The following is a 69723-nucleotide window of genomic DNA, read 5'->3' as shown; positions in this document are numbered from 1 at the left end:
AGCTCGTGCACGATTTAATATAATAGCAATCCTAGCACCGCTAGATATCGATCACCACTGCCCAATATATCAGGATAATTGGGTTACGAAAAACCCGCACCATTTGATAAGTCAAAGCAATGCATAATCAATACCGTATGCTCAATGCTAACCTACATTGATTAAGAAATAAATATTTATCAAGACCTCGCCTTTCAGTAGATAGCCCAAGGCAAGTCTTGCTGTTAGATCCGTTCAGTGCTATACCACACCAATGTCATCTTATTTCAGTAAGGCTTAGAAATATACGGACTGACATTGCAACCTTTCTCGATGGGTAGTCTAATTCCATCTAGGTTGTGAAATTCATATTTTTCTTTGTTTAGAACTGACCGTATTACCTTAAAGTGGACGACGCCCACAACCGGTCTACTAAAACAAAGACTTAGACTTTGTTAAGTTAACTTATACATTTAAACATGCATTAACATCCATTAAATGTAAAACATAACAACATTATGACAAAAATAATCTGTTTTATTCATTGGAAAATAAAATAAGAGTTTTACAGTATTCAATCACTCGAAACGTGATTTCTAGTATACAAACTCTAACAAGTACCACATTTAATTCTTGTCTAGGTAGAGTCTCAACCCAAAGCGTGGTACCTAACCAAACCCTTCCAGATTATCACCACGATTATCCTAACGTGTCCATCTCTGTGGGATTCGACCCTTACCTCCACTATACTAGCCAGTAAAAGTGGGTTGAGGAATTTTATTGATACCAGGTTCATGTTGTCGTGCCAATGACTCAGCTAAATTGGAATTTTCATCCTGATCAGTTGGATACACTCTTGCATTAACACAACACCGAAAACCCTGCTCTTTCATTAAGTTAAAATCAAAGATTAAAACTATGCATATTTTTTATACTGTAACCAATTCAAACAAAAATTATTCAAATAAAATATAGTAAATCACAATTAAAAGTATCTGAATTAATATAAATATTAAAATAAGTAATATTACCTATTTTTGGAGAGTGAGGGTGTAAAAATGGCCTTTAGACTTTTATGGGTGTTTTTATCCGAAAATTTGATCAAAAAGTAAAAAGCATCTGAAACGAACAATTGGTGTATAATATAGTGACTGCAAATAATATTTTGCAAGTATAGGAACCGTAAATATTCCTCATACTGAAAATATAGACCTAAAAATGTTATTCACTCTAAAAAAAATTAAATAAAGGATTTGTAAATAAATTGCCATTGATAAAAATTACGAAATTGCCATTGATATGATGTAGTATTACGTTTGTCAACAGCTTCCCCTCCATATATACACCAACCGCACTGCATATACCCTCTCCTCTCTCTCATCTCTCAAACTCGTCTCTTTCTCTCTTGGTTCAGAAAAGACGAAGAAAACACTCTGAAATATTTCTAATCAAATTACATATTTACATATACGTCTGCATACGTGCAAATTGTGCATACATTGTTTCGCGCGAAGCTGGGATTAACTGTCTTCTGCTTCTTCATACGCCCAATGTAAAATAATTCTCCAACTTTTGCAATGCTGATTTTCTGAATTGTTGCCTTTCGTATGATTCAAGTAACGTGTCTGAAGCTTTGTGAAATTTTTGGGTTACTTTGCAGGATTTTTTTGATGATAGGATAATTTGGCGGTGATCACCGTAGAGGTATGGATTGAGGCTGGTCAATTTATGTTAATTACCGAATGGCGGTGCTTACTGGATCTAATTATCGACGCTTCTTCATGTAATTAAGTTTAGTAGTTTCATAATTACTTATCCGCAGGGTTTGTTGGATCGCAAAATTCTTTCCAATTTGAGTAAATAAAGCGTGATTGTTGAAGATTTTTTACAATTAGAGAGCAGCGATAGTTAGCGGATTGGGATGAAGAGGTCTAGAGATGATGTGTTCTTGACTTCTCAAATCAAGCAACCCGCCTTTTCTCCTGGCGTCGAGCAGTACGATTTTTTTTGGAAATTTTGTTTTGTTTGTTTGTTAGAATTTGATGCTTTATCTTTATTTTGCGCCAGCAGTGGTTTCTTGACTTGGTAATTATTGCTGCAAAGAACTTATCTTTATGCTATTTAGAATTGCTCATCATTGAGTTGCATGTGTTCTGCTGCCATTCTCTCCCAAATTTCACTACTTTTGGTTGCTTTCATGTTTCGTTTTAGGTCATCTATAGCTGGAGAGATAAGAACCTGGTTATTGTGTTTCTTCATTCTTTCGTGGTTGATGGTCTGTTGATATGATAATTCATAAAGAAAATTGAAAATACAATTGATTTTTCTGATCAACCTCAACTTTGTGGCACCTGTTGTGATTTCATTTGTTGATCACAGATTATAGTTACAAGTTTATAGTAAAAGCTATCAACATATAGACGGATCGAGGATTCTATGAAATTTGATTTTGTTGGCCTAATTGGCTAATTAGATCCTTATGTTTTGAAGTCTACTTAAAGATGAATATTTTACTTATTTATGTGCCTTTTGTGATGAGAAATTTGTATTACGGGTCAATGGAAGTTGCCTTTAAGTCTTTTTCAGCATTAGGGATTAAAGATAGTCATGTCCTATTACTTATCTGAAATTTGCATTCTGTTCGGTTGATGAAGATCTGGGCAAGTCCAATTGTCAACTGCAAGCAGCGCCCAGGGGCTGACAACAACGGATGCCTTTTCATATCTCAAATACATAAAGGAGGTTTTTCAAGACAACAAGGATAAATATGGAGAATTTCTTGATGTCATGAGAGACTTTAAATCTCAAAGGTGGTAGCCCGTTTTTCGCTCTTTTTATTTATCGCAATAACAAACTTGCAGTTCCCTGTTAAAAAGTTTGCACACTCTCCGTGTGGATTTTGCAGAATTGATACATCCGATGTCATATTGAGAGTGAAAGAGTTATTTAAAGGTAACCGGGACCTCATTTTGGGTTTCAATACCTTTTTGCCTAAGGGACATGAGATCATCCTCCCACCAGAGGATGAACCATATCTTAAAAAGAAGCCTATAAACTTTGACGAAGCAATCAGTTTTGTTACCAAAATCAAGGTATGGCCACTAAAGAACAATGTCCCCTTTCCCCCTGATCTCAATTCTTTATCGCATGCCATGTCCACCAATGGACTGACTTTAAAATAATTGCAGACTAGATTCCGAGGTAAAGATCATGTGTACAAAGCTTTCCTTGGGACTTTGAATATGTGCAGAAAGGAAGATAAGTCTTTGACAGAGGTTTATCAAGAGGTAGGCTAATGTTATTTCACATTCTTGAGTATTTGTTTCAGTACTACGAACGAACTAATGTTTTTTTTGTAGGTTTCTGTTCTTTTTCAGGGCCACGATGACCTTCTTGTCGATTTTACTCATTTCCTACCTGATACTTCGAGTGCGCCCTCTGTTCACAATGCACAGTCTGGTAGGAACCACAACCTACTTGGAGATGATAGAGGCTCTCTGATGACCATAACAAGGCCTGCACGTGTTGAAAAGGTAGTTTGATTTGAGTGCATTTGATGTTATTGTTCTTAATGTTAATTTTGCTATGCTTCTGCTACTTGTTTCAGAAGCCTGCAGTTTGTGATGGGCTTGTCAATCATTATGACCTCGAACAGTTCGAAAAGGACAAGGAAAAGGGAGAAGACAGACTAAAAAATGAGTGGGAACATGATGAGAGCTTAGGTCACAGAAGAAAATCTTCTCGCCGAGATGATTGTGCCATTAACCAGTTTCCCCGAGGTAGGAAAGATGCTGCGAGCATTATCTGCAAGCTCAGAACCAACTTTTTGTTAATTTATGTCACGTAGATAGTTATGAGTCTAGTATTAAATGGTTATAACGAACTCATTCATACTTCCACATTCATTTATCATAACCACCATTAATCAATGTTTTCAAATTCCTATATTCTATTTTTTTCTTGCATTGATTGTAAAAATATCATATTTTGTCCAATTCCCTGTTGGAACCCTATTGGGAGTTTCATTTAATAAGTTTTATATCAAAAATGAACTTTCTATTCTGGAAATCTCCTGCAATATTAGATGCAGTATATACGGACGCTAGGTTAAATGATTAGCAACTTGGCTAAAATTCATTTTAAATATCTAGGAAAAGCTAATTTTAGCTTGGATTTTTTGCAGGGATGCTGGAAATGGAGGCAGAATTCCGTGATAAAGTGAAAGATCGATTACGTGATACTGATATTGCTGAGAAATTTTTAGACTGCATTCGCTCCTTTAAAAGCAAGATTGCCACTGCAGCTCAGTTCCGGATACTGGTAATCTTTCTTCTCTTAGCCACCTTCTTTAGCTCCCTCTGCATCTTGATATCCCTACTTTCTAATTTTCTGGTGCTGCTTGTGAACTACGACAATGTAACAGTATCTTATGATGATTAAATAATATCAGTCTTAGAACACTACACTGTTTTGTACTCTTGGTCGATGTCAGTCACATTGTTAACTCCACAACAACAATTGTCCATATCTCTAGTTGCTAAATATTGCTGAGCAAAGTGAATGGACTCACTTTTTTATGTTATACTCCATATCTATTGCCTCCTGCGCTGACTAATTTGGATGGGAAATTTTTTATGTCAGGTGAGTAGCTTGCTTGGAACAGATACATATGTTACAGAGGCATGTGACAATTTTGTAACTTACGTTGAGAGGAATGGTAATCATTTATTATGTTTGCTTGCCAATAGTAATTTCACTTTTCTCTTGCTATTGGTTGTGGTCAAGTAGTGGAGTTAACCGCACTACATCTTATTGTTTGTCATACTTGTAAGTTTGCTTTTTAAAAACTATATTAACTTATATTGGAAAAAAAATCAGAAAGGAATGTAAATGTGTTTGAGAATAATATGTAAAAAACCAACAACGTTGTCTGATTTCAGCTTCAGGAAGCTTGCAGAACTCTAAACAAGTTTTTAGATTTTTAAAGCACGAAAGAGATGGAGATGATCATGACTGGGAAGACCGAGAGAAAAGAAAAGATTATGAAATTAGAGAAAGGGATAGATGTGATAGAGGTCTTGCCTCAAACACTAAAGATGTCAAGCTACCTTCTTATGCAAGTAAAGAGAAGTTTATGTCAAAACCCATTCAAGATCTCGATCTCTCTAATTGTGAGAGCTGCACTCCTAGTTATAAACTTCTTCCAGAAAATGTAGGTAACTGAATTTACTTCATATTTGAGTATTCTACGTATTTCACTAATCCATTGAGACTTCAATAAGGCAGTTTCCAGTTCCAACAGCGAGCTGGAGAACAAAGATTGGTGATGAAGTACTGAATGACCGTTGGGTATCCGTCACTTCAGGAAGTGAAGATTACTCATTCAAACATATGCAGAAAAATCAGTATGAAGAAATCTTATCCCGATGTGAGGATGATAGGTAAAATGCCTCGAAACTCTGTCTGTGGTTCATTGCTTGCTGAATGTACATCCATCTGTCGTATGTCTGATGGTTCGACCTTCTCCGGTATTAGTTAGTCAGTTGAGCCTCAAATTTATTTACCCTAATTATATTGTCCACGTGGAATGGCTATAGGCAGTGAGAACAGTTTAATGCTATTTGAAGCTTCTCCATCCTTTCCCTTTTATTCAAGGAGGAGATTGAATGGGTGATTTATGATGTCTAGACACTTAGTGATCTTATTGTGTTTCCAGGTTTGAACTCGACATGTTGTTGGATTCGGTAAATGCAACAGCCAAGCGTGTTGAAGAACTCTTAGACAGTATGAATGCTCATACAAATAAAATGGAAAGTTCAGTTTGTATTGAATATCGCCTGTCAGGTATAGTATGTTTCTAGTGATTTCGTCATAGTATATATACTGGTTGAAATATTTAATGGTTTTACCCTCCGTTTTTCCTTCCAGCAATTCACCTGCGATGTATTGAACGTTTATACGGTGACCATGGGCTAGATGTAATGGATGTATTAAAGAAAAATGCACCTCTAGCCCTGCCAGTTATTTTAACCCGGTTGAAGCAGAAACAAGAAGAATGGGCAAGCTGTCATGCTGATTTTAACAAAGTTTGGGCTGAAATTTGTTCTAAGAACTACCATAAGTCACTTGATTACAGGAGCTTCTACTTCAAACAGCAGGATACAAAGAACTTGACCGCCAAAGGTACTAGGATAATGTTATTTAGGATAATGTTATTTGGCTTGGTACCTTCTTAAATCATGATAAGGCTATGTTTCTCTGCATTGTAGTATTTTTATTGAAGGATTAGTACTCATATAATCACAAGGCACAAATTTAGGTACGAGAGATCACACATATAAAGATTATTGTCTATGTGTAGCCTAGAAAAAGCATCTGTTTTTGTTTTCTCTTGCAATGTGTGTGCACAAGAAATTTTTTAGACTGGCTTGCTATGAACATTTGCTCCTTATAAATGTGGTTCGTGAAATGTGGGTGTGTGGGTGGCTCTAGTTTGTGAGGGGATGTAGATTGGCTCAATGGAGAAAAATATACACTTGAAAAATAAAAAATGTGCTCTCTGCAAACCTGGCTAAATGTGTGACTAGGGGTCCATGAAACTTTCTGAAAATTGTGTCAAGTTTACACATGCAACATCTGCTAGATGCAAGCTTTTCCACACAAAATTTAGGGATGGCCTGCTTTGGTGCTTCTTGTTTGGGCAATTTTGAAGTATGTCTGCTCTGGCATCCTTTGTGCATATTTGTTTGTGGCTTCTTCTGTTTGAGTCTTATATGTAAGTGCTAGAGTTTCTTCTTGGTCACTTGATACTTTGTCCAGTTGTACTTTCTAGCTGTCATATGTTCTTACTGGAGTTTAATGGTTCATTGTTGGCAGAAGATTTGGTTTATGTTAATGTTGCTTGGTCCTATATGACGATATATATTGCAAAATGCCAGTCCCAACTGCACAAATTTATCACTATTTCCCCTTTTTGACCTTTGATATTTATTATTTCACCGGTTTCCAGTGCATTTACGCACTATAAATTTTGTCGTCTTCAGAGTAGTTGTAATTTAAGTTCCCCCTTTGGTCTTCGTTTTCATCGCCTTTCTTTTCCGCTTCTCCACCGCCGCCCGTTATCTCTCTCGCTTCTCTTTTTTTCTCGCTTGAATTTTCCCGTGGGTTCACTTCTCATCCATTCCTCCGTATATATGGTCATGCGGAACGCACTTGCCATTGATTTCTCAGAGTCAGGTATCTATGGTATTTACTTATTCCCAATTTCATTCCATATTGGCTTTCTATGATTTTAATAATTGAATTCATAGAAACGTAATGTTTTACCATTTTCATAGATAAAGTTCCTTTTTTGAGTTATCAGAAGTATACACAGTTCATCTGTGCTCCTGAGTTGCAATATTTGTGAAAGAGAAATCAAACAAAGAAAACTGGTTGTGCTCCTCCATATTTGATGAAACCCCCTTATCTGTGTTATTTTGATATTTATGTTGTAATATGGCTGTAACTTGTTTGTGGCGTTACAAATTTCTAGCTATTGCTTCCATGTCATGTGCGGTTCAGGTAGATTTTGCGGAGTAATCATTATAATCAGAATTTTTCATGACTTGACATGTAACCACTGAAATTGAAATGAAAAGGGACAGCTGCATAAATGATGCCTATTAACCTTCTTTTCTGTCAGAAAGTTTACTATGAATTTAATTTTAGATTTATGGAGTTAACTAGATATGAAATCTAGTTCCGCTGTCATAAATATACTTGCTACAAAATTCAGATTCAAAGAGTATGTTTAAAAAAGTTGTAGTTATTTCTCTGTTTAAATGAAGAATTCTGACTTTTGGTTGCATATTGCTGCACCTGAGTAACATCATTTTCATTTTGTTGGTAAAAGGATCATATGATATGTGGACACTGAGAAACTCGTTTAAATCTCTCTGGCATAGCTAATCAGTCATTCTCGGCACACTGTATATTCTCTTTTTACTTGGGTGATTTTGGCCGCCTTGATACTTTTTTTTATGTACGGTATAATTGTTTGTTTGGTATGAAGTGACATTATTGGTTTCTTATATGCTTTCTTTTATAATTTAATAATCAAGTAAAATATCTATATATATGGAAGGTCAATGTTATCTCATGTTAGCTCTCGGCCAATTGCAGCGACACATGAGCTCTAGAGCTATCTTCTGAATCATCTTATTTCAAGCATGAATAATTAATTATCCACATATTGCTCTAAATAGTTATATTTATATATCCTCTCACTAAAATGGCAATTGATAATAGGTTTTTTTCTGACAATGTATTTTTTTTGTTATTTCTTCTATTCAGCATTGTTAGCTGATATCAAAGAGATGAGCGAAAAAAATCAGACTGAAGATGAAATGGTCCTCTCTATTATTGCTGCTGCGTATACACAGCCCACTAAACCTGATATGGAGTTCGATTATCCTGATCTGGATATCCAAGATGATATATATCAGCTTGTGAAATATTCTTGCAAAGAAGTTTGTACACCTGAACAACGTGACAAAGTCATGAAGATCTGGACAGCCTTCATTGAGCCTTTGCTTTGTGTTCCTTCCCGTCCTCCCAGTGCAGAGGACGAAAAATATGTTGTTAAGGCTAACAATCATACAAAGCAAAACTTGAACCAAATTGGTCCCGAGAATAGAAGTACTGCCGATGAGGTTGCTTACTACGAACCTGCAGAAATATCAAAAGGTGGTCAACCAGAGAATTCCTTTTGCAGCGGGGTGCAAGACACACACAATACTAATGGGGATATTAGTGATGATTCTCATGGTGCATATAAATTTGCCAGTAAGAGTGGTATATTATGCAAGGCATCTCCAGTTTCTCTGCAAGAAAATGACATGAATGTGGAAACATTGAAGGGTGAGTAGTGAGTTCTATCATTTATAATATTGACAATAGGGGTGTATTAGGGTCCTCACAGCTCTTTAGTACTCCCTCCGTCCCAAGTTAAGCGAGTCATATTCCTTTTTGGGATGTCCCACTATAACTGAGTCATTTCCTCTTTTAGCAAAAAATCCCCTCTTTGACTTTATTATCCACCTGCTTTATTCTCACTTTACTTCTCTACTTTTCTCTCTCTCATACTTGATTCTCTGTACTCTAACTCTTTAAATATAAATTCCTTAAATCCCGTGCCCAAAAGAAGTGCTTCGCTTATCTTGGGACGGAGCCACAAATCATAGCCCTTGGATCCTTGGATTTGATGGTTGTGATAAGCTACATTATTAGACTAACATGCTACATTATTAGTCAAGCTACATTATTAGACTGATAATCTACATTATTAGATTACACGTGGCATTAATCTAACCGTTAAGATCACAAGATCCAATAGACTACAAGTGTTTCGATTTTGAACAATATTTACCATATGGATATGAATACATCCCATTGACAATATCCCACATCTAGTCCCCCTTACAATTCTACAGTAGAATTATGGACATCTATTAATTGTTTGATGTGTTGCTCATTTATCAAAAGCCGGCCATGCAAATGCAGATCGTGGGGTAGCAGTGTCTCCTAGTCGAGAAATCCAGGTATATTGAACTTTTCGGGTGATATTTTCTTGTTGAAGTTTACTGTCTGACATCTTCTATCCAATTGAACATTTTCTTTACAGTTTAACATATATGCTTAAGGTAGGTTTCGGGTTTCCTGAGCTTTTGAAAGATGCCACAGATGTGCATTTGAGCGAGGTGGCTAGTTAATGTTAAAAGAATTAATGAGCTAGTACATGTGTACATGCTGATGCCTCGTACTATTTAATTGTTGGCTATTGAGGAGTTTGTGATATTTTCCTATCAGAATATATTGCTTCAACAACTCCATTCAGTGCTGTCCTATAGATGTCAAAAAAAACATTTGAGGCCTATACATGCTGTAGTTTAACTTTCTTGAATAAACGTCTTTACATGGATCATTATCTGATATAAATATTATTTTTCTCATATATCTTCTGATTCTTGCAGAATGATGCCATCACAAAACTCACTTCATGTTCAACTGCGATGGATGTGGAAGAGGTCAAGGTTCAGAAGCATCACGAAGAAAATGAAAGTAGCAGTAAAGGTGAGCGGGAAGAGGGCGAATTATCTCCCAATGGAATTTTAGAGGAGAACGTGTTTGCCAACACCAAAGTGGAGCAGACTCTCTGCAAAAGTGATCCTAATGCTATGGAAATGGGAGCAGCAGTAGAAATGTGTATCAAGGAAGCTGGAGAAGAAACTGATGCTAATGCTGATAATGAAGGCGAGGAAAGTACTCGGGTCTCATCAAAAAGTGAACATGGCAATGATTCAAGAAGTGAGTCTGCAAATGGAGAAGAGTCCTCTCCTGAAGAACCTGATAATGATGCAGACCATGATAAGAAAGCTGAGAGTGATGGCATGGAGGCAGACTGTATGGAAGATGTCAATGACACTGAAGGAGCAATACCCATACCTGATAATCTTTTATGGGCAAAGCCTATCAGAGTGTACATCCCTAGTGCATTAAAATGCAAAGAAAAGTATTCTCATGTCTTCTATGGAAATGATTCGCTCTATTTGTTTTTCAGGCTTCATCAGGTAAAGAGTATATGTGGTTGTAGTGCAGTCATCAAATTTCATCCTCTTAACTCGCTATCCATGCTTTTACAGATATTGTATGAAAGAATGCAGACTGCCAAGTTGCACTCTTCATCTCCTGACAATAAATGGAGGGTTTCAAATGATGGGAATTCGGAGGATTCGTATGCTAGGTAGTTTACCTTGATCTTCTACTTGCTCTCCTTTTCTCTGGATGAAGCTCATATGAACATTAATAGTAAACTCAACATATTTTGCAACAGATTTAAGGATGCGCTACACAGTTTGCTAAGTGGATCCTCTGATAACGCGAAGTTTGAGGATGACTGTCGAGCTCTAGTTGGTTCTCAATCCTACATCCTTTTTACGATGGACAAGCTGATACATAAACTTGTCAAACAGGTTATTGCCATTAGATTTTTTCCCCCTTCCACTACATTTTTTAATAGAGTTTGCAGCTTCTGACCAAGATATTGGTCCCTGTAATTTCTGCAGCTACAATTCATTGCAACTGAGGAGACAGAAAATAAACTCCTCCAACTCTATTTCTATGAAAAAACAAGAAGTCCCGAATCATTTTCTGATGCAGTGTACTATAACAATGCCCAATTTCTTTTTCCAGATGATAACTTGTACCGAATGGAGTTTGTAAGTACCTCCTCCTAATCGCTCTTTGTTTCAACATTGGAAAGTTTGTGAAAATCATCTTGTTCAAATATATATTGACTACGAGGCCCAATTTGAACTTCTACAGTTGCCTGGCTCAATGCGTTTGACCATACAGTTGATGAAAAATGAGCTCTATAAACTCGACCCAGCAGCCAACTCCATAGACCCCAAATTCATGTCTTACTTGAACGATGAATTCCTGGCCATTCCCGAAAGTAACAAAAATCCCGGGGTATTCTTGAAGAGGTATTGCTGATTTTCTAAGCCATTCCTTCCAAAAAATATTAATCCCAGCTAAACTTACAGGAACAAAAAGCTATACTCAAGCGGAGACGAATATTCTGATACGTGCAAAGCCATGGAAGGACTTTTATTTCAAAATGGTGTAGAGATGAGGGTGAACTGTAGCTCATTGAAGGTGATTTTCCATTCCTTGTGCTGCACATACATTACTATACCTATTCCTCTCTTTTACCGACTCCTTTATTTGGCTGGTTTGTAGGTCTCATACGTTTTGGGCACGGAAGATTTCTTGTATCGGCCAAAGAAGAGGAGGAAGGCTCTGTATGGACATGAGCAGTTGCCAATGCAAGGAGAAACGATGCAAGTTGATGCTTAGAAGTAGTCAGTCACCATTCACCAACAACAAGTGGGCTAAACTTCCCTGTAAGTGTAGCAGAATGCAGTGAGACTGAGCTCTTCAATTAATAAAGGTGAATTGATGAAAACTCGAGTTATTTAAAATAAAGAATATTTATCCTTTCGCATCTGTGTTTACTATACTTTTAATGAAGTCAATAAACTGTTTTTACTTCACTACATTTCCATATTTATGGTTGCTTATATTTAGCCTTCCAAAATCTATTGGATTTCTCTATTGTGCTTGAGAATTGGGTCATTTTTGGTTTTTGGGTCATTAAACTATGTTTGCTAAAACTAGAATTGGGTCATTTTTGGTTTTTTCGTTAACTTCAGATATTGACTGATATCATAAACTATGTTTGATTGTGCCAATTACTCAACCCGATCCGACGTTGGTTTTTTCCAGTGTAATTTTAACTTTTGTGGCCTCTTTAAAATCCTATGCGGAAATGCCGGAATATTAAACAAAACGATATCGTAACACATTGTTGTTATTGTTCACAAAATAACTGGAATCAAAATTCGGGGTTATTGTTCATCTTTACCAAGTCACTCATCCTCCCACACCCAATTCTATTATATAAAACAAAAAACACAAATATGTTAGGGGTCCAATTAGCAATCTACATTACATTTCAATATCTTTGACTTTATAATTACAAATAATTGTAGTTGAAATAAATAATAAACTGTTACTTCTAGACACTTGTAATATAGGCCATCGCTTTAATGTTGTTGTTGTGATGTTCGTAGACCAAAACTATTAGCCTTGCAATTTCAAATTCTACACTAGTATAAAAAAATACTCATGTTTGTAAACCAATTATTGGTATTAGTTTCATTGCAAAATCTCACTCAGAATTTGTGGTGTTATTGCTCAATAAGAAACAATTAAAGATTGTATCTTTCGTCCATTATGTAATGAGTAATGACACATCACACATGAACTGAATACTTGGGCAGTAAAATTTCATTATAAGCAAGAGTGTGGAGAAAATTAGGCAGCCAAACACTCCAATTAAAACCTAATCACACATTGATTTAAACCATTGCAATGAAAAGCAAAGCATAACCTAACTACCAAGTTTAGCCACTTCACTCTCTAACACACGATTCACAGTTTCAACCACTAGTTTGCAAGCTTCATCGCCATCAGATCCATCTGCTTCACTAAATTCATTGGTATTAACATCATCATCTTTATTACTCATCTTGATCCTTTCATCTCCACTTTCTTCTACACAAAATCCCTCTGTAGTTTCTACTGCTTCAGCTTCCAATCCACCATCAAATACACCTTCCTCATCATTTCTCCCACACAGATTCTCATCATTCTCACCTGTTGAATGTGTGTTCTCACCATTGAACTCTGTCTCATTTTCAGACACATTCTCAACAACCTCCTCACCAGCATCGTCTCCTCGCCCTCCCTGCCTTTCCAGCAACATCAGCCTCCTTCTCAGATCACCCATCTCCCCCTCCATCAAGAACAGCCTCTCCTTGAGATTCAAATTCTCCTCCTCCAGCTGTGCAATGTGACTATCTTGATCATCGACCCGATTTTCTAAAATATTGTGATGCTCCATCCCACCAACAGCATTGCCACTATTTGGATCATAGAGCATCTCAAACCTACTCAAATCATGGTCTAGCCTCCTCTCTACCTCAACATGCTCTTCCATGTCGCTCTCACTCGACCCGCCCCCATCTTCCTCCTCGTCTTCATTCCCGAGAGATCTCAGCCTTATCAACCCCTTCATCGAGCCATAGCCATCCACGCCCCACTCCTCCTTCGCCATGTTCCCCAAAACTTCAGTGGAAGGGGACAAGATTGGGGTCGGCAAAACAGACGGAGTAGCCGGGAATGGAGAAACCACCGGTGCTATCCCACCGCTTTTCTTCGCTCTAATCAGAAAGGAAGTGGTGTTCCTAGGTGCAAATGGGGCGGACCTGCCACCGTTACCAGCCATATTCTTGTTCGACTTCTTTTTTGTGAAAGTTTTTCGTGTCTTCAGCCAATTCTGATGTTGCAGCTCATTCAATGTGGGAGGGTTATAATTCCTAAAATTCGAACTCCCACCACCGCCGCCTCCAATTCCACCGGAGCTTGCTAACGACTGCTGCTCCATCCTCCATTTATCATTCGGTTTATGTACCCTTTTCCCCTTCCAATTGCGCCGATGAACTAACGGATTGCTGAAGGCCGGAGGGGGAGGTTTCATGGCGTCGGAGCTCAGATTGGGGTTTGGAAACTGCTGCGGCTGCCCCCACATCCCGTAGCTCCGATTCATCGGAACAATTGGCGGCTGAAAATTAAACGAATCAGTTTGTTTCGAAATGAGTGGAACGAATGTGTAGGGTTTATTAAAGTTGAATTCGGTTACCTGCGGCATATTCAACATATTCCGATTCATATTCATCAGCTGCTGCTGGTTCATCATTCCTGCTTGGTCGTTCATTTCAATCGATCGATTCAACTTTTCTTATCAAAAAATTGATTGTAGAAATCGGGGAACAGATCAGAAACTATAATTTCGATCGAGTTAATATATGATATATTTGTCACTAACACATGTAAAATTCCAGATTCTTTCGAAGGTCGAGGAACCCCAAGAAATGTAAAACTAGAAAAATAACAGAGGTTGGGAATCAGAAATTGCAGGATCCGGGAATACAGCTTCGAGATTTTTCTTAAAAAAAAAACTGTATTCGTGAAAATAGAAATTCAACACTAAATAGCTGAGACGGTTTGTCGATTAAACGAATTCCATACAAGAAATCGCTCGCGAGAATTCAATCTTCACGTTTCTAAAATTTGGGAATTTGGTAACTTTTATGAAAGAATATTAAGAGGTGCCTGCAGTTTTTATAGCGGTTCACCAAGGCAATCAACGGTTGAAGATCTGTTGGGTAGACAACGGCTGAGATTGAAGACGCGTGTCGAATTTGACTGGCTGTCAGAGGAGAATGAGTCGGTTCCGGTTTCCCTCCCAAAATTCCCAACTTAATTAATTTTTGTTAATGTGCAAATCATAGTTACTTAATATGAGAAATTTTATCATTTTGAGATTGTGGGGGTAACTTCTTTCTAATAAAGCTTATAGTCATAAACAAAAATTACTCTCAAGAAAGATTATATAAGCAAGATACAAATAGAAAATTAATTTTTTTCTAAACCAATGTAAAAATTGAATTTTTAGGGCTCAACTATGTACACATAATTGCTCCCTCAGGCCTATAAAAATAAGAACATGTGAAATAGTGCAAGAATTAATGTATAATTAGTAAAGTAAGAGAGAAGAAGAAATTTTAGTTAAAATATTATTAATGGATAGTAGACTAAAATGATTATTAGTTTTAAAGGTGCATTCTAGTAGTATAAATTATAAATAAATTGATATATATGAGTAATGAATTGAAGAAAACTTTTCATAAATGGAAATGAGCTCATTTTATTTTTCATGAATGGAAATGAACTAATATTCCAGATGGAATATTATTTTCGGATGATAATTCGTTGGAATAAAAATAATTGTATTGCGTTGATTTCATTATTTTGTCAAAATTATTCTACATTTATTATGCACTGGTGTGCCATTTATTTGTGTGAGCATGAAGGAAAAAGAATAAGGCTAGTTTTAGAGTAATTGCATTTCCCACCAAGAACCCAAATTTAGAAAAGAATAAGATAGCAATAGGATAATAGGATGATGATGAAGAAGATTACAAGTTTCAACAACTTGAGATATACGTATAAAGAATGATGATCTCTTTTTTTTTCCTTTTTATTCTTTGGGAAGCAAAGAATGATGATAAATTAATACTAGCAGAGAACTGGGCAACTATGCTATCATCCTACCAATTCACTAATGGGTGGACGGTCCATGACGCTCGAAGCTTTCACAGCGTTGCTTTTGAGCCGTGGATCAACATCAGGCAATTTAGGCACCTGCAACCAACCAACAGGTCAATTACAAGAGCTGTTGACACTCTAGTTAGCCAGAAACTCCAATGGAAAGAGAGCCTCACCTGTGCTAATAGATCAATGGTTCGTCGTAAAAGGCGTGCTAGATCTCCTTCGTCCATGGCACACTCCATCATAATCTCTCTCCATGTTAGACCAGAAGCCCAAGCTTCAACCATGCCCGCGAATTGGCTATCCAGGCAGCAAGGAATCTACAAACCCCCCATTTCACTTCAGCATTACTAAACCACCTATTACTACATACGTTATTCCCTTCACTCAAACAAGACTAGTTACCTGCACTCCATGCTTTTCCTGGAGATCCAAAAGTGAGCTCTTCAGTTCATCCAAAAAGGCGATCACATTCATAACAGTGGACGAGGCTTCATAAATATAGCTGCACAAACCCAAAATGAAGGTTGGCGGAGTTTTTCATTCATTTTATCAATGTTGCATACAGCTATAAGTAATGAATGGACTGCAACCCTCAGCATGAAGTACTTGGAGCAAATGTAACTTGAAACATACCTATTATTTTTCCATGGCCGAACTTTGATTCCTTCAGACACTAAACCTCCACAAACCGCAGCAAGCTGTGCAGGTTTCAAATCAACAAGGACTTTATTTCGAAGAACCATTGCTAACCAGAGTTCATTCTCCCCACGAATTGCAGCAGCAGTTTCACCCAGGGGAAATATAAAGTGTGAGTTGATATCCAATGCCCTGACTTCATGTATGACATTGCTGATCTGGGAGACACAAATGGTTTAGTAAAATATTTTCTACTCGTAGCACTTAGTTAAGCTTAAAAGAATGATATTGCATATTATTCAAGAAAAAAAGAACATCTTGAAGCTGGCATTTGCATTAGTGACTTTCATATTACCTGAAGAAATTCCTTCCAGCCAGATGGTTCTATCTGCTCTATTCGAGTGGACAAACGAAGTGATCTAGCCTTCAATCTCCGTATCTTTTCTTCGTTAAATTTGGCTGTATCTAGAATCTTCTTGTATTCTCTGAAGCCTTCTGTTCGTGCTATTTTTTTCTTCAGACGCGAAACTTTGTTTCTTTGGTCCTTGTAGCATTGGACAGCATTTTTGTATGCTTCAGAGAACTTCAGGACCTAAGGCCATAGCAGAAACAACCAGCTGTCAACTGTGAACTACTGAGGAACTGAAATTATAAGATAAATCAAAATAGAAGCCATCGCTTATGTCACATGCAAATTATAATTCAAATACAGAGTTGAGATTAGCACACTGTAAGAAACCATCTTGTTTTCTGCTCATACGATGGTCTTATGGGTCTTACCAACTATGCAAGTATATTGATAGGCATTATCAATAATCTGCTATTTACTTTTGTATATTATAATGGAAAATGATGGTTAGCATTAATTTCATTATTTTTTTTCAAACTTGATAAGCCTCCTAGCCCACTGTTTAATATAATATTCTGATGCACCATGGCCAAAATATACATTATGATGCTGCAAAATCAACCACGGTAGGTAGCTTTTTTAAGCAACCATGTTTTTGCAAAAAAGTTTAGAACACATTAAAGATCACAACTTCGAAAGAATTGCAGCATGTTAATAAACACCAATGTATGCATCTTACTAATTAATTGTTCAATTACCTCATCATCATCAGAGAGACTACTCAAGACTGGCACATTTAAACTCCACGACCACGTCTCAAGTGATCCTTCCATGCACCATAAACCACCAAATTCTGAGTCTGCAACCTTTTGCCACTGCATATCTCCCTTATCAAGCAGACTCGACATTATTTCATGAGGTAAAGCATCATCTTGAGTCAAGGCAACGTTGGGAAATCCAGTTTTATAGATGGTTCTGATCCATTTCTCAGTGAAAAGGTACCAAGAGTTATCCGAACCAAGTGCTACATAATACGATGGTTCAGCAGCATGTTCAGGCTCAGCATCACTTGAATTTCTTCCATTAGTCAGCGCAAAAGAATCAGATTCGTGAACCTGTAATCCGGGATAAACCGCATTAAAGAGATCTCAGCAAAGGGAAGGAATGAAAACTAAGACACTGAACCAGAATTTTCTACTTCTCCATCCTCTTCTTCTCTAACAAATGCAGTTCTATGCATTACTAAATCAAACAATAGAGTATGGCACCTTTAAGAAATAGGTGTTCTTCATTACAAATTTATATTAGCATACACTTCGATATGGAAGTGTATGATATCTTCATCAGTTATAGCAACCTTTGAAGGAAAAAACATCAACAAGGAAGAAACATATTTGAGGGATTGCTAAAATTTGACAGGATGCCACGAACCACCATGTACACGCAAGATTGACACAGAATGAGTCCATTGGTGAAACCAGTCAAATGACATCTCCAAAGCTTTATGATGATTTTAGTGATAAACTTGAGAAGATTTCCAAGTTAGAACAAAGGGAGAGAAACTTAAGCGGGTCAGGCTTACCATATCTTTCAATTTTAAAGTCTTTAAAGAATCAACCTTCCCCAAATAAACAGCAGGGATTTGATGCAGAACACCGTCTGCATCAGTATGCTGGAGACACATAAAAGGTAAGTGCTCATTCCCAAGCTCCTCGAGTAGGGGCTTTAAAGAATAAATTCTCTCCCATTCCACTATTTTCCGAAGTTCAGAGCGAATACGTTTCTCTACCTGATAAGAAAAGTCAGAATGATTGTTCTTACAATAAGCAGAAGGTCTTGTTACAATATGCATAACAACAGGATTCTTTGATCAAGGTAGAAAAGTTAGCAAAGTTAGATACCCTCAATTCTTCCTGAAGATCGGCAATCTCTTTGTAAGATGTATGTGACAGTAATTTTTTACTCTTCTTATCGATAGCTTCATCTGTAATTTCCGACGCCAGCAACTGTATCTCAGTCTGTATCCTAGCGAGCTCCTCCTTAGCAGCAAGCATGACATTGCTCCCCACATAATTTCCGAAACTTTGTTCAACCAACTTTCTTGCTTCTTCCAATGTCCGACCAGATTGTGAGTTATTCAAGTCATCTGATTCAGCCGAGCTACGTGCAAATTTTGCGCCCTGCAAAGGATGATGGATCTGTATAAGATGGAGATCACTATACTGATGAGTGTTTTGTTAAGAGCATACCGCAAGTAGATTAAGCACCATCCCATACGAAGCTGTAAACTGTGAAACAAGAGGTTCTAGTCCAGAAAAGAGAACTTTGCAGCATTCTTCAGCTCCTTCATATGGTGTTTGAAGAAGAACGACATGACCCTTTTCATCAATGCCTCTACGGCCAGCACGTCCTGCCATTTGTAGCAGCTCATTGGAACTTAAAAATGTGCGACCACTGTCAATCCTTTTGGTCAGAGATGACACAACAGCAGTTCTTGCAGGCATGTTAATTCCAGCAGCAAGAGTTTCCGTGGCAAAAACAACCTTCACAAGCCCCTTTTGGAAAAGCTCCTCAATGAACGATTTCCAAAGGGGAAGGCAACCAGCATGATGAGCAGCAACACCTCGAAGAAGTCCTTTTGCAGAAGATTCCCTAACAGCATCAGGATATTTAACACGAAACTTTTTAAGTGCAAGCTCTACTTCGGTTATCTCACAATCATCCAACAGGTTGCAGTCTTCAAGATATTGAACAGCAGCATCACAACCTTTTCTGCTAAAGATGAACCAGACTGCTGGAAGCATATCTCTTGCTTTAAGATGCCATAATGTATCTACAACTTGAGGAACCTGTATTCTACCAGAATGAGAAAAATGATCTCTGATCCGGATATACTTTTCCACTGAGGATGAACTAATGATAATTCATACCTGCGACCGGCGTATAGAGTTCATGTCATGCTTTGTAAGTGGAGGAACATCAAACTGATATTTCTTTGATTTCCTTCTTCTAGGATTCTCATCCTTGTATACATTATCTCTTGAAGAATCAAGCTGTAACTGGTTTAGGGACAGCTTCCTGTACTAATTAAAATAGATTGCAGATAATTATGAGTGCCATACCTGTTAGTACTAGTTTCAACTGCAAATTAAGAGCAAGCAGCTATAGGAAAACTGTCAAGAGTATCACAACTTCTCTTTCTTTGCCACCAAAAACTCAAATTCATCAAGCAAAAATAGCTATAGGAAAACTGTCAAACTATATAGGAGCCATCCCTTCAGGCATTGATGTATGTTGCACTGATAATACATATATGATAGAAATCAAAGACGAGATACTTTGGCACCTCTCTCTTCTTAGCATGAAGAGAGAAGATCAGAAAAAAATCCAAGGGCTACTTTCTCACCACTTGCACCACAAAGCTAGCCCAGACGGACTCTCCAAAGCTAGGGGCCAAAAATCACTATTACGGTTTTCATGTAATTCACTATGCAACGAGCTAATGTCCAGATAACCAATTCAGTTCAGAGATGATACTTCCCCAAATGTGAATCAACCTAACTAATTAACCCGAATAGAAATACAAAATCCAAACCCTAGCAATATCTAGAAGAAATCACCTGTTCATGCTAGTGCCTTTTTGATCAAGAAGTGGTAACAATGCTGTCTTTGTTGAGAAGTGCCAAGTCAACGGAACCGGACGCTTGGATGATGTTACCAACTCAGTTTTTCCATGAATCTTTTATGCACAACGGAAGAACAAAGCATTAGATATGAATACTATATGAGAAAATGGATGCCAATTTGTTGGATGTATAGTTCTCTAGAAGACCAATTGCAGATAAGTAATGAAATATAATATTACAAAAAACACTCATACATGGAACTCTTTCTTGCAGTAGAAATGTACTGTAGCTCATTTATCAAGCTCAAAAAACAACATGGTCTTACCTTCTACAAAAAATTCCCTCCAACTCCCTAAACCAAACTTAATTAGAAAAACAAAAACTGAAAATGAGTTAAAATGTGAAAAAATGAAAATAAGCTGCAGCTTAATTTTTAATAAGTCCTCAAACACTACAATAAGAAATTAGTACTCCACTTTTAACCAGGATGAACTATGATGATGTACAATGATAGTTTATCGCACCTTTAATTGAAGTTATACATTTTAGGTAGACATCCTTACAGGATATTAAGAATCCTAACCTGCAGAATTCTAAGTAATTCTGAAAAAGTACTTTTTCATATACTACCTTGCACAAGAACTGCATGAAAGTTCAAGAGAAGATGCAGTACCTGACCAATCCAACCTGCCAACTCATCTGGATTTGCAACAGTGGCAGAAAGACATATTAATTGCACTTGTTTGGGGCAGTATATCACCTATATAAGCAACAATTAACAGCGTGAGTAATTATTTAAATTCTGGCTTTCTGTATAATATAAAATGACTCACAATTTCTTCCCAAACTGTACCCCGGGATATGTCGCTCAAGTAATGCACTTCATCCAAAACAATCACATCCACATCAGAAAGCATACTTTCAGAAGAATCTGTTCCAACACTGTATCACAAATATATCCACAAGCATAAGTAAAATAATGATGTCTCGGTCACATAGACGTACGACGGATAAGAAAATATTACCCTGGAAGAGACATCAGCCAATATAATAGCATTGAATCCAAGGAGTAAAATGCAGAAAAGTATTCAGAAATAAATTTATGAGCCAAACAAACCACTTTATGATAAATATTAATTCTTCCAAAGTCAACAAAGAAGCTATGCTGATCAGTATCACCAACATAAAGGAAAGGGTTTGCTTAAGACAAACTTTCAACTTTCATATCATGTTTCCTACTGAACAATATTGAAAGAAAGTTAAGAAACATCACATTAAAATAATCACCTCCGATATAGCATGTTGCGCAAAATCTCTGTGGTCATTATCAAAATTTGAGCATCTTTATTGACAGCAGAATCTCCAGTGAGGAGTCCAACATTAGTATCACCAAATGTCTCACTGTGAAACCACGTACGACATATGAAATTAGTGATCCCCGAAATTTTATCAATAACAACTATCGACACCCGCATTCTCACCGAAAGTCACGAAACTTCTGATTTGACAAGGCTTTCAAAGGAGTAGTGTAAAACAATCTCTTTCCTCGGGAAAAAGTAGCAACTGCAGCAGCTTCAGCAATCAACGTTTTTCCACTACTAGTTGGTGCAGAAACTACAACTGAAGAACCTTTCAGGAATGCTTGAATGGACAATCGCTGCAAAAAGACAGAAATTGAACTTCACAAGTACATATAATACACCAAAATTCTCAACAAGACTGCAACTACTAATTCATCCACCTATAAGCAATTTTAATTAACACATTGATCATTATAATCAGCAGCCAAAATACAACTTTAGGCATCTGCAACATTTATGAAAAACTAAATAAATATTCTGCTTTCAATCGTGTTTGTTGAAACCTAGCAATGTCATAAACAGAAGATTGCTGTATTTTAGTCTTTCGACCTAGGAAGAGAAGGGAAGACCTGGAACTTGTCAATTCTGAAGTCGTAAACAGAGGCGAGCTCCTCGACATCAATGATGTCCTCACCAAACTCCCGCACCTCATTCCTAATCCTCTCCACTCTCTGCCACTTGAACTCCTCATATCTGGGGCCAACACCTTCGGTCGCCTCCAAAACCTCTTCGTCCTCTTCATCTCCGTACTGTTCGCTGATTTCACCAGCAACGACGTCGTACTCCTCTGCCGCCACGTCGTCCTCTTCTTCGTCGTCGTCGTCGGATTCAACTTCAATATCATCGTCGGAGAGCTGAGAAGACGAACCGACGGGGAATACTAAATTCGGGAATTTGTGAGTTGCTGCGAAACGCGAGTACCTGTTGGAATTGAGTAATTGCGGGTACTGGAAGTTGAGGCGGGGATAAGGCCTGAAGAGAGGCAATGGAGAGAGCCCCTTGGTAGTGGTTGCTGTGAATGGATATGGAGAAGGTGAGGGAGAGAGGAAGGAGTGAATGGAGGATGCTTTCATGGCGGGAGAGAATTTCAGAAGCACGACTCCCTTTTTCCCTGTCCAAGGAGATAATTTCGTGGTGACCAATTTCGATTTTATGAATTTTATTTTTTCTTTAATACCCATTATGCAAATTATCCGTTTTAAATATATTTGTGAAATTACGACAGACAACCAAAGTACTCTCGGCAAATACAAATAAATAAGTCTCGATCACTAGACAAATACCGCTCCCTCCGTCCCACATAATTTGCTCCATTATTCCATTTTGGATCGTCCCACATAATTTATTCCATTTCATTTTTATCATTTTTTATAGTGAACCTCATATTCCACTAACTCATTCTTTCTCACATTTTATTATAAAACTAATACTTTAAAAGTATGACTCATATCCCACCAACTTTTTCAACTCACTTTCCATTAGATTTCTTAAAACTCGTGTCGGGTCAAAGTGTCCAAATTATCTGGGACGGAGAGAGTACTCCCTTCAATCCCATTATGTTGTAAGAAAAATGTGAGGGAAATAGAAAAGTCTCAAGCTTTTCATATGGCCAAGTCTTTTGGCTTTTCACCTTAGGTAACCTCCAATATGTTTATGAGGTGCCTTAATACAGAGACCTCTCGTGTTGCCACTCATATCCTATAAATAGGCGTGGATTTGAGAGATGAGAATACACCATCAATCATTCTCTCTTCTCTCTAAGATCTCAAGCATTCTAGTTCGCATATAGAAGCATTGCATAGCTCGGTTCTCGCCTCCAATTCAAGTTCGCCGGAGCCTACGAGTTTGAGGTAGGAGGAAAGTCGTTTCATCTTTGGGGACGTTGCGTCAATCCGTGAGCACTAGCCAGGGCGTATCTCGTCTTGCGGAGAGAGGGTTACCTCGACACGACTTAAAGAAGACAATAGTTTGCATCTTGTTCTTTTATTGTATTTCTTTTGTTTTATTTACCTTCTAGTTTTTGGTTCTTTTGTAATAGCAAGAGTTGTCCGTGTAAAGGCTACACTATTTCCAACAATCGCAAGACGAGACAGTGTACTCTTGCCATCATCATGTCGTCCGAAGCTGGAGGAAACATGAAATTCAAAGCTGGAATGAAGCAACAAACAGTCGCAATGTCGATGCACAATGAAGTGGTTAATTCCTTGAGATCCATTCTCTTGAGAATTGTGTTTATCGTTTGTCATTTGACAAGCAAGACCAATTTATATTTGGTAGTAGTAATTGGAATGCATTGGTTGTTGATACCAATGCACATATGGTTCAATATAATTGTGTACTTATCGTTAGAGACAATATTGTGCAAATTATTTGAACGTGTTGTTATAAACAACAAAGATCACACGGTGGTCGCAATGGTCTCCGACGTGAACCATGGTAATAATCCAAATGAATGGTTTGTTGATACGGGTGCCACATGTCATGTGTGCCCCGAGAGAAGCGTTTTTTCTACATACAAATCTGTTAGAGGTAGAAAAGTACGCATGAGAAACCAAGCCTCTTCTGAGGTGGTTGGTGTGGGTAACGTGTTCCTAAAATTAGGATATGGAAAGGTTCTCACCCTTAAGGATGTGCTGCATGTCCCAGACATCCGAAAGAATTTGGTGTCAAGCTCACTTCTAGTCAATCATGGATTTTCACTAGAATTTGAGTGTGAAAAGGTTATATTGACCAAGTATGGAAAATTCATAGGTGAAGGCCACCTAGTGAACGGGCTTTTTGAGCTAAATGTTACGGTCATTCACCGTGGAAAAGGAATAAGCAATAAGGAAGATGACACGTCCTCTTATTTGCTTGAAAGCTCTGATTTATGGCATAATAGATTGGGACATGTAAATCTAAATGCTATAAAAAGATTAGTTAATCTTGATTTACTAAAAGTTAATGAGTTTAATTCACAAAAGAAATGTGAAGTTTGTGTTGAAGCAAAAATGACCAAGCTGTCGTTCCGCTCGGTAGAACGGAGCACAAAACCTCTAGAATTGATCCATACATATATATGTGATTTAAAATTTGTGCAAACCAGATGTGGTAAAAAGTATTTCATCACATTCATTGACGATTGCACGAGGTGTTGTTACGTTTACTTATTAAGAAGTAAAGATGAGGCAATTGAAGCGTTTAAAGACTTAAAAAATGAAGCCGAAAATCAACTTAATTGTCGAATTAAGTGTGTTCGAAGTGATAGAGGTGGTGAATATGTGGCGCCGTTTGCATAATTATGTCATGCAAGTGGTATAATTCACCAAACCATGACTCCATATTCTCCTAAGTCGAATGGTGTTGCTGAGCGCAAAAATCGAACACTAAAAGAGATTGTGAATGCTCTGTTGATTAATTCAGGTTTACCCCAGAACATGTGGGGGGAAGCTTTGTTAACCGCGAATTACATCTTGAACAAAATTCCACTAAAAAATAGGGATGTAACTCCTTATGAATTGTGGAAGGGAAGGAAACCTTCATATACATACCTCAAAGTGTGGGGGTGTTTAGCATACAAGTGCCGCCTCCAAAACAAGTTGCAATTGGCCCTAAAACAGTCGATTGTATCTTTATTGGATATGCATTAAACAGCAGCGCATGTCGCTTCTTAGTTCATAAGTCAGTTATTTCCGATGTAGCTGAAGGAATAATAATTGAGTCAAAGAATGTTGTATTCTTTGAGAATGTGTTTCCTTGCAAGAAGCAAGATGATCGTTCTAGTGAAAGAATGATGGATGAAGCCACTAGTTCTAATTCTCCAAAAGTGACAAGGACAAGTCCTGAGGATGTAGAACCAAGACGTGGTAAAAGAGTTAGAGTTGCTAAGACTTTTGGTCCATACTTCATAACTTTTATGTTGGATGGTGAACCAAAGTCACTAACAGAAGCACTGTAGACAAATACAAAGCTCGCCTAGTGGTCAAAGGCTTTAAACAGAAAGAAGGGCATGACTTCTTTGACACTTACTCACCTATTACGAGAATAGCTTCCATCTGGGTGCTTCTTGCGATTGATGCGTTGCACAATCTTGAGATTCACCAAATGGATGTGAAAACTGCATTCCTGAATGGTGATTTGGAAGACGAGATATACATGGAGCAACCTAAAGGGTTTGTTGTGCCCGGGCAAGAACGCAAGGTATGCAAATTGGTAAAGTCTCTTTATGGATTGGAGCAAACGCCGTTGCAATGGCATTTGAAGTTCGACAATGTGATGTTGTCAAATGGATTCACTATCAACGAGTGTGATAAGTGTGTTTACATTAAGAACACAGATAACGGGTTTGTTATTGTGTGTCTGTATGTTGATGATATGTTGATAATGGGTAGCAATAGTGCCATTATTAACGAGACAAAAAACATGTTGAAAAGAAAGTTCGATATGAAAGATATGGGTCTAGCTGATGTGATTCTCGGAATCAAAATATTGAGGACTAATGAAGGAATTGCCTTAACACAATCTCATTATGTTGAGAAAATGCTTAAGAAATTCAACTCGTTTGATTGTAAGCCAACAAAGACTCCTTTGGAGCTCAATGTCCATCTAAGCAAGAATAAGGGTGAGCCTGTTGCTCAAGAAGAGTATGCAAAGGTTATAGGAAGTCTGATGTTTATCACGAACTGTACTAGACCAGATCTTGCTTGTACGGTGAAAAAGTTGAGCCGATTCACGAGCAATCCAAGCAAGGAACACTGGAAAGCTCTGTGCAGAGTTTTGAGATACTTGAAGTATACTAATGACTTTGGACTGCACTACACAAGATATCCCCAAGTACTTGAAGGGTATTGTGATGCAAATTGGATCTCTGATTCAAAAGACTCGTTTTCGACGAGTGGATATGTGTTCACTGTGGGGGGTGGTGTTGTTTCGTGGAAGTCAGCGAAACAGACGTGAATTGCTCGCTCCACCATGGAATCCGAGTTTATCGCATTGGATAAAGTAGGGGAAGAAGCCGAGTGGCTCAGAAATTTCCTAGAATGTATTCCATGTTGGAAGAAGCCAGTGCCCACAGTAGTGATACACTGCGATAGTAAAATAGCTATAGGTAGAACACACAGTGGCTTCTATAATGGTAAGTCTCGACACATTCGTCGACGACATAATACCGTAAGGCAGTTGATCACAAGTGGTGTTATCGCAGTTGACTATGTTAAGTCAGTGGATAACATAGCGGATCCATTAACAAAAGGTTTAAACCGTGTTCAAATGCATAAATTGCTAAAAGGAATGGGACTGAAAACCACATCTTAAAGGATGAGTATAGTGGCAAACCAACCATACGATTGGAGATCCAATGGGATTGGTTCAATGGGAAACAAAGCTATAAAAATCTAGTTGTAACACTCAGAAGATTTTAATCTTCGCCCATTCTTTAGAAAGCATTGAGTGTTGTAACCTGCACGTGGTAAAAGGTTAAGTCTTTTGACTTTTAATGATTCTTAAAATCTCAGGGAGATGAAGTATGGCAGGATACTCATGAAAGAATCACCTATGTAAGTGAGAAATGGGGCCGCTTCGTGTGTATGAGTCACTTATGAATTCCAAAGAGGTGTTCCACGGCCGAAACGGACACAAACGTGAGAACTTATGGAGTTGAGACAATATTGTGTTGATGCTATTGACTAGCATACACCAAGGAGAAATAGTTCAAGGCATCGCGTCCACTAGCCCGCCGGTATGTCCGATAGTGTTGACTATGGAAGGTTCAAAACCAAAAGTTACCTCTCCAAAGACAGTATCGTTTCTCGAGAACTGAACGAAGAGTTTGCATACATGCATTTGTGTCTGGTGTTGGTTTGAGCTTGCAACGCTCTAACCAATGTGGGGGATTGTAAGAAAAATGTGAGGGAAATAAAAAAGTCTCAAGCTTTTCATATGGCCAAGTCTTTGGCTTTTCACCTTAGGTAACCTCCAATATGTTTATGAGGTGCCTTAATGTAGAGACCTCTCGTGTTGCCACTCCTATCCTATAAATAGGTGTGGATTTGAGAGATGAGAATACACCATCAATCATTCTCTCTTCTCTCTAAGATCTCAAGCATTTTAGTTCGCATATAGGAGCATTGCATAGCTCGGTTCTCGCCTCCAATTCAAGTTCGCCGGAGCCTACGAGTTTGAGGTGCTTCAACTCGGTAGGAGGAAAGTCGTTTCATCTTTGGGGACGTTGCGTCAATCCGTGAGCACTAGCCGGGGCGTATCTCGTCTTGCGGAGAGAGGGTTACCTCGACTCGACTTGAAGAAGACAATAGTTTGCATCTTGTTCTTTTATTGTATTTCTTTTATTTTATTTACCTTCTAGTTTTTGGTTCTTTTGTAATAGCAAGAGTTGTCCGTGTAAAGGTTATACTATTTCCAACATATATACCTACCATGAATTTGATCACACCTTAATTCAGGAACTACTCATATCATTTTTAAAATTCAGAGATTGTTTTCATGTGTAATGCAAAATTCAAGGACTATTTATGGAGTTTACTCATATATAAGAAGTATTTTTTTAAGTTAAAGGAACATTTTATTGTTGATTAATGGCAAAAAAACGCTATATTCGTTTCAATAGGTGACGATTGACATGGCACTATACGAGTGGATAAAGATCTAATAGTAGTAGTATTTACCGAAAACAATTTTTATTTTGAAAGCTAAATTAGTTTTAAAATGGTTAAAAAAATTATCCCATTGCAAAATTATTATTTCAAATTCCATAACCGTACCAGAACTAACTTTTTATTTTAATTATAACTCCGAAATCACTCAACTGCTTTAGTAACGAATAATAGGCAATAAAATAATTTCATTTATTACCATCATAAACGGGCAATAGTATGATTAGAATTGTGGAGTGTGTGTAAATTGACTTTAAATTAATTAATGTTATAGGAATAGTACTAATTTAGTAAAATGATTAAAGAGCACCCAATCTCTGACTTTTAATTATTCCAAAGATACCCCTACGCCCAATATTTACAAGTATACTGCCGCTGCTACCAACCAAAACCACCCCTTTCTCTCTCCCAACAGCCACCGCTTCGCTTTACCAAATCGACGGTTGATATGGCTCAGCTGATTCGCCGCGCCGCCGCTCTCAACAAATCCCTCCCCGCCGCCTCCTTCGCGGCCCGGGGCCTCGCCTCCACATCCCCAATCACGGTGGAGACCTCCCTCCCCTTCACCGGCCACAACATCGATCCGCCCTCCCGCTCCGTCGAGACCTCCCCGCAGGAGCTCCTCACCTTCTTCCGCGACATGGCGCTCATGCGCCGAATGGAAATCGCCGCCGATTCGCTCTACAAGGCCAAGCTGATTCGCGGATTCTGCCACCTGTACGACGGCCAGGAGGCCGTCTGCGTCGGGATGGAGGCCGCTATTAATCGGAAGGATTGCATAATCACCGCCTACCGCGACCACTGCATCTTCCTAGGGCGCGGGGGGACGCTGCTCGAAGCGTTCGCGGAGCTGATGGGGAGGAAGGACGGCTGCTCCAAGGGGAAGGGAGGATCGATGCATTTCTACAAAAAGGAAGGGGGTTTTTACGGCGGACATGGAATTGTTGGGGCGCAGGTTCCGTTGGGATGTGGATTGGCCTTCGCTCAGAAGTACAGCAAGGATGAGAGTGTGACGTTCGCGATGTACGGAGACGGTGCTGCCAACCAGGGGCAGTTGTTTGAGGCGTTGAACATGGCCGCGCTTTGGGATCTGCCTGCTATTTTGGTCTGCGAGAATAATCACTGTAAGATGCTTCTTCAACTTTCTGTGATTTGAGATACTGACATGATAAAAAGGTGCTTGGTTTATTTAACTTAATTAGAAATGGTTGAATTTCATCGGTTCCAATTTATGGCCATGTGCAAGGAAATGTGTGACAGTTGTGGTATTGATTATGATAGGAGAAGGATTGTTATAATATGCTTTAGAAATACCATCTCTCACTTTTGCTCTGTTAGTATGATGCTGACTTCAGAGTTATGATCATTTACTGAAAGATTGCATGTAAAACTCGTCTAATTTGGCAAAGCTTCCTGACATACATGGATGTAGTGTAAAAACAGACAACTGGAAGAGCTCAGCATATAATTTTCTTTCAATTTCTTTTAAATATAAAGGAGAATTAAGGACTATCTACTTGATGCTTGATAAATTTTCAATTTCACAAAGCCAAACATGAGCAGTTATTGTAGTATGTGATGTCTTGTATGTATGTTTGTTTGGACTTGCAGTATATATCTTCTCATGCTCATGTTTATGTTTAGTTGACTATTGATTATTAATTTGTTAAATTGAATTGGCATATAGATGGAATGGGCACAGCAGAATGGAGGGCGGCAAAGAGTCCTGCTTATTACAAGAGAGGAGATTATGTTCCAGGTTTGAAGGTAAGATGGGCTTCCCACTTATAGTTTCATCACTTATGCACTTTGGCAATATATGTTTAGCTGCACATTTTAACATGCTATATGTAACAATTCGCATTGGGATGTTTAGTAGCCAAATTGTGTGTTGTCATGTGCTAGTGCAGGCCAAGTATGAATGTAATTACTTACAAGTTTTGGTTGAGTTTACAACAAGTATTATGTTGATTTTTTAAATGTCATGTCTCATATATTATGTATGCTTCATCACTTCAGAGCTCAAAAGGAATGATTCTGTGAAAATTGTCTTCATATATGATAAGATACATTTAATGTTAAGGCAGTTAATTGTATATCACACATTGAATATGGATTTTCCAGTCAGAAACTTTGGGCCAGTGGAATTTTAAAATTTCAACAATGTCTTGTTTATGGTTACCTATGTTTTGAATCAGACTCATGTGTAGGATTAAGATACATTGATTGGTGTTGAGTCTGTTGAGTGCTGACAGATAGAGTTTAGGTCCTTAACTATATTTTCATTGTTATGGACTCTGGGAGAACAAGGGCGCTGCCAGTTTAAGCGGAATGATACTGGGAAAATTGATTAAAAATGAATCTGCTAAGTTTATTTTGTGGGATTGGTTTAATTACGTAATTTGCTGCTTATATGACGTCTAATTTATATTTGCATTTTGAAGGTGGATGGTATGGATGCCCTTGCTGTGAAACAAGCATGCAAGTTTGCAAAGGAGCATGCCCTCAAGAATGGACCAATTGTGAGTGCACTTTATTTCCTTCCTATTCTTCACCTGAATTCCCGTCTTCTGTTGTCCTCATGCTGCTGTTAGCTTTCTATCTTTATTTCATGTGCATACAAGAGTGTTCATTTCAGTCTTTTCTTGCCAATAAACAAGTGATGTCATATGTTTGTCGAATTGATTATAGAAAGCCAAAGACACATTGTGGAGGAATATATATCCTCTTAATAGCTTGATTTTGTTTTTATTTCATTTGGACATCTATTATTCTGGGCCTTCTTGCTAGAAGCTCCTGTATACATTATGTTCAATGTTGATCGCTCAAGGTTGGATATTTTCTTGATATCAAGACAAGAACTCTATTTCAGTTCTCAACTGTTGCAATGTGATAACACTCATTCATCTGCTTAATATGTTCAGATTCTTGAAATGGACACCTACAGATACCATGGACATTCCATGTCTGATCCTGGAAGCACATATCGTACACGTGATGAAATTTCTGGTGTTAGACAGGTAAATTTCAATATTTGTCATGATCCTTGAACCTCATGCTAGTCCTGTGCTCGATTAATTCTCCTTTCTGCAGGAGCGTGATCCAATTGAAAGAATCAGAAAGCTTGTCCTGGCTCACGATCTTGCCACTGAGAAGGAACTAAAGGTAAAAACAGTTCTACTCGTCTTCTTATGTAGTAATACATCTCGTTTTACACAATCCTGGAGGATTTGATTATCCTGGAATCAGGTCCTTCTCTAGATCCTCCTAGTCTAGATTTTTGTGGGATGATTTCCGTGCACAATCTTCCAATTCTGGAATGAAATTGTGGTGAGGTGTTTTATATTGTTTATGTTCTATGATAAACAGGATACTGAGAAAGAAGTAAGAAAAGAGGTGGATGAAGCCATTGCACAAGCTAAGGTTTGAAGTCCCATACTTTCCTTAGCATTATGGGAATACTTCATGAACTTATGTTTGTATCCAACTTATCTCTATCTGGTTTTGCAGGAGAGTCCCATGCCTGACCCTTCAGAGCTGTTCAGCAATGTATATGCCAAAGGCCTGGGAACTGAGGTAAAATATTTCATTATGTCCATTTGATTTTGAAGAGAATCTAACAACTATAGAACACATGGTTCTCTTAACACACATGTTAAGTTCTAACAATCATCTCTGTCATACCTACCTTTTCAACTGTTCTCTTGGGCTTCTTGGTATCGATTTTAAGCACAAGACAGGTAACCTGGAAAATATCTGGTATATGTTTTCTTACTTGACCTGTTTTGTATTGGACTATTGTATACAAACCAAGCTTATCATACTACTCAAATCACGCATGGGTTGAGAAATTGTTTTGTGCCATTTTATCATTTTCTTTTGTCTAAGTATGCAACTTAGCCTGTGATTCAGTATCACTAGGTACCTTTCAGATCACCTACAACTATCTCCTGCTTGCACTGAAGGATTTGGTTGCTTTCTTTCTCGTTGTCTATTGATTTACTTACCTATTATCGAGTTACTAGAAATTACAGTATTCTTAGATGGACCATTTGTTACCAGGTGTAAGAAAAAACATTATGCTAATTACTGTAAGATGTTCTTACTAGAACTTGTTCGTAATCTGACTGGAGTTTGCTTCGATTGCAGTCATTTGGAGCAGACAGAAAAGAAGTGAGAACTGTACTTCCATGAGTGAGAACCATCAATAATGATTCAATATGCCAAGCCCCATGCGTGGACTAACTGGCAATAAAGCAATTAGAACTCAGACAAAATAAGAGTTGCTGTTGGAGAATCTCGATATCCTGATGAAAGTGTCACTTATTTTTTGTTTTGCTTCTTCGCCCTTTCCCAATATGTGGATATTAGAGAAGATTGATTGTGTTTGGTTTCTACTCTTATTGATTAAATTTTTTGCAGCAGAACTCAAATGCGAAAACTGAAATTGAAAGAGAATGACGAGTCAGCTTTTGTGTACTTTCCTTAGTTATATTTTTGGAAAGCGTTACATTGGAGTATTCATTCAAAATATTTAATTTTTCATGGGTTGGTTCAAAATATAACTTTCTTAAAGTGAAATATTTTATACTCTAAAGTACTACTAATAGATAGTGATATCATGTACAAATAATACCCCAGTCTCTTATTTTAAATTTAATTTTTAATAATTAAAATTATAATTAATTATTCTCAGGTCTACTTTTATATCAACAATACCCAACTGCTGTTTCTAACTTTCAGAACTAGATTTGATAAATTAGAAATTACCTTCTTTTTTTTAGGAAAAGTGCTACAAATATGTGCCCCACATATGATTTAGACATGAACTTACCATTTATTGCCAATTACAATTATGAATTATAAAGTCATTGCAAGTAAATTAAATACACTACGAGGCTATGTTGAGTAGTGTCTGTCGTAGTTAAATGACCCATTCCTACCCATCTTCCTTGCAAAATTTTGGGATAACAACGCAGAATTCTAAAATGATAAAGTTTCTTACACATTTCTCAGTCAGCATAAATGGTTGTTGCTAATTAGTAATGATTTTATCCTTTTGTATTAAATGCTCTTTTCCTTGTGTAGAGCGATGGAAATTGAAATCAATGCTGAATCAAAGCTTTCAGATTTTTACCGTTGCCCATTTCTTTGCTTTTCAGTTTTCAGACTGTTATCGCCTTATCGGTATAATGGCTTATTGTGGCTGTAGTTTTCTCTAGCGCATGTCACTTTGATTGCTCATAATTTAATTCATTACTCTGTATTTTATAAAATAGTACTGTACAATCGTTTATTATTGTCTTATCGAAAAACAATTATTTTTGTACTAATCAATTTTAAAGACAATAACGTCTTGAAACACATTATAAGTAACTTTCATTGATATTTGATAAGAATAATTATTTTATTCATATGAAGAATTATAGTAATTTCTTTTCATAATAACAGTGACTTCAATAGTTCAATGCAACAGTTTTCAATTATAAAACAATTACTTTCAATTAAATACTTCTGAATAAAAATATTAGTAATATATTCCTTGTAATTACAAGGAATATTCTCATGCATATCTCATAACCATAAACCTACAAAAAAAAACAGGCATTAATATATTAAATCGGAAAGTTTGATAAAATAGATCCATCATTTGGCGATATAGTAAATTAAATCCGTCCACATAATATAAACGTCGCTGGAAAATGAGACAGAATATTAAAAAAAAAAAAAAAAACTGTTTTTAAGTGCGTATATACGGAGTAGTACTATTTTACTTACGTGCTTTAACCATTCATTTTGTTGAGATTAGGTTAGAAACGTGATTCTATTTTACAGACACGAACGAAACAATCATCAGCTTATTTTTAATTAACCAAGTTTGTTATTATATTAATCGAGGGAAATGGTAGTTTTATTCGTTCGTTTTATTTTATTTTATTTTTATTCGTGTTAATGAAGTGATGTGAATTTAGATATATATGCCACAGCCTCTTTTTTCATTAATTTCGTGGAAAAAAAAATCATTTATTGTGTAATAGAGAGTATGTGTTTGTCAGTACATTAAAATTAAACTCAAGCTGAGCTAATTTCTACTGAAAACTATTCATTTAGTAGGACAAACTAGCTAAAAAAAGAAGATGCCTAGAGAAGCTTTTTAACGCTAATTTACGTGGCTAACTATACCAGCAACAACGCTTCATAAAATGTCTATACTATTAGTATCCCAATTAAAATTAGGGGATATAATAGAAGTGTCTTAAAAAGCCAAAATATTAAAATAATTTGTCATCAACTTAAGTAAATTTTCTTTTGTATCCTTAATTATTAGAGAAAGATAAATGTGCATAAATTGTATATGTACATAATATCTTTGGATTTTTAAATTTAATTGAATTTTAAAAAAATTTCAACGCTAGTAATTGTGCCTCAATTTTTTTTATCCTTGAAGTACAATAGTAAGATTTTTTAATAGTGATAGCTTACTACAACCTCCGTCCCTAAAAGTTTGACACAGTTTATCATTTCAATCCGTTCCTGAAAGTTTGACATACTTCACTTTTTACCATATTTGTTAGTGGACCTCATATTCCACTAACTCATTACTACTCACATTCTATTATAAAACTAATACTTTAAAAGTAGGACTCACATTCCACCAACTTTTTCAACTCACTTTCCATTATATTTCTTAAAATCGGTGCCGAATTAAAGTGTGCCAATATTTAGGGGACGGAGGTATAGTAAAGGATTGGTGGTTAAAGTGATATACGGTATACTATGTATTTTCATTTGATTTGTACAATTACATTCTTTTCAATTCGATATGAAATAAACAGAGTACTTGTTTTAAATTTATCAAAATTATAATCCATTTTACTCCTATTTTTTTTCGTAAGTTTCATCAACCGTCAAATCATGCATATTAAAGAAAGTAAATTTTTTTGTTTCAACCTTTTTAATTATCATAATGACAGTATATACAATTAATTATCAAAATTTAATAAGAATAATGATTAAATGATCACGGGCTTGAATTCATCTTGATGTGAAATTATATCCAATATATGAAGATTTCACCGCCGATAATATTTCTGCGCTTTGTCAGATATAGAAAATTGTGCTGTCATAGATGTGTATATCCTGTAAGTTTTTGCGCTTCCTAGTTGGTTCAAACAATCCTCTAAAACTTTGGTAATGTATAAATATAAAGAGAGGGTTATTTGCCAGTAAATATATAAATTTTTATAATTTTCTGTTATTTTTTCTAAATTTTATTTTTTGAATATGGAGTTGTGATCGAATCATTTTTAACGATCGAACTAGAGATTAAATTAGAGTCCTCCATTTTCTTAATTTTGTGGTTAGGATTAACTTACAATTAATATAATATTTTGGTAAGTTAATTACTTTTTTATTTAATATTTCTTTAAAAAAAATAAATTTTTTTATTCAATAAAAACTTATTGGAGTAAATAATGAACTATATTCACTAAATAATGAACTAAGTGACCGTATGTTATGAAGTAATTTTTCAAATTCATTACATACCAAATTTACTTCAACTGAAAAATAATTATGTCATAACACATTATGAAGTAATAAACTAATGTAATGGAGTAATAAACTAATTGAATATAGTAATAGCATGACTGAATGAAGTAATAAACTAATGAAATGAAGTAATAGCATAGCTGAATGAAGTAATAAGTTCATTACTATATTAACGTTTAACACAGTTAACATTGTATTTCAATAAAATGTCATATTTACATCATTATTAACGTTGATTTGGTTCATTATTTATTCAATATGGTTCATTACTACTGCTTAACGTTTAACACTAAAATTTATTTTATCATTAATATATTTCAATAACATGTCGAAATTACTTCTTAACATACTTTATTTAGTTCATTATTCAGTGAATATAGTTCATTATTTACTCCGGCAAGTTTTTATTTAAAAAAAAATTAAAGAAATTTTTTTAAAAAAATTAAAAATTAACAAACTAAAAAATAACTAAAAAAATTGTATTGTATAAAATATTTAAATCAAAATTACAATTGCCACATAAACTCTAAATTGCCACATCAGTTTTGATTTTTCTACTTGGAATAAACTAGAAAACTCTAAAATTCATGTATTTATATTCAAAAAATAAGTTTTAGGAGAAATAACAGAAAATTGTGAAAGATTATATATTTATAGGCAAATAACTCTAAAGGAAATATATAAATATAAAGAAAAATAGATTGAAAACGTTGAATATGATTTTTTTTTATACTCCACTAGTTCATTTAAGTGATACTCAGTGCATTTTCCTTTTTTTGGAAGTTCACTTAATTATGATACTCTCTCCATTCTAACTAAGTTGAGTCGTACTCCTTCCGTTCCAACTCAAGTGATTGATTTCTTTTAGGCCATTTTTTTGCAAAGATGATAATGAATAGTTAAAGTGGAAAAAAAGTAAAGTAAGAGTTATAGTAGAATAATATAGAAGATAGTCGTATATACATTATTCTATTATTTATTTTACTTTGTCTCCACTTTAACTATTTATTATCATTTTTCCTCAAACACGTGTCGAAAAGCAGTCAATCACTTTAGATGGGACAGAGGGTGTTTTTTTTTAATGTCCCAATTAAGTTGAGTCATTTCATTTTTTGTCAAAAAATATAACATACTCTTTCTTTTTCCTACTTTATTCATCTCTCAACTTTTCAACACAATTTCTTAATCTCTATGAATAAAAGTTTTGACTCAATTTAATTGGAACTGAAGGGAGTATATTTTTTAAAAATAGAAATATCAGTTTCATTCTTACTTTATCTTCTTCACTTAATTTATCAAATAAGTATTATATAAAATTTCGTACCGAAAAATAAATGTTACACTTAAAATGTAATGGATGAAGTATTATTAGTTTTATACTTCATCCATCCTACAAGAATATGCACTCTCTATTTTTTAGTCCGTCTCAAAAATATGCACTACGTAATTTGAAAATTCTCTTCTTTCTATTGAGGTGAGACCTATTCTCCACTAATAATACTTTAATTTTTTTCCTTTCTATTTCTCTCTTACTTTATCAATTTGCATTAAAACCAGTATCCAACCAAAAATGCATATTCTTGTAGGATTGAGGAAGTAATAGAATATGAGCGGAATGAACTAGTCAAATATAGTCTTACTTACTACTTATAATAATTAAGATACTTAATGGTAAACAGATAAAATTGAAAAAAGTAAACAATTATTGAGAAACTGACGAGTAGCACAATATTAAAATGTGATGGACGTAGAAATTTAAATAAGTACTTCTGTTCCAACTAAGTTGAGCTGTACTCCATTTTTCAATTTTAGTCCGTTCGTGATTAAGAGTCTCGGTTCACTTATGGAATACTATAAATGGTAATATGCTTCACATTCCACTAACTCATTCCACTCTCATTTTATTTAAAATTAAATACAAGTGGGACACATATACCATTAACTTCTTTCCATTAACTTTTCTTAACATTTCTTAAAACTTATGTCAGAAAAAAAAAATGAGACTTCTATTCACGGACGGAAGGAGTATTTTTTTTTGGATTTGTCAATTAAGTTGAGTTATTTTCTTTTTTAAAAAAAAAAAATAAATCATGCTCACTTCGCATATTTTACTCTTTTTTTATCTTTCACACTCCTGTTTTTCTAAGTAATTATTTTAATATTCATGCCCAAAACTTTGGATCCAACTTAGTTAAGATGAAGGAATTACTATTTCCTCCGTCCCATAAAAAATGTCACACTTTTCTTTTTAGTTTGTCCCAAAAAAGATGTCATATTTCTCTTTTTGAAAGAATTTCTCTCTTATATGAATATAAAAATTATATTTTCTCTCTCCATTTAACACACAAACAAAACTTCCTAAAATCTCATGTTCCCCAAGTATAACATCTTTTATAAGACTAAGAGAGTACTATTTTCTCTGTCCCAATTAAGATTTTATGCATTTTTTTTTAAATTTATCCCTACTAAAATATACAGTAAACTTTTATAATTTGATAACTCTCTTTCCAATTAATATACTAACTCTTTTTTTCCCTTCCTATTAAATATTCAATTCTCTTTCTTTCTCCTGTTACATTTACATCTATTTATTTTTTTCTAATTAATTATATTAACCAACATTTCTGCACTACAAATACGTATGATGACTAAAAAATACGTATAGACATATTTGAAGAGGTGGCTAAAAATAGGGTGTTGGGAGAAAAGGGAGCACGTGGTGTTTCAAGTGCGCCAGACTGATGGCAGCCGTCACATCATATCAATTATCATTGTTGTGCTTCCCAGCTGCCATTTCTTTTCTGCTGGCATTCTTCTGTTCTTTTTTTTCCTTCTAATCAATTTATCCCCAAAATTCCAAAATTATTAATACTTCCTCCTTTATCAACTTAGTTGAACTGGCGTATTTATTGTGACACGTAAATTTAAGAAATTAATATCTAATAATTATAGTAAAAAATATGAATAAGAAACTATTTCCATCCTACTTCAAAAGTCTCAGAACTCTAAGTTGAGTTCAACACCTATTTTAAGGAAAAAAAAATAGTTAAAAAAAATAGTTAAAAAAAAATGAAAGCTCTACTTTGTTATACTATTAGTTTTATAATAAAATATGAGTGAAAAAAGATTAGTGAAATGAGAGCCTAATATCATTTATGAAATATTCCAACCGTGATTCTAAAAGTGGGACATTTAAAAATGACAAATCGAAACTTCTAAAGTTAGACGGAGAAAGTAATATATTGTTTGAAAAAGGAAATACCCCGTACATTTTACTATCTCAAGCAATTTAAAAAGAATTTACCACTAGAATCACATCCCGAGCTGAGTGATAACAAATATCCGTTTTATGATTAATAAGATAAAAATCTTTTTATGATTATAAATGCCTCAATACTAAAATAGTCGTGTACAAAAGAAACATGAATCACACTTAGTACTAGTAGTATACGTACCGAGGATAAAATAGAAATTTATGGGTTTCATCCTAAAACCAATTGATGATAGGAGGAGGGGCCAATAAGATTTATAGTAGATTAAGCGAAATTCATAAGTTCCATCCTAAAATCAATTGGTGATAGGAGGAAGGGCCAATGAGATTTATATAGTGGATTAAGCTCTTTTAGTACACCGATGTGATATATTTTTTACATTCATTTTATGTTTCAATTGTCAACACCCTCCCTCAAACCTTTCAAGGTGAACCTTGGAGGAGTTGAACTTTTTTCTAATCGATTGTTCAAGGTGAACCTTGGAGGGATTGGACTTTTTTCTAATCGATTGGACTCCCAATTTTTTTTTATTTGATCGGATGGACCACTTAGCCCAAATTTTTAAGTCCAGATATACTGCTGGGTCAGTCATTTTTTAGTTTCGGCCTTGGATCAGTCATTTTTTAGTTTCGGCCCAGATATATTGCTGGGTCAATTAAATTTGACCCACAGTCGGCGACCCGCTCTGATACAATGATAAAAAATCAATGGGTTCCATCCTAAAACCAATTGGTGATAGAAAGGGGGTCCATAATAGTGAATTAAGCTCTTTTAGTACACCGATTTGGAATATTTTTTACATTAATTTTATGTTTCAATTGCCAATAGATAATGGTTAATCATTAGTTTCGTTATAAATTTCAAATCATACTCCACTATTTATTACTACCAAAAATTATCATTATTCGGTACCAACGAATTAAAGTGTGTTACCTGTTAAATGAAATGTATGCAAATTTATTCAGTTACAACTTTTACTACTAGAATTAGATCCAAAGGTGAGTTATGCTGTGGACCATTTGACATAAAACGTCTGTTTAAAGATTCATGGAGAAGGTTATTTGCCCAAATGCGTTGACGTGAGTAACAAATTAATTTTCCAATATCCCATTCAAAACGCCTCATATTAATGAAGCATGTATAATATTGAGGGTTGAGAGGAATAGTAATTTCAATTTAAATGTAAAATGTTTTGGCTTCGATTATGTTGAATATTGCGAGGAGTCAATTATGTTTTGTTACAGAAAGAAAAGCGTAACAGTTCAAATGAGATTGAAAGAGTAACTTGTTCAAAATTATGTTGACACACACTATTTATATACTCCACATATTTCTAACAAACAATATTAATGCGAATAGGTATAATTGTTGGATACATTGCATTTGTGAACAAATCATTCAAGGCACGACACAAACACTAGACAACAAAGTTTGGCGTCTCCAGCCTTATTAACGAAGCAAATAATATTCTAGTCCAAAAGTGCAACAAAGATAAACAAATAATTTTCTCATAAAATTTTAGACATTTTCAACTAAAACGTGTGAAACTATTTGCATGAACCGGAATTTACCAAATAATTTACATGAACCGGAATTTACCAAATATGCAACTGAAATATGAGTATTATATTTTCTTTTACCTAAAATTCAACTTTTTTATTGATATGATTATACCCCACAAATTAACAACCTCCATTTACTACCATATTCCACTATTAACGAATAAGACATAAAACAGACATTCGCCAACACAGCATGTACCTTAAATGTGCTTTTAACCATCACTTATTGAACATAAATTGGGGGGGGTGGGGTGGGGGGGGGGGGGAATCACATTGCTTAAAGAGAAATGCGAATCACAATACTAAAATATAGGCATAAATGTGGTAGGATCCTTTTCTTGCATAGTTAGTTTTTATCCAAATAACCCCAAGGTATCTATTTACATCCCCTCCACACCCCAAATAATTTATTTATTTTATTTTTCATTAAAACATTTTACACCATCTTTCACTGTATTCGGTCGCATTCTCCTGGAAACCGTATTTTGCACAAATGAATATATTCAAAGATGTCTTAATACATGAGAGCATTAACTCTACAGTTATTAAAATAAATAATCATTTCAATAGCATTATGAGATTAAATTTTGGTTATAAATCATAAATTCCCGCGGTGTTTCTATACATGGACTAGTAACGTTTTTAAAATTTGACAACTATTTAGTGATTGTTTAAAGTTATAATCATTAATCAGCAGTAAAAGACGCATACAAAGTGTATGTATATATACATATATATGAATGTCAAGATTCAAGAGTCATTGACTATTCCCTCCTCTCTCCATCTCTGTAGAAATGTATTAGAAATAGAATACTCCATTCCAATTTCTTCTTCTCCATATTTTGAAGGAAAATGAAGTGAAGAAGGAAAAGGCCCATTTCTCCATTTCTCCCCACCGCTCTTTTTTCCCCCTCCAAGAAATGGGTCTTTCAAGAATATCCTCAGAGCTAATCGCGGCCGTCGGATTCATCATCCTCCTCATCCACACGTGTCTCGCAATCCGATCCTTCCCCAACAGCGTGGGCTTCGCGGAGGCGCCGGACTACACCAACGGCGTGGAATGCGGGCCGCATTCCGGGGTGGTCCACGTGGCGATGACGCTCGACTCCGAGTACCTCCGCGGCTCTGTCGCCGCGGTGCACTCCGTCCTCCGCCACGCCTCCTGCCCGGAGGACATCTTCTTCCACTTCATCGCCACCGAGTCCGACCCGGCCGCCCTCACCCGGACCGTCAGCTCCGTTTTCCCCTCTCTCAGCTTCAAGCTCTACATTTTCCGCCAAGAAACGGTCACGGGTCTCATATCCTCCTCGATCCGACCCGCTTTGGAGAACCCGCTCAACTACGCCCGGAACTATCTGGGCGATATGATCGACCCGTGCGTCAAACGGGTCGTCTATCTGGATTCGGATCTCGTGCTAGTCGACGACGTAGCCAAGCTCTGGGGAATCAACATAACCGGGTCGAGAGTAATCGGGGCCCCGGAATACTGCCACGCCAACTTCACCAAGTACTTCACCGACAGTTTCTGGGCCGACCCGGTTCTGAGCCGGGTATTCGGGTCGAGGCGGCCGTGTTATTTTAACACCGGGGTTATGGTGATGGATTTGGAGAAATGGAGGGAGGGGCAATTCCGGAAGAAAATCGAGAATTGGATGGAACTGCAGAGGAAGAACCGGATATACGAGCTGGGGTCGTTGCCTCCGTTTTTACTAGTGTTTGGTGGGAACGTGGAGCCCATCGATCACAGGTGGAACCAGCACGGATTGGGAGGTGACAACGTGGCGGGATCGTGTAGGGCGCTGCACCCTGGTCCAGTGAGCCTGCTGCACTGGAGCGGAAAGGGGAAGCCGTGGGTCCGCCTTGATGAGAGGAAGCCCTGTCCGTTGGATTATCTGTGGCAGCCCTACGATTTGTACAAAGGGAGAGGGAAGGTACAATATCTACAGCACCAGGAACTACACTTGGGCCTCACTACCAATTTCTATGGATCATATTCTACCTATTTCTTTTGATACAAAAATTATACTTGATTCTTTTTGTACAGAAAAGATCCTAGGTTCATAATTCTTTTCTACATAAAAAAATTGTTGTCACAAAATGAAAATTGATTGGACCCAGTTTTGGAATTCTACCATTTCTTATTGTACTTATTAGCTAATTAGGGGTTATGAATAATACAGTAACATTGTTTCTAATGGGTCAGTACTTACTTTTCCTGCGTTACGCGAAGCATTGAGAAGTGCCCAACTTTTATAATTAAAAAATGTTGCTACTATTGAGCATTTTATGATTGAATTTGAATGATAGTGTGGTTGAGAATGATTTAAAGCTAAGATAATAGATAGAGCCAATTAAAAAGGAACTTCATAGATCCCTTGGCTTAGAAGTTGTATTATTTGATCTATTATTACCTTTTGGGGTTACGTGTTGGCCTAATTTCAATTGCAGCATATATACATAGTATTATCCGATACATGGAAATTTCTTGAAATATATTTGCTGGCCACGTTTGAAAGAAAAAGAAAAGCCAATATGATTATATTATTCCAAGTGGATATTATTCAAGTCGCTATACCTGTTGTAATCAGCAGCTGGCTTACCCTCTGTCGTGGGAATCATATATAGTGATAGTGTATTATTCAATTGTCCCACTATTATTTAATTAAATTAGACTTCTTGTATGTATGTACTAGTACAATTATAATATCGTGTTACAAATCGAAACCACTAGAGCGAACTTAATTAGATAATGATTCTTATATGTCAATCATGAGAGAATGGAATATAAAGATAATTGATAAATTTGACTAATATGAGGATGTATGACTAGTAACAAATAAATGCAAATATTAGAAAAATTTATCTTTAAATATTCATTTATACATTTAAGAAACAAAATTGTACTAGTAATTGTTTTGAAAATATTTAATCCAATTATGCCATTTTTTGTACATAGGAAAACCGTCACATGCCGCAACCTGATCTCTAGCTTTATTCAATTGTGCAAGTTGTTAATTTCTTGAGTCATATACTAGTACTACTATATAGGAATTCATCGAGAGAATTGATTCTTTGCTTTCTTCTCTTTAATGTTTGAACTCCTTATCAAGCGTTTAATCACATGGCTTGACTAATAATTGAAGCTTAAAAGTAAGCAAATAGAATAAGTAATATCCTAGTAATTCGATAAAAGTAAGATGATAAATGCAGTTGTTAGTATGGAATCATGAAATCTTGGAGTGTTGGATTAGTCAAGGTTGAGGGTGGGGGTAAAGCAACGCATGAAGTTATGTTGAAGAAAAGGAAATAGTGAAATACTATGTCCATTGTAAAAAGCACTACATATATGATATATCATGGGAAAAATCAAAGCGTTGACTACGTAGCTTATCAGATGGGCTTATTTATATTTGAGCATTTATAGTTTGGTGCATAGTTGGTTGATATATGTATCGAAATCATTAAATATTTAGGCAGGGGGGTCTACTTTGAACTTTGAAGCATAGAAAACAAATAGATATACAAATCACTCGATCGAAATGGATTAATCAATAGTCTTGAATTGTCCATCCATTTTTATATATTTTGTAAAATGTGATCTTTCTCATTAATAATCCAGTCTCATAGAGTCATAGTACCCAAATAAATGTTAAAAGTATCCCTTATACCTAGAATGACGATGGAGTGTTTTAATTTGCACCATATAAAAAAGAATAATAACATAGAGACTTTTAATTCGATACATAATTTACACAACTATACAAATGATGAATGTATACATAACAATCTTTAAATAAAAGAAATACAAACTTATTATTTAATTCAAAGTACTTATATATAAATATAATGTTCCATTTACAGCGTGGTGCTGACAAGAAATTCAAACAAAATATGGCCGTTGATGATATGTCGCGTGCACAATTACATCTCACACATTTGACTATAACCTAACTATAAATTTCAAACCGCGATAAGATTTAATCACTTGTCACTCGTAACTATTCGTTAATCAATAATATTATGCAAAGTCATAAAGTGCACATACAAAAAAATAAAATAAAATCAACGTTCACCCTCCAAGATTCCTTCTAATTCTAGCAACATCTTGTCCATTCATCTTGAATCCCTTCCGCAACACATCATCCGGCATGCCCGGGTGTGAGGCGAACGAGGCAAGTGATGAGACTTGCGCGCCCGGATTCTGACTGCTCAGCCCTGACACAGCCAAGGCCGGGCTCGATATCCCCGTGTTGTACAAGAAATGAATCAAACCTTTAGGAAACACGAAAGAGTCACCGGGTCGCAAGCGTTGTGTGTAGAGCTTATTTGAAGTGTCGACGAATCCGACCAAGAGAGAGCCCTCTAGCAAAATGGTGACTTCTGAAGCCCTAGGGTGAGAATGAGGTGGCACGAGACCATTGGCCGCGATGTCCACACGTGCCATGGTTAGGCCTAGGGTGTTGAGACCGGGTAAATTGTTGACATTGCTTAGTGTAACATTGAAGTCAAATTGGTTCATGCTACCGGGTTCGGACAATGCTGACGTGGAGAAATGAGAGGCTAGAGTGTGATTGGGGTTAATGCATGGTACACTATTTAGGAAAATATTGTGTTGATTTTTGGTTTCGGCTACACAATAGTCGTTTAGTGGTTCGGGGTCGGATTTGATTAGGCCCGTGAAATGTAGCAAGGCCAAGAGGAAATGTAGCAAGAAAATATATTGGATTTTCATGATGATTTTGTGGGAGTAAGGTAGATGGATTTGATTCTGGTTTTATGACAAAACATTTTGAGACAATGTTAAACCTTATATACTAGCAAAGAAATGAAATGATAGCTATTGATTAGTGTTGATAAGAAGAAGGCAACTCGATTCCTAAATAGGTATTATGTGTATCCACTTGTATGAGATTGAGTAGCTTTTGAGCATTGGAGGAGGAGAGAAGAAGGCAACTCATTGTTTTGAAAATTACTTTAAATAACTAGTGATAATGAGATTCATTCAAGTCTTAGGTACTACTATAACATAACTTTGCGTGTTGTGCCATTAAATGTGTGTTGTTTTTAGCAATGTCTTATTTACTTGTTTCAAAAAGCAATGTCATATTTATATTAATGTTGTTGGTTTGTACATGCCATTAAAATTGATGAAATCAAATATCGAGCATATTCGAATGGATTCAATAAAAAGTGCGAACTAGGGGCCTGCTTAATTGAGACGAACTAACTAGTTAACCGAATCACAGCTAACTGGAATTAAACCGATTACTTAATTGATTAACCAATAATCGACCGAATGTGCGTTTGTATAATTGTATGTAAGTATGGTGTATTTGTTCATTTTGACTGAAAAAATATGTGGCTGGGTTATAGCCCAATGGTTTATCAAAAAGCTTAGCGTGACATTAAAATTGGGCCTGCATCGATAGAGATGTAAGTGCTATGAATCCAATGACGAAGCCCAAATTGCAATATATTGGAGTACTAATTGCTCATTAGTCATCATACATGATTTCGAAGGATTTTTTTTTTATTTTATCAAAGTAGTCGTAGGAAATTATGATAATTTATATAATGAATTATTGATGAAACTTTACATGTCTTAATAGGAATTTTGAAATTGCTAGTTAAGGTTGGTTGACTAGCAAGACCTTGTATTTTGAAATTGCTAGTTAAGGTTGGTTGACTACTTGACTAGTAATAATTTATTAGTTTGAGGATATATTTTTGCAATGCAATATCCATTGTCTTTGCAAAAAAAAAATAAATAGTAGAATCAATCTAATAAGTTACTATCATTTTTGAGACTTTTTATAATTATATCCGATATAAATTAATTATTCACCATTCTTTTGAAATCCAAAGGTCCACACGTGCCCCACCTTCTCCTCCATTATTGAGAGGATCTCGCACGTGCCATCCCCGTTTCTTCTATTTCTTGTCTACTGTTACTGCACTTCACTCTTTTCTCTGGTGGGCCTGCGGAAACCATCTCTATCTACACACCACCGTCATCATTATCTTCAATTTGACTCTCTTCAAGCCTTTCTTTGCACAAATCTTTAGGTAAACACTCATGAAACCAACCTTTCTTTCTGATTTGGCACGCTTTCTACTTTCTTTTGGGTGAAATGTGGCATTTTTTCTTGTTTCTTTAGGCGTTAACTGAGGCCCATCTCATCTTCTGTTCATTTTTGCTTAGATTAGTGTCAAAGGTTACACCTTTTCAACTTTATCTTACTCTAAAAGAGATTTATAGGCAAAAAGCACATCTTTTGTACTTGCTGATCTGATTATTATGTTCAACCTTTTATGCTCTTGTTTCTGTGCTGCTGATTAAGGTTTAAGGTTATCTTTTGGGACTTTCTAGAAGATCCAGAAATGGAGAATTATTTATACTTTAGAAACGCTGTGGATGATTACAGAGACCATGTCTTTCTTGTTCTTAGTTGGTAGCTGTCGATGATTTGACCTATTTATTGGTGCCCTTTTAATTCGTGTAGATTCCAGGTTGTTTTGTTGGATTCATAGCTGTGGGTGCTTGAAATATCTTGTGACTGCAAGAATTGTGGGCTTGCCTTATTTGTGTGGTTTGAGGATTTATTGAATTTGAGATCTTGTGTTGTGAAACAGATGGATGATTCTGCCAAATCTGGTGCTAGATTGGAAGTTTCAGTTTCGTTTGGTAGGTTTGAGAATGATGCACTCTCGTGGGAGAAATGGTCTTCTTTCTCCCCCAACAAGTATTTGGAGGAAGTTGGCAGCTTATCAACACCGGGATCGGTGGCACAGAAAAAGGCCTATTTCGAAGCTCACTACAAAAGGATCGCAGCTAAGAAAGCTGAGGAGATGGAGCAGGAGAACTCGATGAGCCCTATTATCCCCAGTCCTTGTTTATCCAGCAAGGAAGATCATAGTGAGAATTCATCTGAGAATGGGGCTGAATTCGGCTTGTTCAGTCACGAGAGATTAGTTGAAAGAATTGCAGAGGAAGAAGCATGTGCGGCTGCTTTGACAAATGTCGTGATTGCAGATGAGGAGAAAAATGGTAATGCTAGATCATCCAAAGGGGATGAGCAAGGAGCTTGTATGAATAATTTGGTTGAAAATGTTGCTTCAGAGGAGGAGATGGGTGCTTCGGTGGAGTCGGGAAGCTCTGCAATTCAAGAAGCTAAGGACGAAACAAATGTTGATGTAGATAACTCTGAGTTGAATGTTAGTAAAGATGCATTGTCGGTTGTGTTAGAGACGCCTCAGAAAGTTTCTCAGCGTATCTTGGAAAGACCTCGAGAAAGTAAAAACGTGTTGAAACAATCAAGCGTGGTGAAAAAGGAAAATTCGAAGTTGAATACACGGCATGTACCTCAAAAGGTAAAGAGTAGAACTTGTAACCTCCTTTCAGGTATAGTAATTTTGGATACATATAGTCCATTTGAATATATCATTCTGGTTTCTAGGTAACTCCAATGAACAAGGAGAGAAACTCGTCCATGACAAGAAAGAAAGTCGTTACACCTCCAACCAAACCGTTGCCAGCAACCACTCCTAGACACATGAGGCCTACATCGGTCTCATCACCTATATCAGCCCCTCAAGCTTTAAAAAAGAAGGTGAATCATTCGGCACCCCCAAAAACAAAGAGTTCTCAGGTTGGACAAAGCAAGAAAGTAGCTCCAACCTCGCTGCACATGTCTCTTAGCTTGGGTCCTGCAGAGTCTCTTGGCGCTATCCCGATGACCAGGAAGTCATTGATAATGGAGAGCATGGGGGATAAGGATATTGTCAGACGAGCTTTCAAGACTTTCCAGAATCGCACAAATGGATTTTCAACCGATGAAAAACCAACCACAGTAAAACATGTATGTCATTTAATGTTAAACACTTTATATTGGGGCAAGTTTTCATATTTTAAGAGCGTAAATGGCAGGCATCATCTACTGCTCGTGAACCAAAGACATCCAGTTATCGCACTCCTACAAAGGGAAATGAAGGGTAATGATAACTCTCATTTTCTGTATTGCTCCTACTTCTATAATCTAAAATCTTTTGACCGGATCTTGTGTTATATACGGTACTTGTTTGGTTTTTCCTTATCTGGTTCGAAGCCTATGAATTTGTAACTGGCTAATTGCTTTGTGTATAGGCTGAGAAAGGAAGCTGAAAAGAGAACTAGTCATATGATCCAGTCAGGAACGAGATCGAATCCTCTGTCTACTGGGTTAGATTTCACAATATCCTCTTAACCACTCTCAGTGCAAAACTTGGTTTCTGAATCCTATTGCCGTATTAGACGTGCCTCTTGCTAACTCAAGTCTCATTCATTGCTAATGTTGCTGTCAATTATGATATGTGTGAAATAATATATGTTCATCAATAGATACATCTATTTCCACTGACAATGTTTGAGTTGACGATGGACGTATCTTTAAAGCTGTGGAACTGCCAAATATGCGCCACTAAGTGGAATAGAAACTAGAAAGAACTTAATATTTCTGATTATACAACATAAGGGACGAGTATCAAGTGGTTTACTGATGCTCCATATAGTTAGCATAAGAATATAGTTGATGCAATTAAACAGTAGCACATTAGTTAATGCTAGCAGACATAAGCGTGCATATATGCATTGATCGATTTCTGTTACATGCAGCAGCACTAGCTTTCCCTTAGTACTTCATGCTTTGCCATGATTATTAGTATTATAGTTCTATTGTTCTCCACATTTCCAGCCTTAATTTGAAAGAAAAATGAACAGATGATCATTTTGAGGTTTTTTGCTCTTAATAGAGCATATATCGTTCACGAAATCTCTTACAAATAGTTTTTATTTCTTCTCTGCAATTAATTACAGATTGCATAAAAGCATTGCACTGGATAAGAAAAGTCCCGCAACTCCCTCTCCGGCTGCAGGGTTGAAGAGCGATGACAAAGCTGCGAAGCGTAAAGAGGTATGTCCAACAATCATACCATTTCTCAGCATGCTAGTCTGGTGTCTCACGACTGTTTTCTTTGTATTTTAACAGTTCCTAAAGAAGCTCGGGGAAAAATCAATTGCTAGAGAGTCGGAAAAAGCTCAGCTTGCTGCAAAATCAAAGGTACAAGTTGTTTTCTTGTAACATACATAAACATTGAAAAACAGCAGACCCTCAATCTTTCAATAGATCTAATCTCCTCTCTCGAATGAATTTTCAGGTGGGTGTTGAAAATGGGATGCGTCAAAAACCTATAACAACCCGTTGAATATTGTTGTTTCAAGATTTCCAAGTCGAGTGTCACTACATCTCGACTGGATAACAACTATTGATGGCTAAAGCTGTTAGAGTAAGAGCTCATGACAAGAACCGGTTTCGGTTTCGTGACTTCCTCCACGGCCTAGCTAGCCAGCAGCATACTTTATCGCGGTAGGTAAACAAAGGGAAGAAGGCACACTGGCACAACACTGCACTTGCTATTGAGATCGAACATCTTGCCTTAGCAGGAGATTTAAGAGAAGCTTATGATTTTGCTTTTTACCCATTTAGGGAGAAAATCATGTGTGTATAAAAGGCTACGTTCGTTTGAAGCAGTTTTATTACTACAAGATAGCAAAACTAGTAGCATTAAAGTTAAAACTAAAATTATGAGCATATTTGTTGAACTCTGTTTATTTTCAAATATAATCTGGCAGTCTTTAGGAGGAATGTCTGTCATTTCAAAATCTATTTGAAACATTATCAGATAGTTTGATGAAGATTGATGGTCGCTATCATAGTTATGATGCAAAGATTCATTTCCATGGCATTTACACACGTGTCATGTATCCATTTCACCATATATTTGGTGGGAAATAAATGATTTCATTCTTGTTTACATCAAAGTCAAATGAAGTTTGACATTCCCATTATTTATTTATTTTTACTTCAGGATAACTCCGCGTAAATGCAGATCCAACTTTAAGATGAAATAGTCATTTATCAGTGTCACCTGCCTTTTTTTTTTTTTGGTTTTTATCGTCATTTTATAATTCACACTAGCTTTAATTCACCATCAATGCAAAGTTGAAAATTAGGTGTATAATTAATTGTACACGCATTCAATTCAATACAGCTGTGTTTATAATGTAAGGTATGCAATACTGCTACAGCTAACCAACTCCCTTGCAAAAATCAATGTAAAATTATAACATCAAAAATGTAATTTATGATAATTTTGACCGATTAGGAAAAATTAATTGTATAGGTCTGAAATCAATAAATTCCATCCTTCGCAATATCGTATCCCTTCTATCTATGAATAATGCCTATGATTCTATTTAGTCCGGTCCAAGATTTAAAGTTTCATATGCTTGTTTCCATTTTTCGTAAATATACCTCACTCTATGATAATTTTTTTCACTCATGTTCATTCACTTTTCTAAAAGTTTGCATCCATTCAAAGTGTAACTTTAAATAGTAAACACAAGTATTCATTCGTTTTAGATTGGACCCTCAATTTAAGTTTAAAATCAAGAAATTTAATCCATCCTTACATATTCATAATCCTCGTCACGTCTCAAATGTGGTACTTGTATTTGCATTTCTAACATAACAAATGCTAAATGGAGTGTATAAAATTGTTCAACTTCAAAAAGAAATGAATGATAGTAACAAAAAACGAATGTTACATTTGCAAAAATTAAAATTAAAAAAAAAAAAAAAAAAACTGTTAACAATTTTGCATTTGAATTGTCTGTACACAAAGTGGACTAGTCGGTGTCGGAATCACTGGAGCCGCCGCTCTTGGAGTTGTCCGACATGAAATTAGGCGGAAGTTTAGGGAATCTGAAGACCCTCGCCGGCGACGACGAGCCCTCAACTGAGGGCGGCGCCGATCTCCTCTTCTGCACATTCCTGGCAATCTCTATACACACCTGATCAACCATCCCCAAGAAATCTTTAACGATCACAAACAGCTGAAACGGATTCGCCCCTTTATCTTTGGACGATCCTGCTTGATAGTAATCCGTGGTCTTCTTCACCAGCTCCATCGCGCTCGCCTCCTCCTCCCTCACCACCCTCATCTCCAGCTCCGCCGTGTCCAGAAACCCACTCATCTCCCGCGCAAATCCCCCTTCGCCGCCGCCGCATTGCCGCAGCGCGTTACGCGTTTCACTCAATTGATCGGCTAAGGCGTCGATGGATTTCGCAAGCGCGTCGTGGTCCAGCGCCGCGGCCTTCTTCACGTTCGAAAACTCGGCGCTGAGGCCCCCGATCACGGGCAGTCCGAGCATCATGTAGTCTCTCTCGCGGTCTTCTTTGGAGGCCGCGTTGTTGTTATCGTTATTGTTATTGTTATTGAGACTGCGATTTCTGTTGAGAACGCAGCGCTTTCCCTCCGCCCGGACGACTTCCTGCACCACGAACTGGAGCAGCGTGGTTTTCCCGTCGGAGCTCTTGACGTCGGAGAGTTTTCTGAGAGCTGTGAGGTTGAAGGCCTGCGCGTTGCCTCGCGACGTCCCTGCGTTTAACCGGTTTCCGGCTTTGAGAACGGCTTCTAGAAGCTTGAGGAAGAGTCCTCTAGTGCGGAGTTCCTTGCAAGCTGATTCGAGCGCGTAGAGGGAAGCCTTGATGCTTAAGACCTCGGAATCGTAGTTTGATCGGAAGAGCATGGCGTGGAACCTGCTGAAGGCGGTGGGGACGGATTTGAGGAGGTGGTAGAGGAAGGATTCTGCGTCGGCGAGCCTCGTCGGATCGCCGTCGAAGGCGGTGATCTGTGAGGCTTCGTCGCTTGTAGGGGCGATTGCGGCGAGCTTCTCGATTGTGTCGCTGCTGAGGCCGTGGCCTTCGTGGAGAGCGTCGATGATTTCTTTTCTGGAGAGGGCGAGGGATTTGAGGACGATGGCGGTGTTTTGTGATCGCCGCGTGTCGAGGAGGAATATCTGCGAGGGAGGGCCGGATTTGTTGCTCAATGGACTCGGTGGTTGATTGGTGTCGCCGCCGCCGCGTGGGGATCTTCTGTTCACGGCTACTGATCCGAAGAGGGCTTCCATTAGGTCTCCGTCAAATCTGCATTTTCATTTATTAACACTGTGAATTGAATTGAATTGGGGGAAAAGAAATTGAGCAAAATTAATGATGATTACTTGAATGAGCCCTTGTCGATTTTGTCCCACACCATGGAATGCTCCACATTTGGATTCACCTTATCCCAGTGCAAGGGTTTCAGTTTTACTTTCTCACTAGAGCTTTCTCCGGCTGAAGACGACCGCTTATTAGGCGGCGGCGGAGGCGGACCTATGTTGGCCGGAATAGGCGGCGGGGGTGGTGGTGGTGCGGGGCTTTTTTTCGCAATTGCTCCAACCGCTACTACTGGTGGTGGAGCGGAGAGGCGCGGCGGTGGAGGAAGCGGCGGCGGCGGAGGCCCATTCTGCAAGAGTTGCTTTTCAACCTTAACTGCAAACGAAGGTGCTTTCTCGACGATCCGATCATGCTTCTCCTCCGCCCAGATTAAGCTCTGAGAAGTGGAGGATTTCCCTCGAAGCAGAGGAAGTTCTTGCACCGGCGGCTTACTCTTCCTCTCTCTCTCCCTCTCACTAACAACTCTCTTCTCCTCCTCTTGCTGCTCCTCCTTCAAGCTCTTGAAATTCTGTTTCCGGTAACCACCTTGATTCTGATTCTGATTCTGATTCTCCCCCTCCTGCATATTTCTCCAATACAGCACATCCAAACCATTCTCATCCACAATCAGCCCCTTCACGTTCCCGCCGTATCGCCTGAAGCTCCCACGCGCCGCCGAGCCATTGGCTGCGGCGGCAGCGGAAGCGGGAGGATTCTCCTCCCGCTTCCGCCGCGAATTATACCTCACAAAGAGAAACAAAAGAAGCGCGGACAAAACGACTGTGCTTGCAGCCGTGACGCCTATCGCCCTTCCCACCGCGGCCTTAGTGGAAGTCCTGCGCGGCGGTGGGACTTCCGGCCCGGGCGGCGGAGGGAAGGAGATGGGCGCGTCTGGAGGCGGAGGCGGCGGGACGATGGAAGGAATAGGCGGAGGAGAGAATGGATAGAACGTCTCGATGTTTTGCTGGGAAGAAGATTCTGGAATGTGAGAGATGATGAGGAAGATGAAGAAGGAAAGAAACGTAGTTGCGGCCATGATCAAAGGTTGTGAGAAATTTGAGGGATGTGTGATTTTTTGTTTTGATCATTGCTTGTGTTTTTCTTAGTTTGTTTGGTTTAGTTGCTGAAACTGTCAACCTGAGCAGTTGGTGGTTGATTTGGTATACTTTGCTCTTTAGAAGGCCCGCAATGACGAAAATACCCCTCATTTTAGTTTTTTTAATCCATGGTTACCGACCGATTAAACTCATTGTTAATTTTGTGGAAAGCTTCGTGATGAAATGGTGGCGGTGGAAAGCTTCGTGATTTCATCTCTTAAGTAAGTTTCGGCTTTGAATTGGTAGGATTAGTGCAATATTACCACAAATGGTGTGATTATTTAATTGAATAAACGTGGGATAATAATATTAATAGTGAGGATTAGGAAAGCGAAAGCGATGTCTTTTGCACGTAACAAGAGAGAAAGTCAGAGGGGAGACTTCATCAAAACAGACAAATCTTTTTTTTGTTCATCAGATTTTAGGTCATGGGCCATTGGAAAAAGTCAGTTTTGGTCTTTATGTTATGAAACAGTCTAATTTTTTTTGTTTAAATCGTTGTTTATGTCATGAAATGCGTGATTTTTGGAAATTATTTTCTTCACAATTAGTGTACAATCAAGTTGGTTTTAGATGGGATTAACTACTAAGAGATTTGGGTATTTTTGTCTTGCAATTCTAATTAATAAATATGAAGTTCAAAGTGTAAGAAATGTTCTCATGCAGATTGGGGTGGTTCACCTAAATACTTTTCTGGCCCTTTAGAATTATAAAATTGAAAGCAATTTTGTAAGATGGATTTTCTTTATAATTTTTTAGTTATTGTATTTTGAATCTTTTCTAGCTTTTAACCTAGTAAATGATATCTTCTCGAATAAGTAACATTTGACATTTGATCCTTTCCCCTTTTTCACAGTCAATCTATTTATTTATTTATTTTTCTGGTAAGATGAGAAATTTGGAGCCAGTGTGTTTTCGCCACACCTTTGCAGTGTTCAATGTTTGAAAGTTTTATGATTAAGTTCATAACTGCTAGAGTTATTTCATTAAAGTAGTGTGTTAAAAAAATTAGCTATCTAAACTGTAACTTTTGAAAAAAATAACTAGACAAACTACAATTTGAAATAGCCTAAATATAGAACATTCCAGCAAACGACAAAAATAAACATTGTTTGCGTTCTTTTATTGTTAAATTTTACCCTAACTACAAAAAATAACCGATTCGGAGGAAAATTAGTTTATTTAATACTAATGCACTTCCATTTGCTTTCCATAATTCCATCACAGTCTCATATATTAATCCACCCAATTATGTCATTAATGGAGCCATTATTTAGCCTACTAGAAATGTATTTTGAAGTAGAATGTAAACATATCCTGGAACATTTTTTGAGAGGCAAAGTTTATGTACTGTTCCTTTCCAAATAAAGATTTTTTGATTAATAATTGATAAAAAAAAAGCGTAATGAAGTGGTTGCACGAAAATGAAAGGTTAAGCTAGCCACTTAGCCTTCTCACAAATTTGCAGTATTATAAAGTGGTTGAAAATGAGAAAAATCGATAAATTTAGTGTTTTAAAATTTTGTATTTTTTGTAAGTCAACAAACTAATACTACTACTACTCATGAAATGAAATATCTCATTCTTTATTCTTTAGTGCATTTCCTGATTGGTTTGACTTTTGAGAGCTAGCTTTAATCTTCTTAGATGCCTTTTTAAATGTTTTTATGACATCATTTATTAATTATTATACTTAATTCAAACTTTTGTTGACTATTTATTTTTCACAGTTTTGTTAGGTGACATTGAATGATACAGTTTCGCTCGGTGCTAAAGTTATTCTTATATGTGACGAAATTAGTTTCCCAAGGTTTCATGTCTTTTTTAAAGGTCTTGCCATTTTGGCTTGTCATTTATTGCTATATAATATTCAATGTGAAAAGTTCAATTAATTACCTATTTGAAGTAAGCTTAAAATTTAAAATTCTACTTTTGTGAAAGCTTTAAGCTATTTATTATGATAAATGTACACAAATTATTTATAATTGATCGTTTTAGATATTTTACATTAAAAAAATATTTTACAAATACTAATTAATTTAAATTATATTAGTGCTAATCATTCTGCAAAAATTTAAGAAAATATTAGAATTTTGTATAATTATTTTGAATCAAGCTCGAAATCATGTGAAAATTTATCATTAATTTTCCATATCATTTTTTAATACTCCCTATAGAATAATATGAGTAGCTAATAACAAAACTAATTTATAATTTATTTTCAATGAAATTAAAACATTAAGGCATTATACAAGTTTTGCACATTTATCTCGGTTCTTTATTTATTTAGGATGAATATATTCATACACAATATTTTGCTATGATAGAACAAATGAGAACTTTCAGTAAGTTTCATTAGAGTAAATAAATGTATTAAGTATGATTTATGTATTTATAAAATTGCGACAAATTTGTCCGTGTTCATCATTTTCAAAAGGAAAATGCTTAATCTTTTTCTAGATTTTTTTTATCTTAGAAATTTAAATAAATACCAGCAAAAATTAAATTTATAAAAAGTAGAGAAATATTATTACAAATTTACAAAGATATCTAACAATATTAAATACGTAGTACTACTATAATACTAGAGGTTACAAATGTATATATATGGTATTATATGAGAGAAATTACATTAAAAGGAGTATTTTGACCTTTTTATTTAAGAAAACGAAAAAATAGTTGCACAATTCATTGATCTTTGTATAATTGTGCTAGTTTGAACTTTAAAGCAAAGGGGAAATGATTTATCCCTTTTAAATATTGTGAATGATTATTTCATCTAAAATTTGGAACTAATATTTTAACCATAGTGGAGATTTCACTAATAATTGAAATTGATAGTTAGAACTTAGAAACTAAAATGAAAATATAATAAAATAAAATTAAAAATAAAATAAACAAAAGAAGAGAGTCAAGTATAAGAAAGTAAATAAATTTTTGTCAAAAGGAGAAATGACTCAACACGATCCAAATATTTTCTAAAACGATATACTCCGTATGTGTTAATAAGAAAATATATAAAAATAGTAATAATATAAATTTTCCCTAAATTGTAGGAAGGACAAACCAGTGATAGAATTCTATAATTAATAATAGAATCGGCTCAAATAAATCGATCTTATCCAATTAAAATTTGAAGGCCATCTTGCATATAAATGTTATGTAATTTGTTTTGAAGATTTAGCGTTAGTCAAATTACCGTATTTGTAGGGGTAATTAATCATTATTAGGGGTATTCAATAATGTGCGACTGCGTAAACGAAGAGTCGTCGAAAAGAGGTGTGTTTGAAATTAAATCTTCCGATCCAGAGAATTCACTAGACATCGAATCTAGGAACTTCAGAGAATCTTTGGGTAACCTGTCGTTGGGCACATAATCACGGGGGAGGATCCCCTGCTGTGTTTAAAAACACAGCAGGCCATGCGGTGGTTAAAACGCATCAATTTACATACAAAACGCATCCATTTAAAATACAGCAATACATTCTCATTCTCCTCTTCTTTCATTTTTACCCCATTTCTTTGATTAAATTATTTCAGGTGGCCCACGGCTGCTTTTATATTATTATACGTGCAATACTTATTTATTTTATTTTACAATCATGATGTAAAACATTATTTATTATATTCAACACACAACACTTGTAGTTTTTGTTATTGGTGCAACAACACACAAACATTAAAACAATTTTATTTAATTAATCTGACCACAACTTAATTCATTTTTTTAAGATATAATAAACCATAGTAGTATGTATATTTCCAGAATAAAATTAAACTTCGAATATTTAATAACAGAAAAGTTCAAAACATAAAATATAATGAATGGTAGTACAATTTATAAATTTATGGCAAACATTTATTGTACCATGATCGAAATTCATAAGTGTTTTAATTTAAAATTTATTATTGAGTTTTATAATATTTTTTTAGGATATTGGCTCTAATATATAATGGAACTTTCAAAAATTTATTTTTTTCCATGAATTTTTTAATTTGACAAATAATATCACGAACTTTATCTGTGGTTGTTATATCCCACCGCGATGGATTCCGACTGCATTAAAATGATATGGATGCTGAGTTCGTATACATCTATAATAACAAAATCATGAATCCTGAATCGCGACCTAAATCGTGAACCCAACTCAACATCCATGTCATTTTAATGTAACCGGAATCCGTTGCAGTGAAAAATAACAATTACGGATAAAGTTCGTGATATTATTTGTCGAATTGAAAGTTCATGGAAAAAAATATTTTTAAAAAGGTTTCATAATATAGGAGTCAATATTCCTATTTTTAAAAAAATAAAAGAAACATTGCATACTGTTTTTGATAGCTTAACGAAAATAGAGTATGATCCACTGGAAAATAACAAAAACTACAAGAAGTGTATGTACTGTATTGGATATAATAAATAATGTTTTACATCATGATTGTAAAATAAAATAAATAAGTATTGCACGTATAATAATATAAAAGCAGCCGTGGGCCACCTGAAATAATTTAATCAAAGAAATGGGGTAAAAATGAAAGAAGAGGAGAATGAGAATGTATTGCTGTATTTTAAATGGATGCGTTTTGTATGTAAATTGATGCGTTTTAACCACCTCATGGCCTGCTGTGTTTTTAAACACAGCAGGGGATCCTCCCCTCATAATCACTTCCTTCGTCCTTCAAAACCCTCAACCCGCTATAGCTAAAAAGATTAGTATAGGGAAGCAGGGATCGAATCCACAGAGACAGATGTGTGTAAGTAAACATTCTCAAAAACCTGGAAGCTATTTTTGGCTGCTGCCACGCAATTTTCGGGGTTGGGCTTTAATTCCTAGACTGAGTAAATATAATATTCTATTCTAACAGCTAGATCTAGGCAGAGTCATGCATGATGACTGAAAGTAATTGAAATGACTACTTGACTGGGTAAACGACTTCCCGAGCTAGCCTAGATAGACGAAAAGCGAAACGTGGGGACCATTTCCTCAAACGGCATAGTACGACAGAAAAAGCTGCAAATTAACTAACTAAAGGACTAACTAACAGCGGCATCATCTTCTCTAACTTTTATCACGAAACAACCGGTGAAAAACAGAGCAAACAAAGATCGAAACATGGTGAACAAAATTAAACCGATTGACTCAAAGAACCACTGAAACTAACACAGATCCATGACTACTAGACGAGGTGAGCAAGTAAATAGAATTCAAAACATCATAACCATGCAAATGCGACAGATCTATACGTCGGATGCTTCATCCACTCCGGATCCAAGCCATCCACAACAATCAAACACCATTTCCATCTCTGATCTTCATGTATTTCAATTAGATTCAACCGATCAACTACAACCTCCAAGCAATTCAAACTCCAAACTCAAATCAACCAACAATATCCACCAAAGCAAACAAATAAAAGGACAATATCATAACTTAAACCAAAATAGAAATCTCCATGGCAAAATACAAAATATCCAACGAGAGAATAACAAAACACAACCGAGCTTCGAACAGCGAAGACTCGGAGAAATACAGAATGTAAACTGAAAACAAATAACGATTGTATCTTCGCCTCCGTAGAGACGATGTTACACCACAGCTAGATCCGAAACGTGAACTCCCCAGAATGATTCTCCTCAAGTGTGTGTAGAGAAAAGTGGAAAAACTAAGCTAAGAGCCGATATGAAAAAAGAGATATCTTCATGTTGATCGCGTGCTCTTATTTATAGTGGATAGAGCTTCTAGACTGTTCCTGTGATTCCCATTTTGCCCTCCAATTGGATGCTCCTCAGTCTAGTAACTCTTCCTTCTTCCGCTCACTTTTCCCGTCAGCTTCTTCTTTGCAGGCAATCTCCGTCTTCTTCCTGGAGCTGACGATTTCTCTACACACTTGGCTTATAAAACCTTGTTAGACCTAGGAAATCACAAAATTTATCCCTATAACCAATGCATGAAATTAGCGTTATCAGTAAACCCGTAGTCAGTAGTCATTAGGGGCTATTTGATTTGTGAAATTATATCTCGAGATTAAATATGTAATTGTTGTGTTTGATTTATTAGATAAAATATTAGTAAGATATAATCTAAGATTAAATTGTGAAATTATTTAGTAGGAGGGAATTGACTATGACTAATTATCCCATGATCATCCATTTGGAATGAAGTCATGAGATTCAATCTCATGAACCAAATATATAATACAAATTTAATCATGAGATATAATCTTGCAAATGGAACACTATCGTTATTTTTGAGATTGAATCTCACAACTTAATACTAAATGGATAATCATGTGGTAATTAATCACAGACACTCCTTCAATTAAAATATTATTATAACTCAATCCTAGTTATAAAATAATTAGTTCTAAACAAATATTGGTGGACGATAGGAGCGTCCATATCGATCTTAATATCTGAACTTTGAAATTTGTCATAGTTAGGCAGATAATATTTTTGATGTAACAATTTTAAAACGTGACGACAACAATACAAATTAGGGAACGATGAAAAAAAAGGAAAGAAATGATTATTAGGAAATAATTATTGAGCTAAGTCATAGGGAGTACTTGAATTGGGTTGGCCGGCCTTTGAAAGGTCTTTGTAGATTGGACCACCAAATATTCGAAACTATTTTGTGGCCCAACGAAGCTTTTGTACCTATCAATACAATACAAAATAGATTTCATAATTTTTAATTGAAAGGTTAATAATGAATACGTATTATGATATTTTTAAATATGTTACATTCAAACGATGTTAGGGCCGACCCACAGTAAAATTTATGCTCAAGATTGTATATTAAGGAGTACTTACTATACAATTTTATATGTGAGCCTATATACAGATACAATTGTACCAGTTATAAAGCATGTTGATCACCAATCAACTTATTATAATATGTAATATGTCTATTTAATTTTACTCATCTCAATGCGCTAGATGAATCGTCCTAAGACCATAAATGCATGATCATATGCAACAAGTATTAGCAGTACATTCTACATATATCATCACAGTGTGGAAACAAACATATATCTGCATAGTGTAAAACATAGTAATATCATTATAAAGCGCAATATTTGTAAAATAATAATTTCAATTAAGAGTGATTTAAAATTTAAAGTTGTGAGATATTTTTATAAATGTTTAAATTTAGTTTGTTACATGATTAACCGCTAAGTTTATGTAATGGTATTTGTAATATAAGAGATCAATCCTTTATTTTGTGATTCGATGGCTTATAATAAATTTAAGGACTAATATTATTCTTAACAATTTCTAATAAAATATTTATTTCTCTCTCATTCTCACGCACAACTCAATCTATGGTCAATAAAAAATTTATAAGAGCATCCACAATGGTCAGACTAGTGTCAGTCCTACTGGGCGGACTAGTGATCGCCACATCAACATTTCTTAGTTTGTTCCTTCCTTCTGCAGTGGTTCGGACTAGTGTCCGCTCTATCAATTAATTTTTTTTTTCAATTACTAAAATACCAAAATACATTATATTAAACACAACCAATTCAAACAAACACCTACGTTACTTAATTTAAAAAGAACTACATTACTCTATTTAAAAAAAAAACTATACTACTAAATTTAAAAAAACTGCATTACTAAATTAAAAAAAATAAAAAAGGGAAAACGCTTGAATCGTCCTCGTCCGGCAGTCTGCCATGGGCGGACGAGGCGACGGACAAGAGTCGGGCGACGCCTTCCTCTGCGACCGAACTTTTGGGCTCGTCCGCAGACCTGTAATGGCCGAACGACCGTGGATGGTGGCACGAGCGAGGGATCGAAAAATGCACGACCGTGGATGCTCTAATAAAGGAGAAAAAGGAATTTGTTGGATGCCAAATTGCCAACTACGCAATACCCACACAATGGACGGCCTGCCCAACTCTTAATAAATTTGTTTATTATAGTACTTATATATTTGGATGCACACATTAAATTGGTGAAATAGTAAAAGGAGTTGTACATGATGTAGGGGCGTAGGCACCAAAAGATGCGTTTGTCTAAGGCGTGACAGCATAGCAATTCTTGTTATTGCAATCTACAAACAAATCAATAATGCAAAACAAAAGTACCTCCAATAATTTAAAAAGTGATAAAAATCCGAAAAGGGAACACTTGAACATGTCTAGCTCAAATCCGAATCAAATATTCCTTTTAAGCAGACAATAAATCACATTATAATAAACCCAATTCATATATATTCAATTCAATGCCAACCACAATGCATCTGTCACCCAACAATTTTCTTAATCCCAAACCACATTTCACCATCAACACAAAAGTCAATCTCTTGCTTGCTCTCTCAACTCTGTGCTAGTAACATTCCCCTGACTTTGTGATGTGATCATAACAAAACTGGAAAAAAAAACACCTTACATCATCAACGAGGGCGGTCTTGCTCGTCCTATACTATTCGATTCGTTAACGCACATTCTCAGCTCTCGCTGCTGGCCTCGAACCTCCTTGTTGGAGAGTCGAGGGGTGTGGACGAAGTTGGGCTTGAAGGCAGGGACGAGAATGATCTCGGTGAGCAAGGCGATGGAGGTGACCGGCTTGATGAGACGTTGTCTTCGTCTAGAGACGGCGTTGGGCTTGGCATTGCAACATCACAATGCCCTTCTAGTTTCCTCTTGTTAAGCCCCAACCCTTCTCCAAACATGCACTTTTTTAGCCTTTTGACATCAGACAGTTTCACTGGCTTTACTATGAAATCTTCAGCACCTTCTTCCAAACATCTGAGATATAATAGATAAAATCAAAATAAATCACTACTTCTAAATTGGGAAAGAATTTCAAGAATTGGGTATCCAGCTTTATAACTTAATAACTTATTCATATTCTAGTCTAGTTAGGCTCTAGGTTCAGTTATGGAATTATGCTGTCAAAATTGGAAATGGGGACCAAATTTTTGAAACAATACATTATATAAAGCACAAGGGAATAGAAAAGTTGTACCCACAAATTTATGGTCTATGGTTGCAACTACTTTTTACTTGCTTTTGATGAAGGATCCAATGCTATTTTTTGTACTCATCAAAACATTACAGTTTGTCTCCCCAATTTTAAAAATCTTTAGGGTCCCGGGCATGATTTAATATTGCAGGACTCAATTTATGCTAAGATGTTAATGGTGGTTGTCGAGTCATTGATTGTAATCACACATAAACTATAATCAAGAATAAGTGTGGACATTCCTACCAGAATAGATTACCAATGTTGAGCAACAGAAACAGCACTTATAAAAGGTAAAGTTCTTGATTTGTGGTCAATTATACTAATCAATAATAGTGTTTAGGCGATTATCAATATAATTATCCAAATAGAATCAAGATTAACTAGAATTTACCTGTCAATCCTAGTCAAAACGTTTTCAGAAGACATGATTACAACTGGGATTTCTCGAAAAGTTGATGAACCCTGTTCAGACAAAACAGATTAAAACAGATTTAGCACATGTCATCTTTGGAAATTGTGTTTGAAGTCATATATTTATACTACATCTGCAAAGAGCAGGGCATAAAGAGAACAAACCTTAATCTTTTTCAGCAACTCATAGCCTGTCATTCCAGGCATACAGTAATCTGTGATTATCAGATCCACCTTTAATCCCTGAATAAAGAAAAAAAACAATGAAATATAAAACCCAAAATATGACCATAGAAAATTTAATCCTATATATTTTCACTTACATCTAAAGCAACAGAGTTTTTTTCAGTCTCATCTAATCCCAAAAATTGCAAAGCTCTCCTCCCACTATCCACTGCTGTGACTGCACCAAATACACACAAACAAGATGATGTCAAAATTCAAATCCCCCAAAAAACAGAAGAGACCCCCCCAAAAATTCAAGATTCTGACCTTTGCAAGAAGTGATTTTGAGCAACCTCTCAATGACTTTCCTATCAACAAGGCTGTCATCCACAGCCAACACATGAACCTCATGAGACAAGTCATCCACTCTCCTCAATCTCGAAAAGAAACCATTTTTAGCCATCTTCAACAAAATTATCAGCAGCCCAGATGAAGAAAAGCTCAAATCTTGCAGCCCAGAAGCTCACATTACCATAAAATTGACAGAGGAGAGAAATGAAAAAGGAGAAATTGGTGTAAGAAAAAATGCACATATAATGGTCAATCTGTCCGTATCAAAGTATATATATATGATAGCAAACGTCCTTTTCTCCCCCACTTATATATTTGTGTGAGTTATATATGAAAAAAATTGTGAGTCTTCGAAATCATATCTGGTGAAATCTACTTTTTAATATATAAAAAGCATAGGGCTGAGATTCTGAAATCCACTTTGGTGGTGATCTGATTTCCCATATCCATGTGAGATTTTGAGGGCGCGAGATTTTGAGGTGAAATTAATTTGACTGCGTAGATTAACTGCCGTTGACGAATCATCAAGGCGAGGGCGGTCGTCGTTGTAATTAATTTAACTGTGGAATTTTGCACTCAAAATTTTGGACATCGTAATTGTCAAATCATGGATATGGATTTGGTCCTGTCTCCAAAGATCTTGTGTCGTAATTTCTTTTGTTAATGAGTTGGATATAGAAACAAATAAGTATTCATTTTACTACTACAACACTCCATTCAATTTGTGTGTGCTTACTCCATTCATTGTCTATTGCTCCGAGATGATATTATTATGTCTGGAATTGAATTTGAAACTAGTACTTTTAGACTCTAAATTATCTATTATTCAAATGTTTTTAAGATGTCATTGTTATACTAAGTTATGGAGTATTTTTAACTCTCTAGTTTTATTTAGAAGCTTCGGTGTTACTTTGACTGCAAATGAGCTCATGATGCAAATATTTACTTGAATCCTTGTCAATGCAACAGTTACAGTCCTTTTTTTTATGTTTAGGAAATGTAATGCTGTAATGCTACATGTAATTTAATTAAATCTTGTCGAATTAGTAGAGTTTTTTTTTTTTTTTTTAAAAAGGATTCATATCTAAATTAATAGAAATCAATATTCTCATAGTTGCGAAAAAAGAGTACTAGACTAATTTATAGAAAATACTTTAGAGACGCAATCTTTTGTGGTGGGGGAAACACTAATCTGCAGTCTATGACTGTAGAGAATTTATTTTTAATAATAAAATATAAGTATTTTAAGTGTATGATGATCATGTGCATGTGATATCATCTCATAAAATCAATTTATCCAAATAAATAACAAACCAATTTGAATTATTTTTCAATCATCCTATCATATAAAGTAAATGTCCTCTTAGTTATTTAGGGACTCCTATTTCAGTATTATTTACTCTAAAACTAAATCCTAAAATGAAACTATACATAAAAACATTTAAAATGAACCGGCCAAGGCACCACAAATTCCAAAGGTAAATTAACAATTTGCTTTTAAATAACCTTATCAACACAAAGGAAAAGAAATCCAGACTTAATATAGATTAGGGATAACTACGATAAATAACAATGAGAAAAAAGTTGATTGAAGAAAACAGGTATAGAAAAGATCTTCATTCCAAACGAAATCTTTTGGTGGACCCCACCATCACACTACCTTTATTTTTAGGTTGGACTTTGCACTTAATTCACCATCGCTATCGCGTGATAAATTCGATTCAATATTTCATATTTCGTCTCCTTCCTTAACCAACAACTCTTACTTTTAAATTTATTTATTTCTCTCCCACAATTTTGCTCACCAATTGTTTTTGTCAATATGTATTAATCGCATTTGAAGGCATGAACTTGATGCTAAACCATAGTTACAACACTATTAGAGCTAAAATGAAATCATAATGTTTGAGTAATCAATTTCATCTTTCAAGAGAAATGCAAAGTTTATAGTATTACTTGACATTTAATACTTTTGTTGTGACGAATTTCACAGTACCTATGAATATTGGTTCTGAGTCCAAAATATTTATTTGTTCTGAGTCCATTAAATCCTAAATTATTACTATATCAAACTAAAAATTTGAGTCGACATAATTTGTTTAAAACCGAAAATTCCGTGATGCGTCGCACAAATTTAAAAGGGATGTTGCAATTGCATTTTGATCCAAGATTCATGCATTCAAATGCAATTCACTCATCGATAAATAAGTAGTACAAGCTCCTATAGCTTCATAATATATGTTGTGTTAAAACTATTTGCCAAATATAATTACTCCCTATTTATGAAATTTTATAACACTTCAAATTTAAAAAGAAGCGCCACACATGTTATTGCATTTACTATGTACCATTACACAAAAATATACTAAAAGGTTAGCAGCAAACATTAACTTTAATTTAATCACGTGATATTTATCATTTAGTGGATACATGGACATGTTCACCCATAAAATATCTACAAAAGTTTGGCCTTAAACAATATTCGTATATATATTTGAGTTACAATATATTAACAATTAGACTTATATAAGAATATGTAGTTCATCCGTCCTAGTATAAATTAATGTATAATTTGTTATTTTGGGATGTCTTAAAAACACTTCTTATTTTTTAACACGTCATTTTTCATACCAATTCACGAAAAGATTAAACATGATTCACCATTATTAAATAGTAAAATGATTAAGGATAAATTTAATTATTAGACTCGTTTACTTCCCCCCCCCCCCTAGGGAAATGGGGGTAAATAAATGGCAAGACTGTGGCCGGTGGTCCATAATATATTAAATGGAATCAATAAAGTGTAAGGTAGCATCTCAAAGTGTATAGTAGTATTAAATAAATTATTAATTTAAGTTATCTTATAGTGTATAGTAGATACCGTTTGGGGAAAAAAGTCTGCTAGGTTTAATTTGATGCTAAATAAAATTTAAGGCCGTAACCGGCCGCCGGTGGCCCAAAACAAATTAATGACAGTGAATAAGTGAATTTGGATGCACTGTATCAACAACCGCAAATTGTAAATAGGTTGTTGGTCTATCTATAGATTGTACAGTGAAAACATCGGCAGTGTCGTGCTTAATACCCGAGCATGACGATGCAAAGAGGATAGCACTCGCTTGCTAATGACAATGCGATACGTGATATTTTTGGACTTTTTTAAATTAGAAAAAAAGTGATTTCAGCTGAAAGTTATAATTAAAATAGTACTAAGAAATAGAAAAAAATTTGATGAATAGTGTATGGTTCAATAGTTGCGACTTAGTTTTGAAAAACATATGAATAATGTAGCATTAATGGTTGTTGATGCTTTAAGAAATACTTCAATTCAATCATATAGTAATAGAATTATTGAATGCGTGGGCATTTTATACAAGAAGATTGTAAGAAATAAAAAAATAGAGAAAAGTAGATGAACAAGGGCTCAATTTGTGGATATTTTTGAAAAAGCACATGAATTCAGTGCTCAATGGTTATTGAGCTTTAAGAAAGAACTAGCAGTGTTTAATTCAACTAGTATCACGCCTGTGCGATGCACAGATTAAAATATTTTAAAAAATTAATGTTAGATTATAAATTAATTAAATGAAATTAGAAACAATATTATTATATTAAAAATTATGAACAAAATGACTATGAATTTTATACAGCTAAAACATATTCCCTCCGTTCCTTATAACTAAAAGAATAACTCTAATCTATAATTAACCAAATTAATAGTAATAATATAAATGTCAAAAAAGACTGAACTCGGACATGCAAATTGTACATGAATCGTTTCTCCTAAAACTTCAACACGTGAGAAGTATTTATAGAGATTTTGTTTTGTTTCATTATAGTTTTTAACTTCCCTCATTCATCTTCGAAACATTCATTTCATTGCAATATAGTGACACTAAACACTAAAAAACCAAACCTTGAAACCTAAATCTTAAACCCTTAACTTTAAAATATACTCATCATGACTAACAAATGAGCCAAATATCAATAAAATTCTCCCTCCGTCCCAATTCAAAACTATTTGTTATTTTTATTTCAAAAAACCTGACATTTGTTGATGGAGGTATTTGTCGTCGAGATTTTTAAAAGGCGAGTTATCAATATGCATAAGTTACAATAAGATATAAGTCAATCCATGTTAAATACCATTTGTTATTAGTGTTTGGGAGATTCCCGGCACGGTGTGGAGTTAGTTTTGCGGGAGGCGAGGTCGGGGTTGGTGGAGAAGTTGAAAATATTTCATGGCTCCAACTTCCAAATTTGAGGAAAGCCATGGAGATTCTATGGAAGACCACTTTGATGAAACCAAGCTCTTTGCAGCGTCTACAATGAGGGTTTTGGCACCAGATTAAGATAGGTCCATGATGGGGATGGTTGCTGCCTGAAGAGTTGATTTCTTGCTTGCTGTATCCTATCAATTTCTAATTACACACTTCCTAGATCCAGTAAATCAACTAGATCACAAGGTCTAGAGACTCACAAGACTGGAAGTCTGGTCGTTGGTACGCAAGCAAACCTTCAAAACCCTCAACCACAGATACTAAACTAGCACAGGGAAGTAGGGATCGATCCCACAGAGATGGACTCGTATAGTACATGCATAGAGATTTGGAAACTATTTTTGGGTTGGCTGCTGCCACGCATATTTTGGGTTGAGGAATTTAACTAAGTGAATTTGGAAATAAAGTATGCTATGCTAACTGCTAGATCTAGGCAAAAAATGAATTATGTATAAGAACTAAATCAAATCAACTACTAGATCTGGGACTTCTACGAACATCTCTAGACCAAGGAGATTAAAACAAGTGGGGACCAAACTCTGAAAAAGGTAAGTACGGACAGAATCGAATCTGCAGCCTAACTAACTAAAGCATCAACTGAAAATGACTTCATCTTCTTCAACGAACACAAATAAATGCAGAGATCAAGAAAAACAAACTCAGATGTAGATCGGAGGCATAATCTTAACAGAAAACTAAACAACGACGGAAATTAAACTGCTAGACGAAGCAAACCAGGCAGAACAAAATTTCCCATAATTTCATGCAGAAATTCACCTCCCCTGTTCAGATCCATACTTCGGATGCTAAATCCACTCCGGATCCAAGCATCAGAACAACAAACCAACCAAACACAACTCCATAGCCATGATTCTCAAATCTATTAAGATATTCAGCAACAAATTCAAGATAGCATCTCAAATAAACACTCCGAAATAGCAAGCATCATAATAATCAACACGAAATCTAACTTCATCAAAGCAAATCAAATGTAAACAGAACGGATAAACTGATTCAGCAACAAAACAACAAGCTCGACTTCCAAACGTGAAGTTCGAGACTGAACTGAGTACCAAACAGAAATTTTAAAAGAACAATTGTTTCTTCGCCCTCAAGGGACGGTGATGCACTGATACGAGACTCCTGAAAACGAAAACCACCCCAAATTTCCCATATCCCTAGTGTGTGTGCTAAGAGCGTGACTGTGTGTGGAGTGTAACCGATCTGCCATTCTTGTTGCGCACTCCTTTATTTATAAGCTTCGAGGTGGGGCCCAGCGAGGTATTGATTGACTTGATTGCCCTCAGCTTTTGGCTTCCTTCCTCTAGCTTTTCCTCGTGATTCCGTTCCTGCTCCTCGCTAGATATCCTCCTCCAGCATCTCCTGGATCTAGCGCTACACACACACCTGGCTTAACAAAACTTGTTAGATCCAGCAGAAATGTGATGTTTTTCACTACATAACCAATGCATGAAATTAGCCTTATCAAACTGCTCACACTTAAACCATACTTGTCCTCAAGTATAAAGACAAGAAGAAAAGAAGAATAAGGCGAATTTCAAGCATGGTTATCCCCTTGACCGACTCTACAGACTCTAGACAAAA

General features: G+C 36.0%; 10 protein-coding genes across 14 annotated transcripts; 5 read left to right on the top strand and 5 right to left on the bottom strand.

Moving 5' to 3' along the window:
- Nucleotides 1-1341: 1341 nt before the first annotated feature.
- Nucleotides 1342-12074, top strand: LOC125205305 (paired amphipathic helix protein Sin3-like 3). Of its 5 annotated transcripts, none has more exons than XR_007173736.2 (23): nt 1342-1531; nt 1640-1683; nt 1802-1974; nt 2634-2789; nt 2885-3071; nt 3168-3266; nt 3339-3512; nt 3587-3758; nt 4163-4299; nt 4621-4696; nt 4920-5191; nt 5266-5420; nt 5696-5823; nt 5908-6162; nt 8314-8880; nt 9505-9560; nt 9993-10589; nt 10662-10762; nt 10853-10991; nt 11085-11237; nt 11344-11490; nt 11565-11676; nt 11761-12074. XR_007173736.2 is itself a non-coding variant. In XM_048104151.2 (23 exons), exons 3-23 carry the CDS (start codon nt 1901-1903, stop codon nt 11875-11877), a joined length of 3885 nt encoding a protein of 1294 aa, XP_047960108.1. In that variant the 5' UTR covers nt 1342-1531; nt 1640-1683; nt 1802-1900; the 3' UTR covers nt 11878-12074. The 5 variants fall into 5 exon arrangements, 4 of the variants coding, with proteins under 4 accessions (XP_047960108.1, XP_088916776.1, XP_047960109.1 ...); XM_048104151.2 differs by having other exon boundaries at nt 3590-3758; nt 11344-11504; XM_089060650.1 differs by having other exon boundaries at nt 4926-5191; nt 11344-11504.
- Nucleotides 12075-12843: 769 nt separating this feature from the next.
- Nucleotides 12844-14730, bottom strand: LOC125206402 (uncharacterized). The gene is made up of 2 exons (XM_089060078.1): nt 14285-14730; nt 12844-14206 (listed from the first exon to the last, which is right to left on the bottom strand). The coding sequence occupies exons 1-2, from the start codon at nt 14357-14359 to the stop codon at nt 12974-12976; spliced, it is 1308 nt and encodes a 435-aa protein (XP_088916204.1). The 5' UTR covers nt 14360-14730; the 3' UTR covers nt 12844-12973.
- An 842-nt stretch (nt 14731-15572) lies between these two features.
- On the bottom strand, nt 15573-22883 carry EMB25 (DEAD/DEAH box helicase). The gene is made up of 16 exons (XM_048106944.2): nt 22301-22883; nt 21852-22027; nt 21658-21771; nt 21204-21312; nt 21044-21130; nt 20365-20483; nt 19675-19822; nt 18994-19593; nt 18646-18924; nt 18327-18533; nt 17503-17859; nt 16751-16987; nt 16393-16613; nt 16162-16261; nt 15930-16076; nt 15573-15849 (listed from the first exon to the last, which is right to left on the bottom strand). The coding sequence occupies exons 1-16, from the start codon at nt 22802-22804 to the stop codon at nt 15751-15753; spliced, it is 3504 nt and encodes a 1167-aa protein (XP_047962901.1). The 5' UTR covers nt 22805-22883; the 3' UTR covers nt 15573-15750.
- A 1391-nt stretch (nt 22884-24274) lies between these two features.
- On the top strand, nt 24275-27269 carry LOC148923389 (uncharacterized). Its single transcript, XM_089061479.1, has 5 exons — nt 24275-24622; nt 25064-25133; nt 25238-25576; nt 25855-26554; nt 27224-27269. Exons 1-5 carry the CDS (start codon nt 24275-24277, stop codon nt 27267-27269), a joined length of 1503 nt encoding a protein of 500 aa, XP_088917605.1.
- Nucleotides 27270-28753: 1484 nt separating this feature from the next.
- Nucleotides 28754-32857, top strand: LOC125207555 (pyruvate dehydrogenase complex E1 alpha subunit). Its single transcript, XM_048106945.2, has 8 exons — nt 28754-29502; nt 30066-30145; nt 30823-30900; nt 31303-31398; nt 31472-31543; nt 31748-31801; nt 31889-31954; nt 32528-32857. The coding sequence occupies exons 1-8, from the start codon at nt 28827-28829 to the stop codon at nt 32570-32572; spliced, it is 1167 nt and encodes a 388-aa protein (XP_047962902.1). The 5' UTR covers nt 28754-28826; the 3' UTR covers nt 32573-32857.
- Nucleotides 32858-41474: 8617 nt separating this feature from the next.
- LGT8 (glucosyl transferase family 8) lies at nt 41475-42958 on the top strand. The gene has a single exon (XM_048101564.2). The coding sequence runs from the start codon at nt 41684-41686 to the stop codon at nt 42773-42775; it is 1092 nt and encodes a 363-aa protein (XP_047957521.1). The 5' UTR covers nt 41475-41683; the 3' UTR covers nt 42776-42958.
- A 1599-nt stretch (nt 42959-44557) lies between these two features.
- Nucleotides 44558-45609, bottom strand: GLP7 (germin-like protein 7). The gene has a single exon (XM_048107538.2). The coding sequence runs from the start codon at nt 45493-45495 to the stop codon at nt 44833-44835; it is 663 nt and encodes a 220-aa protein (XP_047963495.1). The 5' UTR covers nt 45496-45609; the 3' UTR covers nt 44558-44832.
- A 1078-nt stretch (nt 45610-46687) lies between these two features.
- LOC125206020 (neurofilament heavy protein) lies at nt 46688-50460 on the top strand. Its single transcript, XM_048105280.2, has 8 exons — nt 46688-46829; nt 47397-48134; nt 48221-48622; nt 48691-48755; nt 48907-48981; nt 49615-49711; nt 49787-49858; nt 49956-50460. Exons 2-8 carry the CDS (start codon nt 47397-47399, stop codon nt 50001-50003), a joined length of 1497 nt encoding a protein of 498 aa, XP_047961237.1. The 5' UTR covers nt 46688-46829; the 3' UTR covers nt 50004-50460.
- An 811-nt stretch (nt 50461-51271) lies between these two features.
- On the bottom strand, nt 51272-54036 carry FH8 (formin 8). Its single transcript, XM_048101879.2, has 2 exons — nt 52864-54036; nt 51272-52786 (listed from the first exon to the last, which is right to left on the bottom strand). Exons 1-2 carry the CDS (start codon nt 53871-53873, stop codon nt 51487-51489), a joined length of 2310 nt encoding a protein of 769 aa, XP_047957836.1. The 5' UTR covers nt 53874-54036; the 3' UTR covers nt 51272-51486.
- Nucleotides 54037-62104: 8068 nt separating this feature from the next.
- LOC125207535 (two-component response regulator ORR3-like) lies at nt 62105-64140 on the bottom strand. Its single transcript, XM_048106919.2, has 5 exons — nt 63815-64140; nt 63646-63725; nt 63488-63565; nt 63303-63373; nt 62105-62691 (listed from the first exon to the last, which is right to left on the bottom strand). Exons 1-5 carry the CDS (start codon nt 63948-63950, stop codon nt 62391-62393), a joined length of 666 nt encoding a protein of 221 aa, XP_047962876.1. The 5' UTR covers nt 63951-64140; the 3' UTR covers nt 62105-62390.
- Between the last annotated feature and the right edge of the window lie 5583 nt (nt 64141-69723).

Source organism: Salvia hispanica, chromosome 6, assembly GCF_029641045.1.
Source record: "Salvia hispanica isolate PSC_SH4W2 chromosome 6, Shi_PSC_v1, whole genome shotgun sequence".
Classification (NCBI taxonomy): domain Eukaryota; kingdom Viridiplantae; phylum Streptophyta; class Magnoliopsida; order Lamiales; family Lamiaceae; genus Salvia; species Salvia hispanica.
This window is presented reverse-complemented; position numbering and strand designations above follow the sequence as displayed.

Coding starts and splice junctions, on each gene's coding strand:
- EMB25 (XM_048106944.2), bottom strand. CDS start 22,804: ATGAAAGCATCCTCCATTCACTCCTTCCTCTCTCCCTCACCTTCTCCA. Junction 18,925..18,993: donor TGGTGCTTAATCTACTTGCG/GTATGCTCTTAA, acceptor CATCCTTTGCAG/GGCGCAAAATTTGCACGTAG. Junction 15,850..15,929: donor CCATTGATCTATTAGCACAG/GTGAGGCTCTCT, acceptor GGTTGGTTGCAG/GTGCCTAAATTGCCTGATGT.
- LOC148923389 (XM_089061479.1), top strand. CDS start 24,275: ATGAGAAACCAAGCCTCTTCTGAGGTGGTTGGTGTGGGTAACGTGTTC. Junction 25,577..25,854: donor GGATGTAGAACCAAGACGTG/GTAAAAGAGTTA, acceptor GTGATTTGGAAG/ACGAGATATACATGGAGCAA. Junction 26,555..27,223: donor TATCCCCAAGTACTTGAAGG/GTATTGTGATGC, acceptor TTAAAATCTCAG/GGAGATGAAGTATGGCAGGA.
- FH8 (XM_048101879.2), bottom strand. CDS start 53,873: ATGGCCGCAACTACGTTTCTTTCCTTCTTCATCTTCCTCATCATCTCT. Junction 52,787..52,863: donor ATCGACAAGGGCTCATTCAA/GTAATCATCATT, acceptor ATGAAAATGCAG/ATTTGACGGAGACCTAATGG.
- LGT8 (XM_048101564.2), top strand. CDS start 41,684: ATGGGTCTTTCAAGAATATCCTCAGAGCTAATCGCGGCCGTCGGATTC.
- LOC125206402 (XM_089060078.1), bottom strand. CDS start 14,359: ATGAACGACCAAGCAGGAATGATGAACCAGCAGCAGCTGATGAATATG. Junction 14,207..14,284: donor ATATGTTGAATATGCCGCAG/GTAACCGAATTC, acceptor TTTAATTTTCAG/CCGCCAATTGTTCCGATGAA.
- GLP7 (XM_048107538.2), bottom strand. CDS start 45,495: ATGAAAATCCAATATATTTTCTTGCTACATTTCCTCTTGGCCTTGCTA.
- LOC125207555 (XM_048106945.2), top strand. CDS start 28,827: ATGGCTCAGCTGATTCGCCGCGCCGCCGCTCTCAACAAATCCCTCCCC. Junction 30,901..31,302: donor CCCTCAAGAATGGACCAATT/GTGAGTGCACTT, acceptor TAATATGTTCAG/ATTCTTGAAATGGACACCTA. Junction 31,802..31,888: donor AAGCCATTGCACAAGCTAAG/GTTTGAAGTCCC, acceptor CTGGTTTTGCAG/GAGAGTCCCATGCCTGACCC.
- LOC125205305 (XM_048104150.2), top strand. CDS start 1,901: ATGAAGAGGTCTAGAGATGATGTGTTCTTGACTTCTCAAATCAAGCAA. Junction 3,267..3,338: donor TGACAGAGGTTTATCAAGAG/GTAGGCTAATGT, acceptor TTTTTTTTGTAG/GTTTCTGTTCTTTTTCAGGG. Junction 5,421..5,695: donor TCCCGATGTGAGGATGATAG/GTAAAATGCCTC, acceptor TTGTGTTTCCAG/GTTTGAACTCGACATGTTGT.
- LOC125206020 (XM_048105280.2), top strand. CDS start 47,397: ATGGATGATTCTGCCAAATCTGGTGCTAGATTGGAAGTTTCAGTTTCG. Junction 48,623..48,690: donor AACCAACCACAGTAAAACAT/GTATGTCATTTA, acceptor CGTAAATGGCAG/GCATCATCTACTGCTCGTGA. Junction 48,756..48,906: donor CCTACAAAGGGAAATGAAGG/GTAATGATAACT, acceptor CTTTGTGTATAG/GCTGAGAAAGGAAGCTGAAA.
- LOC125207535 (XM_048106919.2), bottom strand. CDS start 63,950: ATGGCTAAAAATGGTTTCTTTTCGAGATTGAGGAGAGTGGATGACTTG. Junction 63,726..63,814: donor CAAAATCACTTCTTGCAAAG/GTCAGAATCTTG, acceptor TATTTGGTGCAG/TCACAGCAGTGGATAGTGGG. Junction 63,374..63,487: donor AGTTGCTGAAAAAGATTAAG/GTTTGTTCTCTT, acceptor TTGTCTGAACAG/GGTTCATCAACTTTTCGAGA.